General features: G+C 39.7%; 2 protein-coding genes across 10 annotated transcripts; both read left to right on the top strand.

The window, feature by feature from the left end:
- Positions 1 to 23552: 23552 nt before the first annotated feature.
- Positions 23553 to 57720, top strand: MDM1 (Mdm1 nuclear protein). 9 transcript variants are annotated; one of them, XR_005567260.1, is made up of 16 exons: positions 23553 to 23863; positions 24750 to 24897; positions 27096 to 27448; positions 27864 to 27998; positions 29807 to 29962; positions 31971 to 32104; positions 34238 to 34337; positions 40929 to 40967; positions 41334 to 41509; positions 42895 to 43173; positions 45018 to 45160; positions 45277 to 45377; positions 46219 to 46477; positions 47531 to 47599; positions 49796 to 55095; positions 56268 to 57720. XR_005567260.1 is itself a non-coding variant. In XM_039391319.1 (16 exons), the coding sequence occupies exons 2-16, from the start codon at positions 23708 to 23710 to the stop codon at positions 49900 to 49902; spliced, it is 2355 nt and encodes a 784-aa protein (XP_039247253.1). In that variant the 5' UTR covers positions 23567 to 23580; positions 23694 to 23707; the 3' UTR covers positions 49903 to 52575. The 9 variants fall into 9 exon arrangements, 7 of the variants coding, with proteins under 7 accessions (XP_039247254.1, XP_027597281.2, XP_039247255.1 ...); XM_039391319.1 differs by lacking the exon at positions 56268 to 57720 and having other exon boundaries at positions 23567 to 23580; positions 23694 to 23863; positions 49796 to 52575; XM_039391320.1 differs by lacking the exon at positions 56268 to 57720 and having other exon boundaries at positions 23554 to 23863; positions 29807 to 29950; positions 49796 to 52575.
- Positions 57721 to 62523: 4803 nt separating this feature from the next.
- Positions 62524 to 65211, top strand: IL22 (interleukin 22). The gene is made up of 6 exons (XM_027741504.2): positions 62524 to 62560; positions 62640 to 62888; positions 63691 to 63756; positions 63853 to 63996; positions 64219 to 64284; positions 64693 to 65211. The coding sequence occupies exons 2-6, from the start codon at positions 62694 to 62696 to the stop codon at positions 64804 to 64806; spliced, it is 585 nt and encodes a 194-aa protein (XP_027597305.1). The 5' UTR covers positions 62524 to 62560; positions 62640 to 62693; the 3' UTR covers positions 64807 to 65211.
- The last annotated feature ends 6534 nt before the right edge of the window (positions 65212 to 71745 follow it).

Genomic DNA, 71745 nt, shown 5'->3' on the forward strand with positions numbered 1-71745 from the left:
TCCTCTGTTTGCAGGGGGAGAGGCTCTAATTTGATTCGCCTGGAGTGGGAGCACACACGCTGCTGCAGTCCACAGCCTGAGACACTCTCCTGCCTCCTGTGCAAATACATTATCTCTTGGATTCATCTGTGACCTCTTGAGATGTTCTGTCTTTACCACTCAGGCTTTGCTTGTCCCTGTCCCAGGAGGAAACCTGGAGTTTTTCCCATTGTGAATTAAATTAATGAGAAAAGAATCTAGGGAAAATTGGCTATTCTTTGGCTGATTACCTTTAGTTATCCTACTAGCCATGTTGGGGTTCAGTATTACTGAAAAAATGAATAATAATCTAATTAATATGCTTACTGTACTAGAAGAGAATATAAAGATGTATTCAGCTTGTCGCAGCATGCACTTTTGAATTTTTTACTCAGCAGTAACATTAAAACAGCCAGATTTTCAGCCCTGCAAACTGTGGATAATGAATTTCTTTCATCCCAAACAATTTACTCCCCTGTGTATTTAAACACTTAACCAGATCAGTTGTATTTGTACCGATGCATGCTCTGACGTGCAGAGCAATGGAAAAAATGTGCAATCAGTGTGCGGTAATGATTATTTTCTTGGTAAATGTTTTTTTTCTTAAAATGATAGAAAAAAAGTCGCATATTTTTCAGTCACAAGTGAGCACTGTTTACACAACCAACATGAATAATGATAACAAGTATATTCCCTCCTGCCCTCGCTCTCTTTGGATGCTATCCAGTGTTGACTGAAGTCAGGGAGAGCTCACTGTTGACTTCTCTAGAGCAAGATTGGATTTTCTGCCTGCAGTCGCATTCCCCTCAAATGAGCATAGCTCTGGAAATGCAGTGTGGATGGAAAAGTCCCATGGAGAAGGCAGAGTTCACTGTACTCAGGGTTAGTAGGGTTACCCTCCAGGGCCCAAAACAAGGTCAAAGATGGGAGGGAGGGGAAAAAAGAAGAGTTTTAAAATAAAGGTTTGCATGCTTTTCCCCCGCCATTCTAGTTTCTGAGGCATTTAGCTATATTTGGTTGTATTTTTAGGCTCCGTTCCAGAAGCAGATTGAAGAACGAAAAACTTTGTGAAATGAAAGTTAGGATTTCCGCATGATCACTTCACTTGAAAAACTAATGTTCAGAAAGAAATACCCCACCCTGCCACACTTCTTAAAATACAAATATTTTGTACAAATGCAATATGAAGCTAGCCACATGAATCAGGTCTCAAGAATATAATTCTCTACTTTTTAAATTTGATATGTCAACACAGAAATGATGCCATAAGGAGCCCGTCCTTTCATCAGGGCTTGATTTCCATGTTCTTTTACAAACTTGTGTGGGACGAGACTTTTCACTTACAATGCACATAAACAATTTTTCAAAGCAACTCCCAGAAATGCAGTTAATCATTCCAGCAAAATGGAATTTAGGGGAAAGCTTTCTGCCCTTCAGAGAACCAAAAAGGAGTGGGGCTTGGTCTGTGGGGATGGGATTCACCCTGGGTGAGGGGTGGTGTGGACTTGAAACAGGCCCAGGTCATCAGCATTTGACTGTAGTGGCAACTCTGCCTGAGCAAATAAGAGCTCACGTGAACTTTTAATTTGTGCACCCGTAAGGGAAGAGATTTGGCTTTGGCTGCCAGCTTCTTCAGTCCTTCTGGCTCTCTGGGGTGGTTCCTCTTGATTTCAAAGCGTATCAGCTGGGGCTATTCGTGCAGTTGTAAAAACAATGTGGGTTGATGAGAGTCACTCCCACTAGGTGACCCCTGGAAAACCTGCTCAGTCAAGGGCAAGAATTTCTATCCCATTTTGGCTGGAGAGAGATTAAATCGTTAGACTTTTTCCCATCATCAGCATCCTCGCTGTGGAAACACGGCGGTCAATTTTTATTGTGGTTCGGCAAGGCTGCCCTCAGCGCTGTGTATTTCCTGCTTGGCATCCACCTTCCTTGCTTTTAAAATTCATTACGGGTAATTTGCTGTGAAAGAGACTATTGAGTCTGTATGTCTTGACCACCCAGGTCTATACATTCCTATTGTCAGATCTATATACTTCTGCCATAACAAAAGCACTGGAGAGCAGAGCATATGATAAAGTGCTCCTAAGGAGATCACTGAATCTTAATCTTTGCCTTACACCCTGTTTAGCACCATTTCTTCTGAAGCTGTGCAGATATCAGTGCAGCTGTATATTTTCAGCATATGCCACTGCAAAATAAATTATTCAGGATTGTTAGATTACTTATAAATGACACCAATCAATTAACACTACAGCTGGCAGTCTTTGGGGCTTTTGTCACAGGACAGTATGGTACAGCTCTTGACTCCACGTTTCCCAGTCTGAAGGATTATGGTAATGACATCTTATTTTTATTGAATTTTTAATTGATGAGTAAAATCACTGGACTTGCTGTGCTAACATTAGGTCTAGGGAGAATCTCTTGAAGGAGAACATGATACAAGTAGAGCTGCCCTTCTGCAAAAAAAAAACCCCATCTACATGTGGTACCAGGCAACCACGTGAGTTTGCTGCTGCCAGTTGTCAGAGTCTTTCACAATCCCTTGCACTGAAGATTTGTCCCTTTTCTTTACATGGGCTGCACAGGCCTTTGTGGAGGCCACACAATGACATGCGCATCAGTGCTGTCCTGTAACATGGTGAAAAAAGTAGGGTGGTTCCAGGTCATGCGAAACAAAGCGGGCAGCAGCCTGTATTGATCCCTGGGCCGAAGATCCCATGTTTCTGTTTGCAGGCTGGAAAAGCCTCAGGTCTCCCTTTTCTGCATCACTGATATCTCCAGTGTTTCCACTGGTGCTACCAGCAAGGCCACAGGATAGCAAAGTCTGCAACCCTCTTAGAAAGGAACAAACCCTACTGGTGGCTACCAAGCCACAGAGCCATGAAATCAAATACTTGTTTCCCTTTGTTGAAGCAAAAAAAGTAGGATCCCTTCTTCCTTCCAAAATACCCAGACCTTGAGCAGACTGTGCTGGCGCGTGCTCTTGGTGTGGATGTGGGATGACCCACAGAGAGCTGTGCCTAAATACTGGCAAAGAATAACACAGCTGATCAATGTTTTCCATGTTGCTTTAAGGAGCAATAAAGTTACATGATGAGGGATAAATACTATTATCATGCATTAAATGTGTGGTTTAAGGACAGAGAGTAGTCTAATTCTAAGTTTTTCAATACAGGTCGAACATGTCATTGAACTGCTTGAGTGTTTTATATTTACATCTTCCTTGTAGCCCCATGAGCTAAAATCAGGCTGTTCAGAGTCCAGCTGAATTAACTTCATAAAGTCCCTGAGAATAGTTTAAAAACATATATATTGTGTGCTGACATGAATTGATTCATTAAAGGTGATGGTAGAATCTGAATTGGAAGGTGCAGTGAATATGATGATGAATTTTAATGTAGCCAGTGGCTACTGTTCAGCAGATATGAAATTGGAAATCAATGCTAGCTATTAAATACAAATGGATGCCTTACATCTGAAGCAGTCTTCCATTCCCAATCTTTCATCGTGCCAGGGGGTGCTAAAATGAAGGAAGAAAGCCCAGCCTTGCAAGGAAGGGTCTGCCAGTGCTGCTGTCTGTACTTTCTGTTCATAGCTGGGGTACATCTCACCCTCTGTGAAATGGATCCACAGCAAATGCTCCCAACTCCCACATGCTTGATGTGGTGGCTCTATTAGGTCTAAGCTCTGTCTGAGAGCTGCATGATTGCATCTGAACAGAAACTCATACATATTTCTAGACCTCATGGTCAGAAAGAAAATCTTTGAAGGGTAATGAGTGTGTAACGGATGCAATGATGCCTGAGCTCACTGGCACCTAAAGATTAGCCCTAGGCAAATTAGAGTGCAAATCCTAAAAGGCATGAGTGATGCACCACAGCTGGAAAGGGTTGCTGAAGGAGTGTGGCATCTCAGGTTGCCCTATCCTGGCCCATGAAAATGCTGTTGGATGGTCCTCTAGCTTCTAGTATGGTACCAGGAGTGGCTGGTTGGTGTCTCTGCCTGCCAGAGACAAAAACTTCCCTGTCAATGCACCATCATGTAGCAGTGGAGACACCATGTGTTCTTGGGGGAGCAGAGAAAGCCTTGGGGAACTCTGTGTTGTATTTTGCCTAGGGCATCAATTTGCTATAATCCAGTTGTGCTCCCATATAATGCAGAGACAAGGTGTTTAAGCCTCCTAAGTAGTGTCTGTTGCTTTGCTTTCTACTGTCCCTCTTTTCAACACACGTGGATGAAGAAATCACTTCACTTTGTTTCTTTGTAATAAAATATTGAATGAAAAGATAGAGACCAAAGTGTCTCCTTCACCAACAGCAAAGCAATGAGGAAATAAGCATCTCAATCTTATTTAAATATTTGCTGGCTCTGTTGACACTGGAACATAGAACTAAGTCCCTAATTAAATGAGAAAACAAAACAGAGCTAGTAAGCAATTGGTTTTCAAACAGTGTATAACAAAATAAGCACCATACTCTACATGTTCACCTTCTAGATCTCTTAAGCTGTAATAAGTGAAGTTTAACGCATTATTTATGAAAAAAGGAGACAAGCCTTTCCTAGGATGTGGGCAAGACGGATTTGTCACGCCTGTGCACTGGACATAAACATGAATTCTCCTGTGTGAGCATGATAGTTGTATTGGTGTAATTAGCACATCTTAATCTCACAGACAAGTCTCAGTCAGCACAGCTGGTTCACAGAGCTCGAATGGAGCAGTCCACAAAACATGAGCCCTAGTAAGGAGGGACAGAAACACATCAGCTGTGCTACTTTATTTTTTTCTCTGTTTCAGAACTTTTCTGACTCCTGAGAAGCATCTCCCATTATGTATTTTAATTTTACCTAGCAATGGTTCCCATATGATAACATTATTTTTCTCATTTCCATGTCGTCCTTGACCTGCGTTGGCACCATGTACCTATCTCTCCTTGGCTAATGTGTAAAAATTTAGCCAGTAAGGTTGAAGTATTAGTGATTTTCAGCCATTTTGGCTGACATTTTTATAATATTAGAGGAAAATTTCTGTTTGAAGTTTATCGGAGCTGGTGATCAAAAGGTGGGGGAGGGCAGAAGTGTTGCTAAAGCATCTCCAGGAAGCATCCATTTTATGAATGTCTGAGATTTTGTTTTAATTGATATTTGACATTTCAGCCAAGTCTGAAACCTCCAGGATTTAATTGCAGTAAAATCAATGGTACACCAGGAGTAATGAGGTGTGCCTGAATCATCCTGAAATGGATATAATTGCTGTATAACTCACCCAGCAGGTCCGAGTTTCCCCAGCCACAGTCAGTATCTCATTGTTTTCCAAGAGAAAAGATGTCAGGAGCCAGTGGGATAGAGCTTCATCACTCAGGTGCTCTTGTTGCCTGTTTCGCTTTTGAATGTCATGTAGCAAACGCCATTTGAGAAGAGGAAAGGGTGCTGGAAGAAGTGATGGCTTGCTGGCACCCTCACTTCACACACGAATGGTGGGGAAGATGAGTGTGGAAGTAAGATGCCAGGCTGGAGCAAACACTGGCACAGAGGACTTTGTTCAGCTGGGAGGTCTGGGTAAATATTAATGGTGTTCTCGTTAGAAATGAGTTTTGATTTTCACTGCTGTACTAAAAAATCCCTGCTACATGCCAAGATAAAATGCTTTGTGGATTATCAGCTGTCATCTACTGGAGTCACAGCTCTGAGCCATGGCACTTCATGGAGATAAGGGACAACAAGGTACTTGGCCAGCAGAGCTATGAAAGCTACTGGGACTAAGGAGTCTGTCCTCCTGAGGGACTCTGTAGTACATACATCCCTGCTCAGGATTTCTTGCTGTCTGATCTCTTCTTCCTTTCTTTCTCCTGAAGAGAAACATTCCTAAGATGTGATGAATCCAGGCTGGATGTCTTCTGCTGCCTGAGGATGCTTGACTCCACACATCCTCTGCTGGAGACCAGCAAGACACCAGATTTCAACTTATTTTATTGCACTGCCTCCTCTGCTGCAGGGGTTTCCTTATATGCAGAGTAACTGTGCCTTAATTAAGGGCACTCAGCTGGGAAGGCAGGATATGCAGCCTGAAGGTAGGATTTGATGTGGGTCTTGCTACTGCAGCCACCTTGGCCCCTCAGTGCTCCGTGTTGTGTTAGACTGTGGATGAAACTTGTTTTTGAAAGAAAGACAATTTGATAATTTAAGTTTTTTTTTTTTTTTTTTTTTTTTTTTAACAAATAGACCATTTACAAGCCCAGGGAGATGTAATGAGGATACACAGTCATCTGGACTTCTACTAAAAATAGTACAAGATAAATTTAGCTAATGAGTTCAGCGTATATATGTCTTAATAGCCTTCCCCTGCTAGTCTTATACTGGCTCCTATCGTACATCAGTGCTTCTTTCAACATATGTAAATAATACACAGAGTACAATTCAAATTCCCATAGAAAGCAACTTACATTTAGTTACAAACAGAAATAAGTGCAGCAGCAATAGCATAGATCCGTTCAGGCAGTATATCAAAAGCTGGGCCAAATTCTGCACCTTTTGCTCACAAAAATAATCCCTACTGACTTCCTAATGTCACTGTGATAAACAGGGTTAGATTTTCTGAAAGATCTTTATGTTGCAATATGTTTCATATTAGCTCCCAATGCCAAAGGCACTTTTAAACTTTCCATATGTCTAGCTAAAGCATGGTGGATGGGTTCCTACATTAATAGAGAACATAACCAAACAATTAATATAAAGACTCTCTCTCTCCATAATCACCCATCTTAATCATATATCATCTAACTCCAGTGCTAGAAATGCAAAACTTTTTAAATAGCCTATTTTGTCAACGAGGCAAAGATTTTAATGCAAGTACTCTGTATCTATCAGTGTACCTTACATGAGCAGCTTGTCTAAAGTTCTCAACACTGGATAAAAATTTGAGATGTAAGTTTAACTATACTGTATGCCTCTGTGTGGTGAGCTGGGCCCCCTCTTTGGACTTGATTTAGTCTGGCCATTCCTGTGTTGCTCAAAGAAGCAGAGCGCAGTGTGCTACACAAGGCCATGTGCAACGTCTGCTCCTTGCCGTGGCCGTCTTAATTCACAAGTGTCACTGAGCACCACCACGTAACAACAGTCCCCACTCCACAACAGTTACTGCTAATTTAAACCTAAGCTTATACTGTGGTCATGTTTGCAAGTTGCACTTGTAAAAATGTGTGAAGAAAATAATTTTCAAGTAGGCCTTCTTGAATATTGGTGTCCAAAATGACAAGAGTACCAATAATAGCATAAACCTTTGTTTCTGCCTTGAGATCTAAGTGACTGGACTGTGAGGTGTTTCCTTTCTTGTCACAGGACCATTATTTTATTTCACTCTGTTCTCTATTTCTATGATGATACCCCACTTCCTCATCAGAGAATCAATTAGGAATGAGCTCGTACGAGTAATGTGTGAAGGACAGGTGTTTGCTCTCTGATTCTTTGCAACAGCATGGCTTCTGAAGTATTTTTATCTGGACAAAGCACTATATACAATTACACTACATAGAATACACTGGAGGAAATGGTCTTTCAGTATGAAAGCATGAAGCAGAAGTGGTGTATGCCTCTCTCCTTCACTTTGGTCTTAATCTACATCTTCAAGGTTTGATCTTGTCCACATGAAGATGGTTCTGTTCACTTCAGTGGGATTAAGTATTAGAAATGTGCAGAGGGAATGATATAAGAAAGTACTTTATAGCTAGTCTGCATGGAATGAATTGGAAATACCAGGTGCAAGTTCAGAGAGAAGAAAGATGCAAATGTTGCATTTTCTTCATTTAGAAACAGGCTTCCAAAAATCAATACGCTTTATACATAGTCCTGAAATATGCTGCCTAAGGTGACTTGGACACCGCAGTGATGTGTGTCCTCGAAATCAGATCAATACAAACACCTGCTCCAAAGGTCTACCTTAGTCATAACAAGTATAACACCTGACTCCTCAGGACGTGGGCAGCTCCTGCAGAAAGTAAGCACGGACGTATCCTGCAATCAAGTGTGCTTATTGGGAGTAACATTTCAGGTACAGTTTGCCTGCTAACGCACTCATTGTAGGAAGTTCTGTGAAGATCAGACCTGCTTGTAAGAAGTAGAAAATACATGCTTAATGTAGCGAACTTTGATGACAAACATATGCTATATTGCTTCATTCAAATGTGTATGCTTGTTCTTTTTCTCCTCAAAACCTAAATTTGTTGTTTAGGCATATATAATAAATATAAAAAAATAATAGGGTGTCTTTTCTAGTACCTCTTGTTTTCTAATATGACCTTACAAAATTTTCAAATTGAAAAATGAGGGGAAGCAGTGAGGCAGAGTTTTCAGATTAACTGTTATAAGAGCAATGGAAAATTTCCAAGGCATTCCCAAAAATGTTTCCATGTTCAAGTGGATGTTGCACCAGAACATTTACCATTTTATGACATTCTTACTTGTGTTCATCCAATCACCACTTTTCCTAGGAAACCCACTTAGGGCTAGATTTGCTATACCTGCAGAAATCATGGAGACTGAACCTATAGGAGGACACTCATGTGTTAAGCTTTTCTGGCCTCTTGTGTTTTGGGTGAGGTGGACTAATATAGATTCTCATCTTCCTATGCCAAAGAAAGAAAAATATGCTAGAAATTCACATATGTGACACAATCATCAGAGAGAAGTAGAAAAAGAATTTCAAAATTCACCCCCAATCCCAACCGGAAGCACACAAATCCCAATTACTTCTCTAGTACTGCATCCTTTTAAAAAACTATTTACATCTGAACTCAATTAAAACCAAATCTGATCAGAGCAATCAGTTCAAAGGCAAGATTACTTTACCATCAGTTATATTTATGGACACTGATTAGAAACGTACTGTGCATGCTAGGGATCTCTTTTCAGATAAATATTTGCTTTCTTTAATTCAGACCTTTAATTCAAGGTATTTGCACTACCAGCATGCTGTGCAGTGACATTCCCACACCAGCAAACTCCAGACCTCATTACCGGAGGGAATATCTGTTTAAAAGGAGACCATATCTGTTAAAAAGTATGTTTTTAGATGCTTGGGTTTTTTTGAGGGGTGGTGAAACTGCACGTCCAAAAGCACCATTCAAATGCAGCGTGATGCATCAGCAAGATTGTATAGTTTGAAAGGAGTATCTGTTACCTTGAAGTGATTTTGCTCTCAGGATCTAAGGCAAATGCATTTGTTTTTCTAAAACAATCACCCTTAATAATCCTGCAAAGAGGCCATTTCTGAGAGGGGCATATTTGAGTGCAGCACTATTATTCCTAACAAACTGGTCATGTTGCATCATCAACACAAAACAATGAAACTAAAGAGCCAGGACCATAATTTGCTCTCTTGCATACTGGTGTAACTCCACTGAGTCTGATCTTTGGGCACACCTGAGCTGAGCAGAGATGTCTTGGAAAAGCCAATTACAGCCTGAAGGCTGCTCTGCTCTCCTGAGGAGTGGGTGTCCCACTGGACTGCACAACAGATGGACGGAGCACCACTGGCTTGGCCACCTTCCTCCCTGCCTTTCCTCTTCCGATGTGCCAAGGGGTACATGGCAGCTTGGTGCTGGACGGGAGCTCCCCAAGGAGAGGGCAACCAGATCAGGAGACTGGCCGTTTCCCACCTCCCTCTGTACTGTGGGGCTGAGGCAATGCAGGGAAGCAAATATTGAATCAGATGGAATCACTCCCCTTTCCTGGCATAGAACAGTTGCCAAAGCCCATCGTCTCTTATGCCTGTTGAAAAATAAGAAAGAAATCAGTATAATTTGGTAGAGTTTGGAGAAAGATGCCTTTCTTCTCTGTTCAAATACTACAGTGGTCTGTGTCCTCATTGACCTCTGCAGTATTAATATTTTTAAAACATATTTTTTAATTAAAATGGGCTGGAACAAATTTCCATTCTTGGTCCTGGATTGAGCACTTGGATTCAAACTGTGCACTCAGTGAGGTTTCCAGCAAAACATTTGACAAAGTGTGGAAATACTTCAGATTTCCATGCAGAGAATTAAGATCAAGATCTGCCCTTGACATTTGAGCCTTCCTCCAGTATAGATCAGGGGGTTTGACACTAATCCATCTTTAAGACTAGAATCTCATTCTATTTTTGCTATCAAAAACCCTCTCCTGTGCTCTCTTTAGCAACTCTGCAACTTTATGCTTGTGAATAAACTGTAGAGTAAAAAAGTAAAACTAGTAACTAAAATAGCAGGAATATGATCTACTAAGCATCATCATCATCATCTGAGCAGTTCCTTCCCTCATGTGCCACCTTGTTCTCAAGTATTAAATCACATCCTGAAGTCTGCCCTAAAAGGAGCACCTGAGGAAAGCAGCTGTAGTACACTAGGGCCAGTTACATCCCTATGTGTGTATTCACAACCATGACAGATGAGAGTGAGAAAGCTACGGGGGCAGGGAAGTAATTGGAAGTAATCACAAAACAGGCTTGCATAAGTGAAATGATGCATACAAGTAGTCTTTGGAGATTAAAGATATTTGGGTTGGGAGAGGAGCTTTAATTGGAACTGACCTTGTAAAACATGTTCCCTTATGTTCAGGCTTATAATCATGGGTGGGCCAGCTGATCTATTTAAAAATGCCTGGTTCACATTAACCACCCAGGCTTTAGAGACGGTTTTTAGATGCTTGGTAGTATCACAGAGAACAAATGACCATGTTTGAATATTGATCCAGCTTACTCGCAGTTAATGGAAACAAGTGCAGATGTTTGGTGTAGCACCTCAGCACTATCATGCAATATTTTGACATAAGAAAACACTGGATAATATAAATTATATATATATATATAAAATATATATACTATATAAAATAGTAATAATCCAATTCCGTCTTCTAGGACTACAGATTTCCAGTTGCTGATCTCCAGACAGATTTTTAGCTGGAACAGATGTTAGAGAAAAAGATCTAGTAAGTCCAGAGATTGTCCCTGGAAGATTTGGTCAAAATGAGTTCCTTTGTAACACAGATCTAAATGTAATGGGACCAACACTAAGAAACAGACTATTTTGCTCAGGAAAGCTGTGCATAAAAGAAATGCTGTATCTTTTTGCATTCTGGGTGGGGGCATGTGAAGGATGGTGCTGGAAAGGGGCAAAGCATATTTTTATGAGGAAGTCCTGGGCTGCACTTTGCAGGATCTAGCCACAGCGAGTGCCCCTCTCTGACTTTCTTTTGACCTCTAAAATAGCACACACCAATTTTCTGCAAAACAGCCCAAATTTCTGCCTCTCTTAAAGGAAGAGTGTGAATACTGGATATTTTGAATTTGCAGAATTTTAATTATGCATCCCTGATGCAAGCTGGTAGGCTCTTTTTTTAAAAATTAATATCTTTGGTAAATACTGAGTCCTAGTAATTCACTGTCTGCCTTTGCAGGTACTGTTTAAAGGTTTGCTCCCTGGGCTGTTCCCTCCCTCTGTTGTGCCCCTGTCACTACTGTGGGGCCCTGGGAGCCTGGTGCCTCACAAGGGGTGAGCACTGCCTATGGGAAATAGGGTGAGACCAAGCTCTGGCTCCACAGACAGGGAAGTAGGATGGTGAAACACCACTGTCTGAGCTAAAAGCTTGCTCCAAGCAAAGACCCTTGAGCAAAATCCTGCCCCTGTGCAAGCTTCAGGGCTTCTGTGGTTATTATCATGTGTTTTTAAATGTCCACATTAAATCTGTAGCTAAATTGCACAGAATTTGGAAGTGTAAAGAAACTGTAGTCCTTCTCAGGCAGGGTCCTTCTAGTGTGAGAATACACGAAATGCCTTAAACATGTTTGAGAATTGATGACTGAAACTTGTGCTGATGAAAACTCAGGTTTTAGCAAAATGAAATTTTTCTCAGAAATAGTTTGCTTTCCTCTACGTTATATATGAAAATGTATTCCCCCTGTTCTTATCTCATTGGCCAAAATTGAGAACTTACTTTGTTTTCTGCCAAAAACCAAGTTTCCTGTAAGGAAACTTTTTCTTACCCCGGCATACAGTTTCTGACTGGCTTTATGTGTATAACATTCGTCACTGTAGTGTCTGGGTGTAGCATCACACTTCCAGGAAACCAAACCAAATTCACATTTGACACAAATGACTCAGAAACTTATATCAAAGTAATATATTAAAGCATGCTGTCTGTGTAAGAAATGAGAATTGTTAAAAATATTTTTAAAGAAATAGTCTCTGATCTTTTTCTTCCTGCAGCCTCAGACTCCCTTAAAATCTTTTGACATGCCTCAGGTTTTTTTCAAACAATCTTCTATTGCTAAGTTCTGCACAGGCTTTCAGAGTGGATGCTGTCCAGAAATCCTATTACAATATATTTACTGTATTAAAAAATCTGAGGAGGAAATAAGATATGGTCATATTATTAAGTCCGACTGTTCACCACTGCCAGTTTTTCATCCAGCCCTTTGTTTATTGTCATCTTATCTTGCACTTAATCTCATTTAAAGCATAGGTGCTTTAGTACAAAGACCTTCCCTTTTCTTTATTTTGAGTGCCTTTTGCACATGATACCACATTTAAAGCACATATTCTATGTATTTAAAGTGCTTTCCACATCTGTGATGCTGTAGAAATAAATTGTTACAAAAGCTTAAGAGTTGTAAGCCTAACCAAAATATATTTCTGTGGCTCTCAGTCTCCTTTGTCATAAATAGCAAGGCCAGACTTCCTGTATTTTAGGAGAGATCAAATACTATATTTGTGTAGAAATCCTGCTTAAAGGAATGGATTAGATACTAGCAAATCTGAATAAGAAATCAGCGGTATACTAGAGTGCATATCCCAAAAGAAATTTTAAGGATCACTTGTTTTAACTGGAATTATCTTGGGATCTCTAATATCTTCTTGGAGGGCCCATCATTTGGAGTCTTCCAGGTTGACAGTCCACTCAGAGGACACACCATGAGAGGAGCTCTCCCCAGATCTGCAGTGCAGGGTCAGCGCTGACTTGGAGGCAAAGTGCTGCTGGGATACTTCAATTTACAGCCTTGAGGCCTAAACACAGGGTTGCACTGAGTGAGCTGTGCAGCCACAGCCAAAGGGAATGCGATCACCATGGCAGCCAGCTGGTCTCAATTTTTTGACACAGTCCTAGCTGTCCACATCACTGCAGCTCCAAGTCGGGAAAAAAATGTGTGATTTAAATACCTGGCTGCAGAAATACAGAAAAAACATATTATTAGCAATGGATTTTCATTTTGCCTTTGGGGAAGGAGGCAACACAGAAGTTCTGTTCCAAACACATCCTCCTTTGCCTGTTATCTAGAAGACTGTTGGGCAAACCAGAATGAAGTGGACTCTTCAAACGAGTCCTGTGCTGATGGCTAGTGTGGTGGTGGTGGTAGTCTTTTCACTTACTGGATGGCAGCTATTCAGCAAACCATTAAGTGCTCCAGCATTTTTTGGGACATGTTTTCTGCTGCATCAGGTTCGTGCCACCTAGTGGTGATAGTCCCACCGTGCCGAGTCCCATCAGCAGACACTATACAGCGGTTTTCACATATCTTCATGAAAAACAAAAATAACCAAAGTATACTTTCAAATAAAAAAGCACAAGGTCCTAAGTTATTAAGCAGTACGCTGGATGCTCTGTAAGTTTTGTTTTTCATCTCCAAACTGCACATTGGCCCTTAGAAGACTGCAGATGATATCCTGGACTTTGGTGAAAGAAAATGCCAAAGGTATGTGTTAACATCTGGAAATTTGCCTGCCCACTCCAGCTGGCTCTGACAGGGTCTTGAAGCCAGAGGCAATGCAGTAATAAAACAGAAGAATGGAGAAGTGCTTCACTCTGGCAGTTCTCACCATTGCCACTTCTTCAGCTGCCCAAGTCATCATGCAGTTGTCAACAGTCTGTGCATTGCCTAGAAGCCCTGAAAGGCATATCTGAGAAAATAAATGTTTCTAAGTAGCTTTATTTAACTGATCTTGTCTTTCACTTTGATTTATGATTATTGTCTAAACTTAACGTGGAATAGATTGGCTTAACAACCAGTTGTCAGCAAACCTGCAGTAAATTTTAAATTAAAATTCCTCCATTTGTCTTTGTTCAATGATACTTCCAGCCTTGCTTATGCAAAGTACTTTTGAAGATTTGTCATCTTTTTGGTTAGATAACTTAATTTAGGGAGGGAGAAAAATAAATACGACATCTATCCACATTGCCGAATTGGAGTTGTACCAGGAACGAATCTGGACCAGTAGATTTATTGACCAAAACACAACAGAAGAAACTTTTTACTTCAGTCTTTCTGCTGATCAAGTGACAGAACAGACTGCAGTTTTAATGAATAGGCTGCAGTGGAACATTTCTAGTATTGTGCATTCATGTATGGTTTAATGGATTCAGGCCAATACTGAAAAGAAAGTCAGCACTCAAGTCTTCAGAGAAACTGTCATGTCATAAAATCTGCATTGTTCCCACTCAGAGATCAAAGATTTGACTTGCCCTGGTGAGGAGATAGGAAGAATTCTGCAACCCTAAGTTGCTTTACTTCCCAGGAACACAGGAAAATGTGGTGCTTCTGCCACTCTTTTCTGGAAATTGTTAGATTTAGCTTTAAATTAACAGTGAGAGCCTCAATGAATTCTAATGTTAGAAACTATTGATAAAAGCTCCTGTTAATATGTAACCTTTACTCTGGTTCCTCAGTAGTTGTCTGTGTCCTCCTGCTGTCTGTGTGATGTGTGGTCCCTGGTCTTGTTCCCTGCCATACATCCTTCTTCCAACAGGTCTTTCTGCTATTGAAATTACCCAAAGTGCCCAGGAAGAAAATAAAACTTCTGAGTATAACAGAAATGCTACTATGCCAATAAAGGTTTTTAGGGATTTAATTGCTGTTCCTTAAATAACCCAGTTCAAAACACAATGAGAACTATGTCTGAGAGATGAGCCATGGATCTCAATGAATGTAAAAAATGGATTAGAGAAGTGTCATTTGTTGAGGAATAAATATTTTATAGACAGTAGAATTGTGAGAAATATGGCTCCTTTAAGCTGTCTTAATACCATGCTATCAGTGTTCAATGAGCATCAGAGGTGGATGGAGCAAATGCAGACGTAAATTAGGAGGAAAATAATCTGGAAGAGCTGCTGCATTAGAGTTACATTTAAAATTTAAAATCAGGACAGATGCAGCGTGCTATGACAGAAGCCAACAGAAGATCTTTAACAACGAACTGTTTATTTGAGGATGACTATGTCTGGGCGGGAGCAGAAAAAAAATTAAACATTAAATCTCAAATAGTTTTTTTAAGTTTGAAAAGGCAACAGACTTCACAGAGGCTGCCAGCATGGCCCACACTTAAAGGAGAGACCCAAAATGGAGAGAAAACAAAAAAATACCCATTTTATAAAGTAGAGAACAACATATTAGCTGTCACAATGCAATCAAACTGGATTAACTTTTTGGATCCTGTTGCTAGCGTTCAATTAACATGTCAAGTTAATTCTTCAATTAACAAGTCAAGATTTTCAAACTTCTTTCTGGTATTATTTTTTATAAAGTCTAATTTCTGATAAGACCAGAGTAGACTGAGACTCTCCTGTCTTTCAGTTGGAAAATTTAGGTGGGTTTATTTCATCAGGTGATTGCCTATGGAACATTAAATTTTCAAATATTTCCACATTATATTGTATTTACCACATAAAATATTCTGTGGGAAGTTAATGCCCCACTGCAGACAATGTTTTGCCCTGGACCCTTTCTTCCAAATATAAGTTTTCTGCTGCAAATGGGTGTTAATTAGCCACAAAGGGCCCGTATTTACTATGCTGCTACACTGGACACTGTGCAGTGTCAGGGAGGTATTTACCCATAAAAAAAAATTATGACCACTGGGATATTCTGAAAATGTTAACTTTTCTTTTTTGTATGTGCAAATCCAAATTCAAATGGAAACTTCCAGCATAACTAAGCCACAAGAACGAGAGCTTTTCTACATACTTCTATTTTAAAATATATATTTAAAAATCTATGTACTACTCACATGGCTTCTTTCCCGAAACTTTACATCCTGGTGGGGATGAAGGACTACTTTGTTCTGCTGAGAGCATTTTAACTTGGCTATGCAAGTAGAAGTGGTGGAACACCTGCCTGAACTAACCTTTAAAAACAATTAAGAACTGCCACTGTTGATTTTAATTCACCATGACATTGCTCTTTAGGTTAATGCTTTCACCATCCTTCTCTTCAGAACAGGATGTTCTTCCTTCTCTTGAGGTCATCAGGAATGTTCTTCCTTACATTAGCAGGACTTTCAGGACATGATAGTTACAACTTTATCTCTTCACCCAATATTGTAATTAAGGGATGGATTTCAACAGCTCATGTCAACTAATGATGGTGAGACCTAGCACATCTGCAGGTGGGGGAGGTATATATTTCAATCACAAAACCTTTTGCTGCCATTCCAGATTAAAAAACAATGAAGTTTATTTAAATTTTATCTGAGACAGTCTATCTACTTGAGAAAAAGCTTCGCTAGAATTCATGACTACAGAATGAAGCAGCCCCATGAATGACATCAAACCACTGCTCTCATGGGCCAGGTTCAAGCCACTGGCTAGAACATAAAAGGTTATAATGCATACTCCTTTTTAGATCTCTGAGCAGAGGTGATCAGCCAATGGCCCTATGTCTAGATTTGGCCTGCAAAGCAGTAAATCTAGTCTGTGGAAGAAAAAGAGCTACCTTCGGCAGACTGTACCTTTGAGGTTGCGCCCTTGATTTCAGTGGGAGACACTTATGAGAAGTAAATTGTAGGATTTTGTTCCAAGTAGTGTCACAGAAAGAAAAACCCTAATGAAATTATCTTTGGAAGTGTACCACAGCAAGTCAGATATTTTGAAATGGATCCAAAGTATCATATTTAATTGCATATATTTTCGAAAAGCTGCTAAGTACTGAAAGCTTTGGTTTATCTGAAGTTGAAAAGGCATCCAAGAGTTAATTAATTTGAAACTTGACTTTTTGGTACTGAGATTCAGCAGCTGTGATAAGGACCAGACTGCTGGTTAGGTGGCATTTTCATTTCCAACAGTATTTGTAACTTTAGATTTTGATACAGATTGAAAGAAAATACTAGAAAGCACCATGCACCATGTTTGTGCAGAGCAGCTGTAAAACCTGTGCCCATGTTATAAAGGTCCTGAGAGCCCCCCACAGCAGGAGGTCTGGCTGCCAGGGCTTAGGGACAATGCAGAGTCAGTGCAGCCAAGGCAGAGGTCCCCAGGCAGTGCCACAGGGAGGCTACAGCTGGGACCCAGCCCTGTCCTGGGGGAGCTGCTTCCAGCCCAGTCTTCACCTGAGAGACAGTGCCGCTGCCTGGCCTCAGCCCATCCCCATAGGGTCATTTTCTTTTAGCTGGTAAAGTGTGGAGTCAGGAACAACCACACGGGTCTTGCATTCAGCAAATCCCATTAGCAAGTCCACAAAGAGCAACAGGGACCACCGGGCCTCTCCCTGGAACCACCAGGGGTAGAGCCAGGCTCAGCCTGTAACTCCACGCTTGCGTTCCCTGCAGCCAACACAAAGACTGATGCTGTCTTCAGACAGAGATGAATAAGGCACTCCAGGAACACCGTCAGCTTGTTCAGTTTCCCCGGTGGGCATTATGGAGGAAATAATTTTTTTAAGAAACTTGAGATATGTGTGTCACAGTGATGTCATATCTGCCATAGAAGGGACTTCAAGATTTTTGCCAACTGCTGTTTACACAAGATGCTATTAGAATGGTGTCCTGGGGGGCTGCAGATGGGGAAGGAGGTAGAAAACAGCTGTGCTGGTAAATACTGAGATTTCTTTGTGCTTGTATATATGTCAGATGCCGGTGAAGCTCAGACAATTATGAAATTTCAGCTTTAGTAAGGACATGCTGACAAGATTATTAAGATTTGATTTGTGTAGCACTGGATCATCTACCAGTCCAAATGAATGGGGCAGGAGCACATGATGGCACTTCTGGTGAATTATGCAGAGTACAGAGATCGTTATTTATACTGGCTTTATATTGTCTGGGGGGAACTGGCAATACCTAGTCAGGCATAAAACTGGTGTGGTATGGATAGAATATACTCAAACCAATAAAAACTGGAACACTTTTTTAGCACATTCAAATCACGTGCCTGCAGCACTTTGCACCATAAGGTGTTTTGGTGCACCATTTAGTGTCCTAAAATATTCTTGTGTATTGCCTAACATAATTCCAACTGTAGAGCTGAGCTGTGGTAACCAAAGGCTTATACAGGATGTTCAGAAGTTCTCATCCTCAGGAACAGCCAGAACCATGTGTCAGAACCAGGTACACACTCAGATTCCTTGGAACCTAAATACAGTTAAGAAACGTGTACACCAGCTGATGTGTGTGGACCTAGTGCAGACAAAGTCCAGGAGAACAAGGAGCTCATTCAGCAGGTGGTAGTCCAGGACTACAAGATCCTGCCTACTTGCAGATTTGTATTTGGCTATCAACTAAGGGCAGCTAGAGCAGGGTGCACTCAGATGTCTTGCTTATCTATATTTACTGGCACTCTTTGAGGGGAGACAAGTTTCTAAATTTGGCTTTCATAAACTTTTAAAGTCAGGTACTGGCAGGGACACCAGTGGCAGCAGCGCTGGTGACAACAGGTCACATACCTGTCTGCAAATTACACATACTTGAGGGGAATGCAAGAACACAATTTGGGAACATCTGCTATGGTACTTCAATCAATGCCTTCAAGTCACCTTATTAGAAGGCATTGGATCTAGTCAAGTAATTGTGTACATCACATCTAGTTTTCCTATATATGATGTAGCTGGCACGGTAATATCTAACAGCTTTTGTAGTTTGTGGATAAAGGTAGGTTTGCATATGTAACTGCTGGAGCATTATTAATCCTAAGGGCTGGTAGGATTCAGGAGGGAAGAGGCAAACATCGAAAAAGAAGAGTCAAAGTCTGATCTGTGTTTAGTGCAGCTATATGAGCAAGCAGTACCACTAAATGCTTGCCCTCCGCTGACACTTTACTTAACAAAAAAGGAAAACAAGAACAAGGAGACTCGCATCGTAGTTAGTAGAGGATTAATGGATAAAATGACAGATAAAAAAGTTGATATGGTTCAGGATCTTGAGAACTACTGCCCCTTCATAAAAATAATTATGTGTCTCTGTGATAGAAAACCCTCACCATAAGCTGCTGCAGTGACCCAAGAAATGCATCCTACAGTGTAATATGTAACTTCTCCAGATGCCGCCAGTAAGGTAAAGGGTGTAACAAGCTATCTGTGAGGAGCTAGCTACCCCTGCTATATACAGTGAATGAGTTCCTGATAAGGAGGGAGAATATATGATCTATGAAAATGCCGCTGGCTTTTCCTGCAGCTGGGTGCTGAAGTTCTTTCTTCTTTGATTATCTCCTTACCAGTCTGTCCTCAAGACTGTTATAGCTACTGGTACAGTGTATTTCAAGCTATGAATAATGTGTCTTTCAATTTTCTGTACTATAAACCACAGCAGGTTTACATAATGTTACTCTATTGTATTACCATCTTTTTTGTAGAGGATAGATACAGATATCAGCACAAATGACAGACACTGTGGCAAATTGCACTGACAGACACTATTACCAAAGCAAGAACAATTTTTAGATGTTCCTTTACCACAGTGCTGCCAGATGAACTCTGTTGACCTAGACATACAAAACCTGAACTTGTTTGAACATTTTCATTCTGTCCTACAGGGCTGTGGAAATAGACTTCTGTCTGTCTACCTCCTGAAGGACGCTGCCCAGAGCAGCAGGGAAGACAGAGAGCTGCTCACATCTGAATTCCAAAATGGAAAGGATAATCTCCTTCGGATAGTGTGGCTAATTCCCACTCCCTTAATACGTCTTCCCTTCTAAATGGCTATGAGTCAGCATCAAGGAAGTGTAATTTCTTACTGATGTGTGCGTGTGTGATGACAGGTTACTGTTACAAATGGCATGTAGAGCAAAGTAAGAAATGAAAAGAGAAATGACACAAGTTTCATTCAACAGGAAGTTCAGCACATCTCTTACAAAATGTTTTCTTAATACATCATAGAGAGTTTTGGCTGTCTAGCAGATGGCTCTCTGCAGCGACTTTTAGCTTCTTTGCTTTCCCTTTTGAAGTTGAGCTGCATTACCTCACCAACCCAGCTGAGCCTGCCCACCAAATCCATGAGGTACTTGAGGCCCAGGTCCTGTTTTCATTGTTACGGTGCAGTTACCAGGGCATCAGACCATCCTGGGATTACACACACACATCTTGCCAACAGGAGTTACTCCCCGAGGGGTTGTCAGAACAGATTGTTTATGCCAGCACTGCACAATTTTGCTATTGCACTGTGCAAATCTTATGCACCTTTAAAAACAGAAGGGAGATTATTTCTACAGTATGAACAGCCACGTGGACTGGTAATGACTGAGCCCATAGAACTGCACAGATATCACAAAGTAATGCCCTATGCTTCCTACAGAAACAGAGAGCACTGTTTATATCTACGAGCTGGGTGCAAGCTTCTTTGCTAAAGAATGAGCAGCTGTGGTTTCACTGTGTTCTTCAGGCAAACGTTAGACCAGAATTACATCAAAATGACACATCCTCTCCTACTTTCTTTTTTCTTCCAATATAAAAAATGAAGTTAGCAACTGTTGTCCCTGCATCAGCTACACGCATCTGACGTAGCAGAACACACACTCTGTTCTCCTTTTGAACTTGAACCACTTTTTAAAAATTACCTTGTGCTTTTATATAAAAAATAAGCTCATTATTAGGAGATACCAAACTATGGTTAGGAATCTCATTCTCACTTTAAAGAGGAAGGAATCACAGTCTAAGGATGCTGGTTTCAAAAGTGGTCTGATCTGAGACATTTTAGAGTTCCAAGATCACTCTGGGTTGCCATAGAGGTTGGCAGCCCTTGGTTATGGAAAGCCCTGCTGTATATGTCTGGCCCTGGGGGTTAAAAATTAAGTTCTCAAAGGCAGCCATCACTTTTGGCAGTGTTTTGCCCTAAGAGATAGCATACTATGCACAAATAAGTAGATGCTGGATTGAGAGTTGGACCTGTCTATCCATATTTCATGTTCATTTTATGAGTTCTTTTACAGTTATAAAGAACAACTACATGGGCTCCTCTGCAATTCAGAATGAAATTGTACCAGAGAGACAGACTAGTTTAGGATGATAAGAGTTTATACTTTTGCCAAGCTCGAGGACATGAAGCCAAGATATCTTCAAATCCAGACCTCTGTAGGCAACAAAACACTGCCCTTTAATGACTGCTGCATCAGCTCAGTCACTTGAAAAAGGGATTAAAATGAGTTCTAAAATTAAAGTAGTTTTAACACTGCAGTTTCTAAATGAGTTGTAAAATAAGCTAGGACAAGTTTGCACAAGAAACATTTGCTATTAAGTGTAAAACCATGGGACCTGTGCCAGGCCAGCTGTGCTACTGCTCCTCCTACTAGTGGGTGCCAGAGGCTACAGACTCTGGCGGTAGAAAACAAGTTTCATTGCTCTCATTTGCTTCCCTCAGGCTGACACATGGAGTGGAGTTGTCAGGCTTCACAGCAAGCTGCATCGAGTCTTCTTTGGCTGGAGGGAGAGTTGCTGATACATCATGCTCTGAGTTTTGGCAGGAGAGACCACCAATGTTAAATGAAAAGAAAGAGACGTCAGGTTATCAACTCTTTAAGGCAGGGTATACGAGTATATGAGCAGCAAGAGAAACAGGTCATAGGAAGTTCCCTATCTAGTTAGATACACTAATTAGCTATCCACAAGCTGAAGTTCAGGTGAAAGCTGCTCAAGCACTTGAAGTCAGGACTCAGGAATGCTGGGGTCAAGAGCCAGAAAGGGTCAAAGATAAAGGTCTGGAAATGCAGCAAGATGTAGTGAAGCTAATGGGCAAACAAACAACATGAAAAGAAAAATTTATAGCTCACAAATTACTCATTTGAAATTATACATATAAAAAATCAAAAGAATTTTCATATGTGGTTTACCAAAAGAAACCACATCTCTTGATTCATTTGAAGAATAGCAACAGGAAGATCTAAATCTGGAGTAAGTATCATCAAGGCAAATTAAAATACTTATATTTGCTTTATAGGAAATAAAGGAGGAAGATGGTCAACCTCTCAAGTATTACAGAAATGTGAAGTGACTTGAACTCAAAACTACTTAGATGTGTTATGTAGCAACATAAGCTTTAAATGCTTGGTTTTTTAAAACAATGGGATCCAATAAATGATACAGACCAGTTACTGAGGGAGGCACATTTACATCAGTTGTAGCTAGTTCATTTTCCAGAAAGCTGGAAACAATCTTTTCTTTCTTTTCCAGACTGTGAGTTTGTGAATGCAATGTAACTTCTTCTACACATGGGTCCATTCTTATGCTTTCATTATTTATTCAACACTCATATGAAAATACTGTAACTGGCCTAAGCATCTTAGCATTCTTACATCATATTACCTTGAATAACTGAATATTCAGCAATGTATATACATTGAACCTGAAGTGGCTGGTGTATCAGCAGTGATAAAGAACGTGAGGTAAAGATACAGATAGTTCAGTGGTTGACATATTTACCCACATAAGCTGTTCCTATCTATTAGCTATAAGGAGAAGATTTATCATACAATTTAAATCAGTCGCTGCACAGAGAGGAATGTGAATTCCATTGTTTCAGGATAGCTTATTGTGTTTCATCTTGAAAAAAGAGAAAGATATTGTTAATACATATAATTATCCGCATTTCGGGATGTGTCCTACTATTACGTTTCTGCACTAAAGAATCAAATTCATCTCCAAATTCAGACAACCCCAAACTATCTATAAAAGCATTATTATAGCTTGGTAATTGAAAAACACCCTAAAAATATACTGAAATTATGTTTGGCCTGGTTTCCATACATATCAAAGAGGAGAGATGATTCCTGGCAAACCTGGAATCTGTATTTTGAACAAGGTGTTTGCCAGCTGGCTCTTCACATTCTGTAGCAAGTCTGTGCATTACTTTAGCAAATGTTCTGAACTAGACCCCCTTGAACATTACAAAATCCATCACTGTAATAACAAAACAAACTACTTTATTTGGTGGACCTAGCAGTTTCAAGTGTAATCAGGAAGTAAATTATAAAAAAAAATATTGTCTTGATCTTGAAATTCATAAATAAAGATGTGTGAAACTTGGAAACACTATCAACACAGCAAATTTCTTCCGTTCCTCCCCCACCGTTCACATCGCGGAAAAAACATTTTACTTTGCTCGCAAGCGTTTCGTTACAGATTGGTGCTTTCTCCTGTCTCACATCGACAGTAAAAAATTGTTGCTCACCAGTTACAGAGAGTCCCACCGGACCTAAACTCTGCTTGAGTCAGTGGGACTGGCACTGCCTGGCAGGGTGCTTTGCAGAGATAGAAGTGACAAAGCCCTTGCTCAAAGAGCTTACGCAGCTCTAGAGGCATCAGCGACCAGCAAGAGGCTCAGCTAACAGGGAGCACAGGGGAGGGTCAGCAGCCAGGGGCAACGGGGATGTAAACAGACTGCCTGCACCGGTTTGGGTCAGTACGTCTATCCGAGCACTCTTTTACCACCCTCTCACTTCTTTTTATTTTGATACAGTAAAGCCAGTCAGGATGGAGATTAGAAGGAGGAAGGCAGTCAAAAAAGGGACCCCTAAGGGAAGATCGGAACAAGAAGGTGGATTAGGATCTCCTGACCGGGTGGCGGGGTCGGGTGAGGTGGCGAAGGCGGACGGGCCGCTGGCACGGCATCGCATAGGCTCCAGAAGGGTAAGAAGTCTTGTTTTATTCTTTCTCCACACCCTGTTTTTGTACCGAAATACAGCTGCGTGCGCGGACACGTGATTTTCCTGTAACCAGCCGCTCAACATCCCCCCGGCCTTGCGCTGCATTAGCACCGGGTGCCTCCCCGTCGTGCATCCCCACACACACGGCGCTGGCCGTACAGCGCCATTATCCTGCCACAGGCGGGGGATCAGGCTTTTAATAAGGATACCACGGCCCCGAGGACTGCGCTGCGAGGGGAAGCGGCGGCGGCCGCCGGCCAACATGGCCTTGAGGGCAGGGCCGGGAGGGGAAGCGGCGCGGTCGCTGCTGCGCAGGCGCCCGGCGAGGGGAGGCGAAGAGAAGCGAGGGGAGCCGGGCCCGGTCGGGCCGGGGCCGCGAACGGCGGGGCTGCGGGCGCGGCTTCGCCATGCCCGTGCGGTTCGGGGTGAGGCGGGAGGGGACACCGGGCCCAGGGGGCGGCAGGAATGGGAGTGCGGCCGATTCTGTGGGAAAGGGGAGGCCCCTGCGCCGCGGGCACTGGCCAATAAAGATATAAACAGTTCGGTCGTGCAGGTGACAGCGGGTCCAGGCTGTGCTCGTTCCTGGAACTGTTCGCTTAAAGATATAAATAAGGGTTGGGGTTTTGTTCCTTTGTTCGTTTGTTTTGGTTTTGTGGTTTTGTTTTTATTTTTTATATTTTGGTGCGTGAAATGCAGTAGTTTTTGTTCTCCGATGGGGGTGGGTTTGGAAGCCGCAGAGCAGCCTGCCTGCTTAGCCCATCCCGCAGCAGCGCGTTGGTGTTTTTTCCACTCGGAGATCTGTTACTAACAGGAGCAGTGGAGCAGGATATGCACCGGTGGCTTGACAGACTCCTCTCTGTTTGCTGCAGGGACTGAGTGAATATAAGAGAAACTTCAAATGGAGAAGCCCAGAATTTTGTAGCCCAGAGAAATCCTCGTGGGCAGGACTTCGGTCGGACCAGTTTGGTAAGCGCCTCTGGAAGCTGTCCACCTTGACTGCAGCCAAAGCCCAGAAAGGTTTGCCATGATGAGTGCATGGCCACAGTAACTGGTGGTATTTGCAGTTTATGCATTTTGTACAGTTAAAAGTGTATTCTTGGGTCATCATTTAGTATATGTTTTTGAACTCCATATTTTTTCTGGCTACACTGAAACTTTCTTTTTTTTAATTAGTGCTATTTATATATACCCTGAAAAAAAGTAATTTCTGACTTTTAGTGGCATAAGCCAAGGCCCAAACAGATGCAGTGTAAACTCATACAGGGTGTGCAGAGAATGATACTGGATTACCTGTGGTGTATGGAAACAGTAAGTAGAATTCCGTATTTCAGATGAGACTGACTTGGGGCAAGGTTTGATACAACATAAAATTGTTCTGAAGACTAACAGGTACAGCTAACTGAAAGAAAAGAACAGTCATTAAGTCTGGGATTTAAGGATTGCAGACATTGTCATGGCAGGGGAATGTGGGGATAGCAATTGGAAGACGGAGGAAATAGCATCTGGATTGAGAGGCCTCTAGGGAGTTGAGGAGTAGGAGTAAGCTGGACAGTGATGGCGGCTGTGATGCTTGGAAAAGTAGTAGTAAAAGATAGTAATTATTCTAGTGGCACAAGGCAGATTAAAAAATTAAATTGTGCAGTTCAATGCAACTGCACTATGCAGTCTATGTAATTAAGAGTACAATGTATCGATTCCTACAATATGATAAGTGCTATAACTTATTGCCTAGTAATTAAGAACCAAATACTGGGAGTAGGGTTTTTTTTAGTCAAGATGGTAGACATTTTAATAAATAATTTAATCTTGTTAAAGATTATTTATATTACTGCTTTCTTCCGTTACTGCAAAATGTATCTTTCTTTAACCCTGCTTTCCCTAGCACACGGGTCTGTGTGTGGGTACCTGTATTGAGAACTGTAATTTTCACGAATTCTGAAATGCTTAAGCATACAAACACATTAACATCTTTTTAAAATTGCAATCTATGCCTATTTTCCAGTCAAACTAAACTGCAAATTTTACAAGACTTGCAATAACCCCATGAGTTAGCAATACAGCAGTTTCTCCTCTTTCTGATGTTGTAGTGGTGGTTTTGTGCATGCTTGGTTAGTTTTTCTATATATTTATGTTAATTTTCTTTTCCCACCATTTAACCACCATATCTTTAAATGGCACTGTTGGCACAGTGGACTTGCAGATTGTTATTGATAATCTACTTATGGTTCTTCTTGGTGAAACACATAGTTGGCAGTTTTAGGAGTCACTTGGAACACCACTGCAGAAAGTTTACAACTGCAGGTGCTCAGAGGTCCTTTCTGCTACTTTTCCAGTGTTTTGCCACTGGTATTATTTCCTAGTCCCTGTATGTATAGTCAGACATCCAGACATTCTGTATATCTTTCACCATAGGTTGTTCTCTCTATGTTGCTTCTTCGTGAGATAGGAGTGTCTCCTTCTCTCTCTCCTAGAAAGTATTTCTTTAAGGCGTAAGTGACTTTCACTTACTTTTCCATCACAGATGAGCACTTTGAAGTGGATTCCTGCTTTGAATATGTTCAGTCATTCAATACTCTTCTTAAAATGGTGGGGTAATTTTATTTTCACCTGCCTGTGTAAAGGCCAGCAATTCTTAAAAATAACTTGATACCTGGTTTTCTTACAAAGTATTTTTCTATTTTTGGAAATGTTTTTGTGTTCATACTGTAAAAAGGCACCAGGTATCTGAGATGGTGCTAAACTGCAGGGTGGGTGGGGATCTGTCACAGTCATTGAGAACCTGTTCAGCAAGGTATGTTGTGCACGGTAATGAGAAGTGCTTCTAGCATAATTTATGGCTGCAGGTTGTTTGTTCTGTATCTGTGTTAGCCACATTCTTTTCGCTGGTTGTGTTAGTTTTCTTCTTGTTCAACTCCCAGAATCAACTTGCACAAGATTGTCCTTGATTGTGGACAGTTTTACTTTATAGGGTTTTATCCAATATTGTCCTGGAGCACCACGTTCCTGTCTTTTTAGTGGAAAGTCATTTTCAGATAGGAAAGAACACAGAACTTCACAGCCATGCCCATAGTTCATAGTCTGTCATTGCTCAAAAATACTAAAACAGTGCTTTCTAGTAATCAGTTGTATGATAAACTTTCAGTTTATTATTGTAATAGAGTGATATTATGTCTTCAGTAGAATGTTTTTGTTAAACCTAATGTGTTTTTTTTCAGGAATCACTAGAGAACCAAAATTCATTTCCAAGAGAAGGGTACCTTACTATGATCCACAGATTTCGAAGTCCTTTGAATGGACAGCAGATTGTGATTTGAATGACCCACTTGAACCTGAAGCTGCAGAGTTGCACACAGACCACAACAACAATGATGTGAATCAGGAAGAAATTGAAACAGTAGAAGGACCCAGACTCCCCCCAAAAGTGCGGTCACATTTGGTAGATTCTAGCGGTGAAACAGCTCTTGCCCTTGCAGAGAACAACATGAAGAAATCACCCTATGAAGCTCCACCAAAACAAAATGAAGCATTTTCATCTCCGAAAAAGGAATTAGAAAAAATGGGTAATGGGGTAAGGGAATATTTTTTTTTTTAATTGACCAGTATAAAAATTGCTAACAGTGTTTTCATGCACATGCTCAGACTCTCTTGTCTAACTCTTTCTTTAGTTGTGTATTTTGGTACTCTATGTTGTAGCTTCTCTGTTGGGAGGGCAGTACTTTTTGAGATCAGATTTTGGTGCTACTTAATTCAAGAGGAATTTGCTCTTCTTTGTCATCACTGTTGTTTTCAATTAAACTAGCCAATAATATGTAAACATTTTGGGCTTGGTGACTGTAATGAGAAAATGTACTTTGCATTAATTTTGTTCATAAAACTGAAACACCAACGACTGGTTTGAAAGTGTGTGTTGAAAGATGTCTGACTTGTAAAACATTGTAGGAAAGGAAAGAATCGTTATTTTTTTTCTTGTTTTATGTTACCAGTTTCACAGAGCCCTTCAGAGGAAAGCAGATTTGAATATTTCACGTTTAAATACTTTCCCTAGAAATTCTGAATATCAAAGCCAATTTGTCTGGAAGAGTCCTCATGAAAAGTCACCAATACTTGCAGCTGAACAGGTAACTTTAAGGAATCCAAAAAGTAAATTAATACTTCCTTTTATGTATCAGCAGAGTTGCTTACCTTCAAAGATTTGGGTTTTTCCTTTTTTGGTGGGGGAACAACAAACTTTAATGTTGTTACGTGATTTCTATTTTTTTCTCTCACTGTATGAAAGTGCATTATAATGGGATTTATTTCCATGTGATTCTTTATTGTGGTCAGGTCTACTTATTTGTTCTCCTTACGCCTGATTGTATTTTGTTCTGTTTGCATTAATTTACCTGTGTTGTCACAGTTTCTTATTGTCAGTCTCCATCTCTGTGCACATGTACTTCTAAGCCCTAAAGTGCGTCTCTGCAGTGTTTTTTCTTTTATGAGAACATCTTATATTTAAAAGTGGAGTCTTCCAATTTAAAGATACTATTCTGGCATTTTACTACATCTCATGAGCTTTGGGATTTTTTAGCATTTTGAAAATACTATTTCTAGTCAGACCACAAAGAGTAACTGATTGTGAGACTACTTTGTGTTTTCAGTTAATTGATACTGGGATTGGGACTTGAGAGACTGTTTTTACAGTATAAAATAGGCACTTTTACTTTTATTTTGTCTTCTGTTAGTAGGATTACTAGAGGTGGTGCGCTCTCTCTTTTTATCCACAGGTAGCAGATTTGTTCAGTAACGACTTTCAGGGGAAGTAAATGTTGATACTTAAGATCAGTCACTGTCCTGTCTTTTTCCGTTGAAGTGCCAAGCAGGTGGATTTACTATAAGATATGCTTCCCAGCAGTCCCTTATCCAAGGAAAACTCTTTAAAATGAGTGACGGTAGTATAGAAGTCAAAGAATCCTTTGAGAAAGAGGCAGGTCCCAGAAAGTCACCTTATGGAAAATTTCAAAGAGAATTCTGTTTGGTTCTGTGTGAAATCAGTTTGATAATGTCATTATTGATGCTTGTTTATCTGCCTTTTTCAGAGGATAGACTTTGAAATCTAAAACAGCAAACTTTTTTTTCATAGCTTATACAGAATAAGAAGCAGTGAGAATAAGTTTGTAGGCACTATACATCTGTGGATAAATAGAACTTAGAGAAAATTTCATTATAAAAATGAAATATTAACAAATTGATATTTTTGATGTTGATATGACAGAGAATATACCTGAAAACTGAATAATGACAATACCTTTCCCTTGAAGAGATTCAGTGAAAATCTCAAAGTTATCAAGTCAGACCCAAATTCTCATAGCAAAGCTGAGGAAAATGTATGCTTGTCACATATGGCATGGTGTTTAAATTCAGCACCCCATGAAGGGATGATACACGACCACATAGCAAATTCTCTACCTTGGTTTATAGTACTATATTGATTGGAAAATAATGGATTTTTAATTTACCCAGCCCTAAGCATCCAGCTCTAGAACACAGAGCAGTTGTCTGTTACTTATGGACTGGACATGTACTGAGGAGGCATAGGGAAGTTTTTTGGCGTGCCTTTCAAAAAGCATGATTCTGCATACAACTCTGAAGGTGAATTGTCTTCCCAAATAAACAAAACCTCTGATAGTAAACTTTAGTAAGAACAGCATTTGATCACAGGTTTAACTGTGTCTGACTTGATCACTTTTAAATTTATTTTCATCAGTTTAAATTTTTCCTGGATTTGTCCTGAGTTCATTAGTCTGCACATGCTGTATTGTACCCACAACTATCTCTCTGCTCATACGTGAGTCTATTGGCGTGAATCAGTTACCAGACTTTGAAAATTTACTCTCAAGGTAAGCAAATCTCACTTTTTTCTTTGTTTTGTTTTCTTTCTCTCCCCAAGGTTATTTGCAACACAAGGAAATCCACACCTGTGGTTAAATCTCCTGCAATTACTTCTGAAACTGCATATGAGAGAAATTTCAAAGGGTCTCCTCCTGTTAAGGATCCGCAAGAGAGAGGTGTTTCAGAAGAGAAAGAATTTCCGGTTTGTGAACAAGTAAATCTTTCCCTGAATGAAAGGCTTTAGTAGTACTTATATAGTTTTGATCTATTTTATAATGGGGTGGGTTTATTTTGAAATTTTTTAGTTACATTGTAGAGCCTTTGCTAATGACACTGGACTCAATAGTGGTTTTGCTATAAAAGACTGAAAATAACACTGTACAGCTCTGCTCTTTGGGGTTTCTGTAGTGGGTTTTGTAGTTTCTTTTGTAGTTAATTTTTTTCAGTTTACAATGAAATTTTAAGTGTGTATTTCTGAGTTTTCAGGTGGTTTCATTTATTTTTTTAAATATTTAATTCTTTTGTTCCCAATTGAAACTTTGTTTTTAGTTATTAGGACAGTTTCTGAAGTCTGAATCTCTGATTTATACTCTCGTTGCTACCAGTGTTGTCTCTTGGTGTGCAGGAGGGCTAAATGGGAGGTCTGGTACTTTTTGAATGTCATAAATTAGAGATAGTGTAAATAAAAAATTAAGGCGATGTATGAAAATTGTTACAATTGGAACTGATTTTCAGCCAATAGTTGTAATTTGAAGAAACATGGAGGAAGGGTTACAGTTAATAAGTTGAAAGGGTAAGTAATTGTATGGGGCTATAACAGGACATTATGTAGCCTATGTAGATTCTGTTACTCAGTTCAAAATATCATCTTTTGTGAGAGTAAAAGACATTTTTAAATTTCTATTTTTAAAAGACATTAAAGCAACAATTTTAAATGACATTTTAAAGTAAATTTTAAATATTAAAATGTCTTTTATGCAAATTTGGCTGTCTTGCATTTCCTTGTCTTGCTGTTGACTTGTACAAACTTAAGTGGACATTTAGGAAACATGCCTATGTCATTTTTACAAGATACATGAAATGAAATGGAATTTTTTCAGACTGAGACCTTCTAAAAATAGGTGAGAGCAATTTAGAGTGCATGACTGAACCTATTTTGCAAAGGGGATGTACGAATGTTTATTTTTGTAGCAAGCTGCCAAGTATAGTGTTGTCTAAACTCCTGCAGGTTAGCTAGCCATCCTTCAGGTACAAGGACCACAAATGAGTCTCCTCACTACTCATCTCTGTTCTTGAGAAAACAGAAAGGACCACTGTCAGACAACATGTTCCCTAGGATGACTACTGAGGAAAATGTGTACTTCATATGCAGGGCCTGTGGCTTAGTTTAAAGCCATTGGTACTTCTGAGGTGATTGTTGGCTTGGAGGTTTTGTCATATAAAACTCAGACCTGCCCAGTGCTTTAAATCCCATTTGGGAATGAGGAATTTTATGTCCCCTTTTGCCTCTTTTAGCAGATACAAAGAAAGCTTGAAAAGCCTGAGGCTTTCAGGAAGCATTCGTCTGGTTTTAATATTGGAATTTCAGGTTGTTTTTTGAGAACAGCTAATACAGTGAAGTAAGAGAAGTCATGAGAAGGGAATTTTGTTGAAAGTGTCTAAAAAACTGGTTGTTTATACCAGTATCTCTTCTCTGATTAGTATCTTGAAAGACTTTTGGGGGATTTTGGTGGATTTTTTTTTTCCCTTGAATTTGAACAGTATCTGTGAGGATCTCTAGCAGAATCAGAAGTCATGCATGAGATTTTCAAGAGAATAAAATAAATCAGGAAAAAAGAATCTTTTGTGTAAAAACCAAACAAATCAATCTAATAATTTGTAAAACACAATGGCAGGAAATAAAAAAAAATTGCCTTTTGGACTCAGGTTAGAATGTGCAGGTATTGTATTATTTTATTTCTGTGTTTCATGTTAATTTTGTAAAATGTACAAAACGGGTCATCTAACTAACTGAATGTTGTACTCAGAGACTTAGCTTTGGCATTTTGTTAGTTTATTTTTGTATTAACAAAAGAATGTGATATTTTTGTTTATATTAAATATGCAAAAGAGCTAACACTAAAATAAAATTAACTATTTGCAAGAGCTTGATGTCAAAAAGAAATATGAGGGTTTTCAGATTGTTAGCTAATGTGGTATTTTTAAAATTATCTTTGCCTTAGAGTAAGAGGGAAGAACCGTTTCAAAAACCAGCAGAAGATGCAGCAAAACAAGGGAAATCAGAACAAAAACATCCTAAACAAAAAAACAAGCAACATATCAGTCCAAAACCCCTCTCTTTACATACAAGTCATGGGTATGTATAAAATAGGAAAACCTAGACTAGTGAGTAGGTGTACAGCAGCCTAATATTTAGAATGATGGACAGTGAACCTTTAACCACACCATGCTACAGTTGCAGGGGCAAATGCCCCCTTGCAGCGCTGGGATTGAGTGTCCTGTGGTTACATCTAAACCTGGTGTTAATTTCCAGCCTCTTCCCTGGTCAACAGAAGTGGAAACTTTGTAGCCACTCCTGTTCAGTTGAACCTCGTGATGCAATAATAGTATTACTTATAAATTTAACGTGAATGAAATTAAATTGGTGCAGTGCTGCTACTAAACTTTTAGCAAGTCCTTCAGAAGTCATAGTCACCTCTCAAACTGCTCTCCTGTGCTTGCTCCACACCTTAAAACTGTGGTAATTGTACTGGATCTCTGCTTTTTCTAGTCCCTACTGCCTTCTGTCCCTGAGTAACAAAAGCAGACACATGAGGTAAAGAGGAGTAGAGAGATCTGTCCCATTTAGGGTAATCTGACAAGCATGGAAATGAAATGAAATTGTGTGTTACTGAGCGCTATCAAAGTATCTTTTTTTTCTGCCACATGCCTACATTGCAGGAATTGAACTCATATTTCCATTTTATACACATCTGAGATATGTCAAAAGAAATAAAGGGCAAGAATAGACGTGGGCTTTAAAATGCAAAAATGAACCATCTCTCTTGTCTTTGTGCTTAATATATGTTTTGAATGAAAGCGATTGCTTTCATTCTTTCTGGCAGCGTTAAGGCATTAAATTAAAAATGGGAGAGGAGACTTACCTGAGTCTTAATGCTGTTGGATATTGGGTGTTGATTACAAAATTCTGTGAAATAAAATTGCTTTATGAAAAAGTAAGCGGATATAGTGTAGCTAAAATCTTTAACTCTTTGGTTTTCTTAGCACTCTGATGTGGTGCATTGTAGTCAGTTTTGCAGTGAGTACTGTGTAAAATTCTTGATCAGATGGTGTGGCTCTTTTCATTTAAGGGTAAATTTCTTCCTCTTATGCCTTCAGTGTGGTAGCATAAGACAGATTTTTCTTAAAAAATCACTGGGCAAATAGCTGTCAAAATGTGCAAGTTCTCAACATGCAGACAGAATGCAAGCTGTGTTGCATGGCCTGCTTTTGCAGAGTGACTGCAATCAAGGCATAGCAGTGATGTGTTTTTCGAGCTAAACCATTAGTTTTGCAACCAAAACTGAAAAAATTCAATCGGTTTTAAAGAAAGAGACATATTGAAAGAAATTTTGAGTATAAAGGGTTTGTGACCTTGGTATTTTTCTTTTGAAAAGGTGCTTTTTATTCTGTGGCTTCAGGCTTTTATGACCTATTTCTGAAGAAGGATTTAAAAAGAGGGCTTTTTCACCCAATGCTGAATATATTAAAATAAAGTTAGTAATGTTCTGAAGCAAGATTAAAACCAAAAATGTCTTTAGATTTAAGCCGATACATCCACAGTTCAGTGCTTAAGGCCTTGAAGTACTACTTGTTGCTTGCTATAGGTTAGATGATGTTAATTTTTCTGTGTATGTATGTGTGTGGCAGAAGGGAAAATGGACCCATCTTTTCAAGTAATGAGGCCTTTTGAAGATCAAAGCCAGTAGAACATAGTTAACTGAATTATACTGACTAGTGTTCTGGAAGTCAGATGTTTCTAGCCCCAGCAGTTGACCCCACCCATATGCAGAGTGCCTTTAAAGTGGAGTTCATAGAAGGAAATTCTCAGACACATTAATGCCAAACCAGCATTTTTACTTAAATATACCTTATTAGCGATTTGAGTCAAGATGCTGCACTTTGCATTGAAGTGATTGAGGCTTATGTGTGTATCACGTTCTCCTGATTTTGCTGTCAGAGCAAAAGCTTCAGGTAGAAGTGTTGTGAGGAAAAAACAATATGAATATGTACTTAAAGGGCCACCAACTGAATGAGGTTTTTTTCACAGCTTTCCTAATTGTATTGGTTTGAGTTGTTTGTGCATGTGTTTTTCACATCTCACTGGCATTTAAGTGCAAGTACATGTGTGTTTATTGATGTAACTTTAAAAGTGCTCTTAAAGAGTATTCTGGATATCAGCTTTACCCTTTCTGTCTTTTTTTTCCTCTCCTCATTCTTGATTTCTTAGGAAGATGAACACTGAATATAGGTCAAAATTTTTGTCCCCCGCCCAATATTTCTACAAAGATGGAACTTGGTCTCGTATTAGGAGTAAAGTTCACAACCAGGTGAGTACTCTTAGAAAACCTGAAGCCTAAGTATGCTTTGTATTTTGATTTTTAGATGCAAAAACTTCGAATTGTGGTGTTTATAAGATAGAGTTTTGAGATTGTAATGCTAATGACTCAAGCTCCCTAAGGTGAGTATACAAAGACAGTTAGGTTCTGACAAGTCAGTATAATACATAACAAGAAAAAAAAGAGATGATGAGACTTAAAAAATATATTACTGTGACATCCAAAGTGAGGGAGGAGTTTTGTTTCCCTTACAATCAGAATCATTCAGAACAGAGTCTCTTCTGGCGGGTAATCTTGCTATTGATGTTCAGCCCAGTTTTAATAAGTGGAAGTGTTCAAAATACAGAGTTGAATGATAGGAGATTCCAAGGGAATAAAAGGAGAAGGCCACCATAGTATCAACCTAGGTCAGCTTAATGGTCAGGCTCAGTTTCATAGCTTATGATGCTGAATCCATTCAAAGCAGTCAACTGAATTCAGTCATACACAACATAAAATTGACAATTTTTCTTGCAAGTTTCAGCCAGACCGTGTATTTCCTTGTAGTTTATTCAGTAGCTGCAATCCATATTACACTGTGTAGGAACTCATTTGACGGAACTCTTGAAAATGGTGGGCAGCCTTGAGACCATAGGATTACTTAGCAGCATTATTAATTATGATTTCCTGAATTAGTTAAGTAAATCAAAACCCTTAGTGTGCTAAGAAACTTCTAGAGCTAGTTCTGCAACTCTGATTTCATTTAATTGACGTAGGTTTCTCCCAGCTGATAGAGGGAGCCTTTGTGAGACACTGCACTGCTAACTGTGTGGCAGGTACTTGGAAATGTGGGTTTTCTCACCAGTCAGGACTAAGGTTATGTGGAAGGTAGAACTGGAGCAGATGGTTCTAGGATGTTGGGCTTTGAGAATTTGCAAATAAGGTTCTCTGAGAATTGCAGGAGTGGTGTGGTAGCATTCAGTTCTGTGTTTTCTCACTGGACTTAATCTAGCAGGTCATTTTCTTTTTCATTTTAGGCAAAAGGAAATATTTTATAGAATACATACAAAATACATAATGAGGAATAGGTCTCAAAGTTTAAAGTGTATTGTAGTATAAGATGATTCATAATCAGATTTTGTATATGCATGCATGAGATAATCCATTCTGTGGAAACAGCCTCAGGAGAATGTTAGAGAACTGAAAACAAGCAACAGTTTTATATGTACCAATACATGCATTAGATTTACTGTAACTAAGGCTGTAGAATATTGTGAACTATTGCATGCAGCCTAAGTGGTATACAGAATGTTTCTATAGAATATTATATCATTTTTCTGGCATGTAAGATTTAATTTGTTCATGTTACATCAGTAACATTCAAAACAATAAGGAGCGGTGCTCAGCTTCAAGAGTGACTGAGTTGTAGGCAACTAAAGGGAAAGGGATACATTGCCTTGAGGTATATTGTGTTTGTGGCACAGTAAGCTGGGAGGAGTCACTGCAGTATAGTCAAGGGAAAGAATGAGGAGACTGCAGCTAGAGAATGGTTGTTTAGCTTTACATGCAGCATTTAATTAAGGATTTCCCACACTGTAGCAAAGTGTTTTGGGTGTGTCAGACTTTTCCACGGAGATTTTCGTGCTGAAAAGGGAATTGCAGGAAACTAGAAAGAAGTTACTTGCCAGTAGGCATGAAGAATTAAAAAAAAGAATTATTGTCATTTTTGGGACCTTCTAAATGAAGGAATTGTGCTGGGTAGCTGGAAGAGCCAAATTAATTTTAAGACTATAATAACAAATATTGATGACAAATGTGCTTTAATTGCATACAGGTTTTCATGTGTGCATATCTACATTAGATCCTGGTATGAATTCATATAGAAGAGATTTTTATAGTTGCAATTACCTGTCTCTGTTAGACTTTAAAATCACATGCCTGTCAGGGTTTAACCCCAGTAGGGAGTTGAGCTCCACAGAACCAGTTGTTCACTCCTGCACAGTGGGATGGGGGAGAGAATTTGGAGGGTAAAAGTGACAAAACTCGTGTTGAGATAAAGGTAGTTTAATAGGTAAAGCAAAAGCCATGCATGCAAGGAAAGCAGAACAAGGAACCTCCAGGAAAACAGGGCTCCATCACGTGTAATGGTTACTTGGGAATACAAATGCTATCATTCCAAATGTTCCTGCCATCCTCCTTTCCCCAGCTTTTCTTTCTGGGCACAGCAAGAATATCTCTTTTTGGTTAGTTGGGGTCAGCTGTCCCAGCTGTGTACCCTCTCAGCTTCTTGTGCTCCCCCAGCCAGCTTGCTGGCAGGGCAGGGTGAGAAACAGAAAAGACCTTTTAGCTCCATTCAACAACAGCTAAAATATCTGTGTTGTCAACTGTTTTCAGCACAAACCCAAAACATAGCCCCATAGGAGCTACTTAATTTAACACATATGACTTATATCATAAAGAAATTTATCCCAGCCAAAAGCAGCGCAGCATATCAAACCAGTTTTGCTAATAGACAAAGAATAATTAACTTGTATGAATGTGTTACTGTGTGGGATATTTTCTATATACAGTTCTTTAAATTTGGTATTATCTTATTATTTCCATATGTATCACTGAGGGTTGTAATTCTTAATAAAGCTTTTTGTGGGTAGAGGGAAAGCAAAGAAGAAGGTTAATGCTTGTAATTTTCTGGTCTTCAGGATTGGTTGTAAGAAAAACAAGCTTAAATCTTTAAACTTCTGTTAACATGAGAATAAAAATCCTGATAGACCTGATTCTTGGCCAGGCTTTTTTTTTTCCTCCTCTCTGTAGGATCTGTCAATATTTGTGTTCTAAGAATGATAAAATGGGATCCAGCATGGCAATTCCAAAATGTTGGAAGTCAAGCAGATGAGGCAGAAGCCTGTCTTGGCTGAGCTGGGATCTTCTTTTGAAGCTAAGGCAAAAATGGAAAGTGTATGCCCAGTGGAATCAAGGTTATGTGACATGGGAGGACTCCAGAGATGCTGCTCACCGCTGTAGGGAGAAAATCTGTGTGGCTGAAGCTCAGCTGAAGTTGAAGCTGAACAATACTGTGATGGATAATAAAAAGAGTTTTTTAAAATATGTTAATAGCAAAAGGCAGTGCAGAAACAACACTGACCTGTTACAGAATGAGGATGGTCACCTCACAAACAGGCATAGACAAGGCAGAGATCTTTAATGCTTTCTTTTCCTCTGCTTTCAACGCTGGTGATGGGCTAAGGGGTCCCAGTGCCCTGAGCTGAAGGACCATGTCTGTGAGAATGATAAACTGCCAGTTGACCCTGAACTTGTGTGGGATCTGCTGCTTGAACTGGATCCCTGGAAGTCTAGGGGACCTGATGAGGTTCCTCCGAGAATACTCAACTCAAGGGTGATTGTCATTGCAAAGCCTCTCTTAATGACTTTTTCGAATGGTCTTGAGAATCTGGAGAGTTGACTGCAATTGACTTGAAGCTGGCTAATGTTGTCCCAGTTTTCAAGAAGGTCAAGTCAGATGACCCTGGAAACCATAGACCTGTCTGTCTCACTTCAATTACTGGTAAAATTATATAGAAGATTATCCTGGGAGGTACTGAGAAACACCTGAAGTCATTAGTCACAACCAGCATGGCTTCATGAAGGGAAAGTCCTGCTTGTCAAACTTAATTTCCTTTTACGACAAGGTAACCCACCTGGTTGATAAGGGAAGCCAGTTGATCTAATCTTTTTGGATTTCAGTAAAGCTTTCAATACTGTCTCTCACAGGATTCTTCTGGACAAAATGTCCAGCACACAGCTGGATAAACACATCATGTGGTGAGTGAGCAATTGGCTCATGGGTCAAGCACAGAGAGTAATAGTGAATGGGTAACATCAGACTGGTGAGCTGTCCCTAGTGGTTCCACAGGGCCTGTGCTCTTCAACATCTTCATAAATGACTTGGATGCAGGACTGGAAGGGATACTGAGTAAGTTTGGTGATGATACTAAATTGGGAGGAGCTGTTGACTCCCTCAAAGGCAGGGAGGCCCTGCAGAGAGACCTCGACGAATTAGAGGACTGGGCAATCATTAGCTATATAAAGCTGAACAAAGACAAATGCCAGGTTCTGCACCTGGGATGGGGCAACCCCAGATGTTCGTACAGACTGGGAAATGAGATGCTGGAAAGCAGTGCCGCAGAAAGGGTCCTGGGGGTCCTGGTCGATGGCAAGTTGAAGATGAGTCAGCAGTGCCCTGGCAGCCAGGAGGGCCAACTGTGTCCTGGGGGGCATCAGGCACAGCATTGCCAGCTGGTCAAGGGAGGGGATTGTCCTGCTCTGCTCTGCACTGGGGCAGCCTCACCTGGAGTGCTGTGTGCAGTTTTGGGTGCCACAGCATAAGAAAGATATTAAGCTATTAGAGAGTGTCCCAAGGAGGAAAAGCCATATGAGGAGCAGCTGAAGTCACTGCTGAGGAAGAGAGTGAGGGAAGACATTACAATCTACCGCTTCCTCACGGGGGGAAGAGAGTGGGCGGCACTGATCTTTCTGGTGGCCAGTGACAGGACCTGAGGGAATGGCATGAAACTGTGTCAGGAGAGGTTTAGGTTAGATGTTAGGAAAAGGTTCTTTACCCAGAGGGTGGTTGGGCGCTGGAACAGGCTCCTCAGAGAAGTGGTCAGAGTACCAAGCCTGACAGAGATCAAGAAGCATTTGGACAATGCTCTCAGGCATGTGGTGTGGCTCTTGGGGGTGTCCTGTGCAGGGCCAGGAGTTGGACTTCGATGATCCCTGTGGGTCCCTTCCAACTCAGGATATTCTATGATTCTGTAAGATAAGAGGACTGAATAAAATATTCATTCATGGTTGAGGCGTAAGAAAGAATCCAGCCATATGAGAAATATATTAACAGCAGATTAATGAAAGTCTACATAACTTGAAAAACAGTGCCAAGTGCATTGATTTTGTTGTAAAGCAACAAAGGTACTTTGGCCATTTACAGTACAGGTTGTCCAACAGTTCTTCTGGTTTCTACATGATTCCACACCTTTTCCCATACTAATGAAATGTTCTTCAAAACTGTATCTAACCTCTACATCTGGTGAGTGGTTGACACTCACCCTTACCAAGGGTGCCTACAGAATATCTCTAGCTTAGCATAAGTGCTTAGATGATAGGCTCCGACTGATCCAGTCTTGTTTCTGCCTTAGTTGGGACTGCACATGAGTAACTTTGGGTCCAAAGCAGAGTTTCTGAAGTTCTGAGTCCAAACAGGCAAATGCTACAGTAGAATCCTGGTGTGCCCTTAGCCATAGTGATTACTGCTAGACTGCTTCTCTGCAATTTATTATTAAGCATTTCTTTTCAGCATTCATATGAAAAAAAAGTCACTTTGAATTATGCTTTTGAAAAATTAATGTGGGCAATTAATGATTACAGTAGGGCTCTCTGGGGCCTGTGTCCTGCTGAGTTAATGCTCCCTCCTGAGTCACTGAAGGAGATGGTTGTCCTTTGTACTTCTTCACAATTCACTAGAGACATAGTATTCTTCCTCCCCCTGCAGTACCCTGTTGCTCTGGATTTATATTCCTTCCGTTGTGGCTATCATAATTAATTTTTCATTCTTCTACTTAAGATGAGTAATCCAATAAATCACTTGCACATCAAACTTTAAATTCCCCTCTGAAAATGACAGGCATATATTTTTAACGGGCTATTCTTTGCAAGTTTAGTGGGTCAAATTGTGGATGTTAGCTGGATATCCATCTGCTGCATCCAGTTACTTTCAGTGGGATTAGCAGAATTTAGCCCACTAAGGAGGAATGACGTGAAATCTATCATGAAAGAAGAATAAAAAAGAAAAGCTAGGAAAATGGGCCAGTGAAAGTGTCAGTATTACTTTCCTGCTATTTTACAAAATGCTTATTTCCTGTGTCCCATTTTTAGTAAGCCAGAATTCACATGATATCACAGAGTTATTTTTAATAAGTTAAATATAAACATTTCATTTTTCCTTTTTCTTCTTGCACTTTAATTGTGTTTGGGTGAAGGACACAAGATAGCATGTGTGTTTAAATAGTCTTAACCATAAAAATTATAGTGTGTGATGTCTGAAGAGAGGGGTTATCACTTTTTTATTTAAACTAAAATTGAACAGCTTTGTATCTCATTCTTACAGTTACTGATAGCCTAGAATGAATAATTTTGATATTATGTCTTACATACAGTAGCTCCAACAGTTATCAGCTTCTCACTAAGATGAATGTAGCTAGAGACAGTTGCAGTGTTTGCAGCATACAAACTCAGTATTGTACATGCACATAGATCTGTTAACTTGAAATAATTATAAATTAGTGGTGAATGTTTTTTTTAGTATTTTGCTGATGCTTAGGAGTCTAAATTGATTTCCTCAAGCTTGGCAGAAAACTGGTGAAATACCAGTGCTGATGTATTTGTTTTAGAGCTTTTTCTTGAATCTCAGGGAGGCAGCATAGAGCTATGTTGGCAGGCTTTTCGTATTTAATTTCTTAGACTGAAGTAAAGTTACAAGGGTGATAGTAACAATACAATGTTGAGAGAAAAATAAGAAATTTAAAAATAATTCTGTATTCTTCTCCTTAGGCATCTCAAAACACTCTAAATTCCATGTGGTATATGGAGGTTGGTTGCATAGAAATTCCTCTTTCAGTGTTTAGAGCACTGTGTCTGAGCGCTGATGGAAAGACTAGAATCCAGCATTAAACTTATTCATAGTTACTGCATAAATTTTTGTGCTTATGGAATGAATAATTAACAATTTTGCTTTGGCTTCATGGCTCAAACATGCTTACTGAATATATGCTTTTGTTATTTTTGCTTTCCTTTTGTTACCTTTTTTGCAGCATGCAGTGTTTGTGCTGTGGCTGGCCCTGTATTATGAGTAACTTGCCTTTCTCTTCTAACTGCCAATAGCTAATGCAAATACTTTGTAGTAGGCTAATAGCAAACTTTAAACAGACATGCAACTTATGAAACTTTGATGTACAGGTGAGAGAACTTCGAGAAAGAGCAAAGACTTACAGGCAACGAGTAGAGGGAACACACTTCTCCCGATATCATTTCAATCAGATCCTGTCTGATAATAACAGTCTTTGGGATGTGTCCTCAACTTCCAGTTCAGAAGAAGGGATCAGCAACAACATCAGAGCACTAGATCTTGCTGGGTAAGGTCATCATTGATGCCTGTTATTCTGCAGCTTTGAAACAGAGCAAAATGCTGAATATAGGCTCATCAGATATGTGTGATCTTGGATGTTTGACTGCATTCAAGATGCAATTGGACAGCGTGTCCAGTAATCATCTAGGCTCTCTTTCCCCATGGAGGGTTGAACTAGTTGGTCTTTTGAGGACCCTTCCAACCTGGGCTGTTCTGTAATTCTGTGATATGCAAAGTCTCTGGAAGAGATGAGGGCATTTATCAGTTGCTGTGTGCTCAAATGGAAAATGAGGCACAGTCCAGTCTTCTGGAAGAAGAGAAAGTTATATAATTCTTCACAAATGCATATTTAGTGCGGCAACCTTAGTCTCATCAAATCTGGAAGACTTTTGCACTGAGTCATACTGAGCTAATACTCTTTCCACTGGAATGATATGAAATTTGTTTTGTCTACTTAGATGTTATTGATATTCTCATCAGGATTGGTTAATTTTGTGGTTGAGTCTTAGACACTGTTTAGTTTGGAGCTGAAAACCTAGGAACTGGAATGGTGTACATCCATTTTCTCCTTTCTTTGAAGGCTATCAGAATTGACACATATTAAATCCCTTGCTATGAAAATTCAGAATTAGTATGTTAGTAAAATGTACAGACAGCTATAACTGAAACAGGGAGGGGAAAAAAAAGTAATTTGTGTCTTCTCTGAGATTTGATATTTAAGAACAAAACCTTGGATGCCTCTGTAGTCCACTGTAGACTGCTGTACACACACGACTTGTGTGTCAGAGATCTACCCATTTGCATGACTGTAGCTCTAATAAGGGTTGTGGGATGACATGTAAAATAATATTTATTACAATGTAATTTGTTAAATGTGGTGTAAATGTTTTGGTCTACTGGTTTGTTTTCTTTTCCTGTGAAATACAGATCCTCTTCCTGATCTCATTTCTCTGCACTGGGCTAATTTGCACTGATTTCTGTCAGCAGTTGAGAGTTTAATATTTTGAAAAGTTGGGCCTGAAGGGGAGTCTTCTAAACTTCTTGGCTTTTAAAATTATGCCATCAGAGAGTCCCTTTGTGTGGAAATAATTATTTTTTAAGCACTTATGATAATCTAACTTGTTTAAATTGAAAATAGAGCACTAATTTACATTGCATTTTTGGAACTGGTAATCCAGAAAGAGTCTTCATAGACTCTAGTTTGAAAACAAGTTGTTCTTAAACATCAGTTGAAACTTCAGTGGCAATTTAACCATTCATTATGTCAACTGTACTACTTTTTAATATCTGAACTGTACTTTTTGCAAAGGACTGAACTGGATGAATGTGTTCTACATAGAACACATATTGTGCAAATCAGTGATATGAGATGCTGTGTTCTTTGTTACCTAGAGTTTCTGAAAAAGAGGCTGTACCAAGCCCTCAAGGGCTACAGCAGCCTGACTCCAGAGAACAACCACACCAGAATAGCACTGGAAAGAAAGACATGTCAGATGCTTTAACTGTTCCAGTCAAAAGACGTTTAGTTTGGGATGAACAAGAAGATACTGAAGAAAGAGAAAAATGTCAATCAACAGAAGAGGAAGAAAACCAAGATGAACAGGGTGCAGTTGTGGCTCAGCAGTTAGAAGAAAACAATAAGGATGCCAAAGGAGATATGAAAATTGAAGGGTAAAATGGAACATTTTAGTGATGTATATATATGTGTATATATATATTTTTTTCCTTTAACAGCTCAGAAATTTGTAGGTTAACTAATTTATGTTTTAAAACTGGATTTAATTAAGAGAAGAAGTTGGTGTAAGTTGGTGTGACACTACTTTTGTTTTTAACAGTATCATAAGTAATGAGAAAGTTTAAGACATTGAGCTGGTTGATGGAAATGGATCCATCATTAGGAATACTGGATTTCTAACTTACAGGACAGGTGTTTGTAGATGCATGAGCAATTCTAATGTTTTTCTCCAAAACTATAAAATTTGCAGTATGAGCCTCTTGGAACTGAGTATTCATTACACAGCAGCCAAGTTCAAGTTTAGTGAAAGTTAAAACTCACAATTTGCTTCAAGTTGACAACGTAGGATTGATAGGAGTGAAAGGATAGGATACATGCTAATCTTCACAGAATAAGCAGAGCTGGAAGGGACCCACAAGGATCATCAAGTCCAACACCTGGCCCTGCACAGGACCATCCCCAAGAGTCACACCATGTGCCTGAGAGTATCATCCAATCTTGTACTTAAGCATCTATTTAAAAAAAAAAATCATGAACAAAGATGAAGGACTTGGGAGAAAAAAAATAATTAGCATCCATTAATCACTGATCATTATGTTACTGAGCACAGGTTGGAAAAAGGTGGAGGGGTGTTGGAGGGGTATTTATAAATGATGAGAGATCAATTCAGCATGTGTGTAGTACTGTCTTTGACAGTTCAAAGATCCAAATTGTATTTAGTTACAGAAGTCTCTGGCTTTTTGCTGTGCAGGTTTTGCATACCTTTTTTTTTTATACCATATTTTAGTTTAATAGATATTTAAATCTCAATAACTTTGACTCTTGTTATCATGCAATCTAAGCATTTTATATTCCTCATTTGGTTTTATTTTTGGTGTTGCAGCACTAATCAAAGGTAAGGAGCTGTGATAATCTCCTTTGGGAATAATACCCTGTATGCAAAACCAGACAAAGAAAAATTGAGATGCTAGACCCAAGTAGAAATTAAGTGCAGACTTTCAAACCTATCATCTGGAAAACCCCTCTAAGTTTCTCTGCCTCACTTATGCCTCTGATTGACATTGAAGGTTTTCTCTCATCCTGAAATATGGTCCTATGTGTGCTGAGATGTGTGCTAGACTTGGCCATGCAGAGCAGCTTAACACTTGCATGTTATCTAAGCCTTCTTGAGAGCTAGAAATGAGGAATTCTTTGCCTAAATGCATCTAGCATGCACTGAGAGGATCAGGTTCCTTGCCCAGTGTGGGTGTGCTGCCCACCTCCTTTTGAAATGCACCTGGAGGAAGACTGAAGTGGTAGTGCTGATTTATTTAATAACCTGGGGGCTATGGCGGTTACATACATGTGGGATATTTGATTTCGGTTCGACCGCATTGACTGAAGAGTGTCAAACCCACACTTCCATCTCAAAGGTGGCAACCAGATTCAGGGTTTTTCTGGGTGAATACTTTTTCCAGCCCTCCTGCTGAGACTCTGTATTGTGTAGCAATACATTCAGGGTTTACTGGGACAGAGGGAGCCTGCATTTGCAGCTTGAGACCATTTATGTATTTTATCCATTTACACAAAAAAATTAAAATACACAAACTGAGGCTCAAGGGCTGGAATCCAGGACTCCCCTTTTCAAGCAGATGCTTTAGCTGTAGGCTGTTGGGGTTTTATGGCCTTAACTGTCTTGCCTTAGGCTTCCTTGTAGGAGTTGATTAGAAACAAAAAGCTTGATTGCAAGACTCCTGAGTCCTTAGCTAGTCCTTTAATAATTTCTCTTTTTTTTTTTCAGTGAAAATTTAGAATTGAATACTTCTGCAACTGTGTCAGATTCTTCTGTATCCTCAAGGACTGGTGGCAGGCTTCCTACTCCAAAGCTGAGAGCTCTTGGTGGAACTCAGAGGACTCATCATGATCGCACTACCCCAACTGTTGGTAAAAAGACTTTTAAATGCAAAGCAGTATTTCAAGAACTGAAGAATAAAAAACATATATGAATCAGTTTATTAGGTTATTTAATGTAATAAAGTATTTTTCGTCTTCTCCAATAGGAGGTACAGTTTTAGTGTCTCCTCCTAAATTCAAGTCTTCATCTTCACCACAGAGAAAACGAGACTTAGGAACAGACCCTTCGAAAAGAAGGTCCTTCCGGGTGAGCCAGAAAAGACACTTAACCATTATGAATTTTAGGAATGTGCTGTTTAAGTAATAGTGAATAATTTGTTTAATACATCTTTCTCTTGAGTTGTCATTTGCTATCCTAAAATTCTCAGTGTCTGTGACTGAAAAAGGCCCATGTCTGAATAAATAATTTTTTGGGGGTATCAAGCAAAGGGGTTGAGACTACTGGAGCTGTTGATTTCCCCGTTAATGTTATTGTAGCCACTGACATAGGGCACGGCTCCAGATTGCTTGACTTGAAAGAAATTCAAGAGAGAGAGGTTGGGTGCTTATATACAAGATAGGTTAATGTGCCAGAGTAGTTTCACTCTTCCTTTCCTTTGCTTTCATGCTGCTTTTACTTAGCAGCTTGCATAGTTACTAAAAGAAAAATAGAAACATTTAGTTGTCATTCTCAAAATTGGGATACTTTTTTGTCAAGTTGTGCTTGGTCTGGGTTCTACGGAGACAGCTACCATTCAACTGCATACATCCTCTGTAGTAAGTTCTGTAATAGAAGCAGACACAATCACATGAGAAGTTGGTTATGTTGTTTCAAAATCTAAAAACACAGTTTTTTGTTGTGAGGAAAAGAAGCTCTTGGTTTGACCTGATTAGATTACTTTCAGACCATGTTAAACACTTATTATTAGCAACAGATTCTCTTTAGGCTGTCTCACAAGTTTGGAATACTTATTGTTTCATTACTCTTATAAGAAGTGTAACTGTAAAGCCAACATTTGCTGCATATGTGAAGATCTGTACTGTAAGGCTGTGTATGAGATGCTGGGATTTTGTGGGTTTTTTGATCCTTTTTTTTCTTCTTTCTGTAGCCTGACGTGAAAATGAAAGCTGTTTCACTGTTTAACTCTCCACCTGCTGGGCTGAGAACTGTGGATCCTCTGCCACTTAGGCAGGATCCGTGGCCTCCTAACAGGGTTGCTGATGAGCAAGTTCCTCTTGCTTCAGCCCATCAGGAACATTCCTCTGCAACTTCCGTGCTCAAGTCAGCAAAAAGCTCCTCTGTGCCTTGGTGGAGTCCCTCTCATCGTATTCAAGGGACTCTCAAGGATCCAGAATTCCAGCATAATGGTGGGTTTTGTGCATTAACCATCTGTGTTAGAGTGCTGCAGGATGGAAATGACCACACTGCAGTATTCAGGCCAAGAGAATGCTGAACTTGCTGCGTTACACTTTCTGCAAAGAATGTGTTGTTTGTAAACGAAAGCTTTTCTACTGTATGGTTAGTCTTGCTGAGGAAATGTGCACAACACTCCACCTTAGTTTCAGATTCCACTAATATCATTGCATTCTAGTAGTCTGTCTAAGTTTGCCTTACGAGTTTCAATAAGTACTTACCATGAGAATAATTTGGTTTAGCATAAGCACCTCTAATTTTTAGTATCTAAGCTACAACTGGATGCTGTAACACTTCTCCAGCTGCAATTGCCAACATCAATGTGTAACTGAGACCTTTATGGTGCAGTATTACTTTGCAGGAGTTTTCGATTTCTGAGAGATAAGCTCCTTAAATATTTCTGCAGGATATGGAAATAAAAAAGTCACCTATAGAAGATTTATTGGATATTGAGAAAAGCCTTTTCTTGGCTGAGGAGGAATTTGTGCTGGAGCATTTCAATGATCGTTAACAATGTTTAAGAGTACTGAGGATGTAAACTGGATTAAGAAAAGAATCCTCCCCCCTTAGTCTTCATTCCAGAAAGACTTTGTATAGCTGCTTAAGGTCCCACAATTCTTGCTCTCTTGATTGTAGAGATTAGCTCAAAAGTAGTATTTCCATTCTAGAATGGAACAAGTAGTTGTCCAGTTAAGTGGGAACATGAAATCCAGAGAATTTCCTCAGAAAGAGGTTTGAATCAGTGCTGGATTCTAGCTCTGCACATTGAGTGCAGTTCCTTAAGTAACTTGTAGCATGTACTAAAGAGGTGTCTTGAGAAGAATACAATGGAGTAAATTTATTTTACCTCAGCTTAGAGTCTGGTGGATTTTTGGGTATTTTTTGCTATTAATAAGACTCTTGTTTCGGAAATAACGTTGCAACATTTTTAAATATTCTAAAATGAATTACTATCCTGTGTCTATTTTGAAATTATTCAAAATTGTGCCTTTGACTTTTTGTCTTAGGGAATCTTGGCAATCCAAAAATGAGAACTTTCCAGTTGCCCCTTCGGGAAAGAAACTGTAATGATGAAGGTATTTCTTGTCCCAAAGTATTATTGTATATCATGTGTATATAATCTAGATTAATTTTAACTTTTGCATGAGTGTGAGAGATTTTTTGAAGCAGTAAGTAATACTGGTTTATGCGTTTGCTTGAATAACTGCTGCATTTTTTCATCAAAATAATTTAAAAATGTTCATCCTAGTAATCTGAAGTTTGAACATGATGATATAGTGTAGCATGAATAAACCATTAAATGTGACTGAGCATTAAATAGACCATTGTGGCTCAATATGTGGCTTACTGTAGGTTGCTTAGTTCCATACCTAAAATTGTTTCCTCCCCACACATTTTAAGCCTCTGTGTTGATAGCAACAGAAGCAAACTGCAAAATGGTCACAGCCCAGATTGCAGCTGCAGTAACTTTGGATGCAACTTAAAACGTACCACAAACCTTCAGATAAAGGTTTTGCTTGTGAGACTTTAGCACCAGATGTGCAGCATAAAATGATCCCCCTGACTTTAATTTTCACACCTGTTCTCTGCTCAGTGTATTAGGGATACTTAAGGCATCCTGCTATTCTGATTGCTGTTTTGACCTTTTTTCTATTTTGTGTAAAGTTAGTCTGGGAGGGCAGCCAATGCACAGCCCACCAGTGCATCTGCTTGGCCCTTTTGTAGGCAGACACAAATAAACTCTTTCAGTAGCATGAGTCAGCCAAGGGCACTGTAGCCTCATTAGCTTGAGCTGCCATATACTTTTTCTTAGTGTAATGTCTGAGGTTGAGCTTGGTGCTATGCTATTGGCAGTCATGTTTGTTTGGTTCAGATGAGATTATGGACAGACCAAGCTTATATCTGATTACAGTTTATTTATAGTTATACCCCAGAACGACCAAAAGCTTTTTTCTGTACCCCTTGTGCTTCCTTTGCTCCTTGGTTTTAACCAAGTTTCAGGCTGATTCTCTATCTTACTCATTGCAGTTGCCTGAAAAATATGTGGGTTGTGCAGATGGCTCAGACAAGAATCTGTGTAAATACATAAAACATGCAAAATCCTGTAGTACTCTGCAGCTTCCCACAAGCTTTGCCACACACAGATTAAATGTTGTAACTGCTGTGTTATTTTTTTCCCCTATGAGCTGAGTGATGATGTATGAGCTTTCAGAAACAGATTAAATGTGCCAGCTCACAGATATTTTGTACGTTCATATTTGTTCATGTACATACAAACCTGGGAGTTATTCCAGTGACATGTCTGTTTGCAGAAGTGCAGTTAGCAGTTTTCTCATACATGAGAATATAGTTGTTATACATAGTGTCTGAGCCTATTATGGGCTGTTTGGATCACTGTATTTTAAGAATTTAGAAATGCTGCTAAAAAGTTAATTCAAACACTGACAAAGTAGAGGTGCTGTTTGGATTTAGTTGAGGAATTTTTTCTTGGGTTATTTTGTTGGTGAGGGGGCTTGAAAGTAGTGATACAGTTCTTTTTAATCCATTTGAGGAAAATGAGTATAATTAAGGATATTTTTCATAGATAGGATCTTGACAGAGCTGTTGCAACATTTTAATAATGCTGTTAAAGAATTATAGTGTGCTTTATCAGACAAGCAATTGATTAATTTTAAGAGTTCTACTGTGTGTGAAGTGGACCTTGTATTCAAATGGAAAACCCTTCCAAAGTATATTTCTAAAGCCTACTTCTTGTTGTCTTTGTGATACATTTTTTTCAGAATACACGTTTCTTTCAACAGCTTGTGACACGAGTTGCATTTGGCACAGAAGGACTCTTGACAACATGGGTTCTGATATTTTAGTCATGTTATTCTAAAGTTAGGTCTAAGAATATATTATTGTCTGAATCTAGTCTATACAGATTTCAGTGGCAGAGGAACAATTCCTGAGCTCTTCTGACACAGGAGAGTAAATGTAAAAATTATTTGGAGGATTGGGTGACACTAGGGATCTCATTCTGAAGTTTGTCAAGAGTTGGGCTTGTAACTCTCTTAAACTTATCTAACATCCTAGAAGCTTTCTAGTGAGGTTCTTCTCCAGCGCAGCAAATGCCAACTAATTGCATTAAAGTGTATTGTGGTACTATTTTAACATTCATTGTGAAAGAGGGCATAAAAATATTTACACTCTCAAAGTCTGCCAAGAACGTCAGCTGTGTTTTGATATGTATATTTAATCTTCCTATTTTTCCCTTATTGCTTTCCCCACAGATGACAGGTTGTCTCAGATCTCTGCTCGCTCGGCAGCATCTAGCTCTCTTGCATCTCAGATACTGGAACGAGCTCAGAAGAGGAAGGATTTCTGGGGCAAGACATAGTCTCTTCCCACCTGTCGTGTAGAAACTGTTCTGTAAAATGATTTATCTTTTATAGTTTGTAGTGTACATTTAAAAAAAAATGTGATTGGAGATCACATGTTAATGCTGCATTCTTTCACTTAACCACTGATATGGCCCAAGTTTTAGGGCTTGCCATCCCAATTGAAAATTAAGTATTTAAACTGATGTTGAAAATGAACATCCTTTATATCTGAGAGTTCGGTCTTAATTCACTATGTCTCTACAGCCATATGAGGCTTTTCTTTTTTTTTTACTGTGACACCTCTTGAAACTGAGATAATTATTTTTTTATGGAACCTGTGTGTTACTTTTCAAGGTATTCTGCTGCAGTCAGGCAGGTATGACCTGGAACAGTATTCAGGGGCAACACCGTCATTTATCAAATACCTCAGTTGCATTATTTTAACTAGTTGTCTTAAAGGCAACAATGGTATATTTGTTTATGTCACTGTATGAATTGTCAGCACAACACAGTACTGTGACAAAAAGTTACTTTTGCTACTTAACTGTCTTTAACCTGTTACAAAAAGATTCCTATTTCCTAATGATGCAAACATGGAACGTACAGGAGTTTGAGAAAAGGACATGAAGCATTAGAATTTGTTTGTTGTCCACAGATTTTTGGCCAGGAAGACTATTAGAGTTCAGTGTGTACAGTACTGCAGTTTGTCAGATATACTGATTTAAATGCTTGTCTTGTGGACTGAGACCACAAGATGTTTACTGTTAATTTCAGCTTCTCTAGAAAAAGCAAACTCAGCCACCTTAACCAGTGGTGTTCCCCAGCCCCTCTTCAGACTCAGGTATTTAGGAGGAGTTGATTTCTTAAAGTAATCTCAAAAGAATGTTTTTTTTCTTGACTTTGACATTTTAATTACCTCTCATCCTAGTTGCCTGTTGCAGAGAGATTGATACTGTTATGACTGTCACAGTGAAAAGTGTTTGTGATTTATGCTGACAGCTCATTTTATTTTTCCAAGTGATGCAGACAAGTTAATATGAAGTAGAAGAAATGGGTGGTTAACAAGCAGTTTGGTTCTTGTGCGGCTTCAAGTTTTAGTATTACTTCATTTGGAAATTTTATACAAGAACAATTTGAATTTTGTACACATTTGATTACATTTCGATTTTGTATGCAATTATGTATGCATATTGCTGAAAATAAAAAAGATGGTTTGATTTCTTTTTATGGAAATTATGCTGGATAATTTGTCAGGGCTTATTACATTGGCACTTCTCTGTTTAGTTCTCTGTTTCACCTGTTCAGCTGGAATATCTGTGGACTTACGAAAGCCAAGATGTTACCTCAGAAATCTTCAGAAAGAGTAATTTATGAAAGCTAGATATGTTGATACCTGAAATCATGACTGACTGCAGATCCTTTAAATGGTGACCTGGAGCAGATTGGTGCTACACAGGCTGGATAGGCTGCAGTGCCCAAAGGGTCAGTCCCCAACAAATTATTTAAAGTGTTAATTTAAAGAGTGAATGAATGAGTGCTATCTAGCATTGATCATGTTAGAAAACAGCGTCCACTTCTTCCAGAAATGGTACATTACAGTAGCTTCCTACCAGTGGAGTTGTTTGAAACAAATAAGGTATTTTATTTTATCTCAAGAACTTCTAGGATTATTCTGTGGCGTGCACTTTATGACCAATTATAACTTACACATTAAGTTTCTGTTGAAAGGGAAACTCTACGCTTCAGTCTTTATGAAAAAATTGCCAGTTTTCCTCTATAAATACAGTTTTATAGGGGAAAACTTAATGGCTATAAGTGGAAATACTTTTGTTTAAGAGGGAATGTTGCTGTGATGTTGTGGGTGGTTTAATTTTGGTGTCTTCTATCTACATTATTCATACTCAACATGTTCTCATTGTTTTCCAGGCCAAGAGCTTTCATCATCCACTACTTCTCTGTGATACCTGTAACCTGAATTTTATGAACTGTGCCCTCTTTTTTAGTGTTTTATTTTTGTTTTTCTATGTTTGCCTGGGTTTCCTGGCTATCTGACAGCTCTGTCAGGGTGTTTGTACAGGTCTGATTTTGAGGTCTTTAAGTTATAGATATCATAACACCATATGTTCCAGTTTTGCTTACAGTATTGCATGAAGAGTCTGGTACATCTAGGTAGCTCTGAGTTTGTTAGATGTGTGCAGTATGCTACTTATTTGATTTCTGCCAAGGAGAAAGTACACATGGTAAAGGAGGGAGACAGTTTTGTTGCATGGGGTTACACACCCAATTTAGATATGAGAATGGAAATTCATGGTGTCTCACACACATCATTGAACAATATTTCCCATCTAGAAAACTTTTACCTTTTGCCTGAAATGTTCTAATTGAATTTACTTTTGGAAGAAGTATTTAAAGGTAAGTGTAGACAAAATACCTGTTACTGAGTTACGCTAGTGCAAAGCTGCTGAAGTGTGCTTTTCTGTAGTGTTCAAGGCAGATGTAAAATTCTTAATGCCTGTTTTCTGCTATTGTTTATCTTATTCAAGAGAGATTTTGTTTTGTTGTTTTTCTAAATACTTCAGATCAACCTGCAAACATACTTCCTGTTGTGTTTTCCAGCAAGCTGAAAATAGAAAAAAAGGTTCAAAAGTGTGCCCTTTATTAGTAATTACAAGTGTGTGCTGCACAGTGAATGCGTATTGTTTTCTGTCAAGAAAACTTTAGAAGCCTTAAAGTGGAGAGACCAAGTAAGATAAACTGGGATGAAGGCAGTGGCCAATAGGAGATGTATCTAAGGAATAAACAGCTTTGGGAGCTTGTCAACTTAAGGTCCAGATTTACAAATCCAGCACATTAATAACTGATCCAGTCATAGTATAACCCAGTAAGTGTTGAATTGTCTTCAGCTGCTGTTCCCAAGTTGTAGATACCTGCGGGTGAATCTCGCTGAGGGGGGTTCACAGCTCTTCACCACCCGTACAAGTAAATAAGCCATCTCATCCTCACTGACTGCTGCCAACTGGGAAAAGGCCTTTCCTGCCAGTAAAGTGTTCCCTCAGCAAGCCCACAAAGAGCAGGCTGGATTCCAGTCTACACTTCTCAAGAATTTACTGTCTTGCCAAACAATAAGCCTGTTGCCTGTCTGTGAGAATGAGAAGTGATCTCTCAGTTTCTTCTACTGAATCAGGAGAGCAGTGGTTGGTGGCCTAGGGGTTGGAACTAAGACCTCCCTGTTCCCAAAGCTCTGCTCACTCTGGCATTTGCCTTCTCCTCCCTCTGGCCAAATCACTTAGGTTGGAATGACTTCAGCAGGAGGGGTGAAGCACCTTTGTCAGTACTTTCGCAATTCCTCCGGGGAGGTTTTGATGCTGCTGGGCATGAGGAGAGTTTTGAGAATTTAGCTGGTTGCTTACAGTAGCAGCAAGGTAGTATTTAGGCACTTGCATCCTTTTATGGCTCTGGGCTTTAATTTCTTTTACAGAGTCTCCATTTTCAGTGCCTTTCATGAAGCGTCAGCCTTCTCTACTTAAAATCGTGAAAATACTTCCAAACCCCTGGATTGAACAGTTTAAGAAGAGTTGACTGGGGCTTTTCGTCTCTGCAGGAAAGTTTGGGAGAATGTTGGACTGTGGATAATCCCATCCAATTTTGCAATAATATTTTTTTGTTACTTTCCAATTTTAATGCCTTACTGAGGTGAGTTCTGAAACATAATGTGAAGTATATAAATGTTGTTAATCTGATAAATGTAAAAAGTCAAGTTTCTTTAGTCATCAGCGGTAGATTGCTTTTAAGGAAGGTGCAGGCTACAAGACTGTTTTTGGGACATACAGTCTGGATTAAGTCATAAGGGCAGTAAGTTTTCCAGTGATACTTAAGTCACTACGGGTATGTTGTATAGGGATTTTTCAGCATTTTTTGATGAATAGATCCACATGTCTTCCGTATGGCTGATGGATCTCTATGTAGTGAGTAACAACATCCCGAAAACACGTTTGACTTCACCGATGTCTTACAGGTAACCTGAGTTCCCTCTGCACCCAAGGGCCACAGCCCAAAACCCAGTGTGTTGCAGTAAGGTGAAGGGAAGCTACCAGCCACCAGCTTTCTCCTTCGCTCACAAATTCTTGGAGTCCAGGTACTGATATATTCTCCCTGTCTGACTCTTGGTGTCAGTGCTTTCTGGCAGATAGCAGTGGAGGAAAAAGGGATTTCCAAATCGGTAATACTTGACGGGCAAATCTGTAGTACTGGAAGATGGGGCAGGAAGCACAGCTTCTTGAACAATTCAGTATGTGCTTATTTGCTTGATGTCATATTGCTTCATTCCATCTTCCTGTTCTGCAAGGCTGAGCTGGCACCTAACATTCTGGTATCAGAGCAGTTCTTAGCATCTGGTAAAATTTGTCAGCAAAGAGCCCCATCACTATCTTATGCAAGTGGAAGTTTTGCTATGACCTTGTTGACCAATTTTTACTGTAGCCTGAAGTAAAATTGTTTCGTTATCTGGATGCACACAAATATATGATAAAGAAAACAAACTGAACAGTAATTCTAATGGAAAGTGACCAAAAATTAATGTCCTAATTCTAGCAGTTATTCAAACCTTTTTAGACAGAAGCCTCGGGAAGAGAGGGTAGGATGGTGGAGCTGTGGTTAACTCTTTGGGATGCAGTCATTTCTTGGGTTATATCTGAAACCCAGTGGGAAAGTGTTAATCACATAGCAGTGATCACACCAAAAGCAAAACTTGTAGAGGGGCCAATGGATGGTAGCTAACAAGAAAACTCCAATTTCATAGAAATCCAAGTTTTGGATTGCTTTTTGATCCGAGTTTTCTATTGTGTTGAAGGACATCTGGAGTTCTATGTTAAAAATGTAAATGAGCTTCCTAAATATATTAGTATATATACAGTTCATCTGTGTCAGATATGAGCTGACCTTGTGAGGTTTCTGTTTCAGTCTGTTCTAGAGAAGCTCGTGGAGTGACTGAACAAGCCTGAGCTTTGCATGCTGAATGTGCTGCACCTGGGAAACTGAAGGATGGTTCTTGGTGGTCTTGCAGTGTCATGTTAGGGTGGAGGACTGAGAACTACATAAGATTCACCTGGAGACTGATGGTCCTTTGAGAAGGCAAGCAAGGCCTGATAGTGCTTACAGCTTTCACCCCTCTGTTGGATCACTTATTCCATTCATGGAGCTGGATTAAGAGTGTAAGAGCAAAAGCACTAATTTACAAAGAGATTGCTAGTTGCAGGGAGAGTCTGTTGGTACAGTCAGGGCAGCAGATCCTCCTTAGCGCAGACAGTTCTTTGGTGGAGGGGGAAAAGGACAACTCAAGCTTTTTGCTCTCCATTTTCATCAGAGGTCTTGATCAAGTCTTCTGGTAAAACGTGTCAGCTTCCTATATGCATCTTATTTACATTTATGCCAGTTTACCTTTCCTAAGGTAACTAAGGCAGTGTAAAGGTTTCAAGTGGGCCTCAAAACTTTTTAACCATGTTTAAATCTGATATGCACACATACTGTATGTGTTTCTGTGCATGTGCATGTATATATATATATGTGTGTGCTGGTTTTGACTGGGATAGAGGGTTTCTTTTCATAGTAGCTAGTGTGGTGCTTTGTTTTGGATTTGTGCTGAAAATAATGTTGATAATACAGAGATGTTTTCTTATTGCTGAGCAGTGCTTATACAGAGTCAAGACCTTTTCTGCTTCTCGCCCCACTCCATCAGCATGTAGGCTGGGGGTGCACAAGTTGGGAGGGGACACAACCAAGACAGCTGACCCCAACTGACCCAAGGGATATCCCTTATCATGTGGTGCCATGCTTAGCATATAAAGCTGGGGGAAGAGGAAGGAAGTGTGGGGACATTCTGAGTGATGGCATTTATCTTCCCAAGTAGCCATTACACATGATGGAGGCCTGCTTTCCTGGGGATGACTGAACACTTGCCTGCCCATGGGAAATGATGAATGAATTCCTTGTTTTGCTTTGCTTGCGTGCAGCTTTTCCTTCACCTGTTAAACTGCCTTTATCTCAACCCACAAGTTTTCTCACTTTTACTCTTCTAATTCTCTCCCATCCCTCCAGAGAGCAGTAAGTGAGTGACTGCGTGGGGCTTAGTTGCTGTCTGGCGTTAAATCACAACAGTGTGGGTGTGCATATATATATATATATATAGGTGTATATATATAGGTATGTATGTATATATATATATATGTATATAAAGGTATATATATTTCTTTAAATTCATGGTGTCTTTGTTTAATACTATTGTGTGCTGGGATGTCTCCAAAGCACCTACTTTAAAATCTGAAGTAGAATAGGAATGGCTGGCAGGATCCAGAAAACCTGTACTTCTGGATTTCTCTCTTCCTAGGTCCCTTTCTGGTCACTGGGTTCTTGTAGCACATATATGCAGCCGTCTGCAGATGTACCCTGTTCTGGAGAGCTGGATGTCCAGATCTCACTACAAGTTTGCTCCTGTGGACTGGGGAAACCTGCTGAGATTCAGTGCACTCCCCAGCTAGAGTGGGACTGTGAGTTTCCAGGACAGTGCTCTTGTGAGGAGCACACATCTGTGTTTCCAGTGAGAAGCTGGCTTCAGCCTGTTTATGTATTTTAGCTGACATGACATGTGACTAAAAACAGATAACCCCAGAAAATAGCATTATAATTCCTATGCTGTAGCTATTTTGTTTAGTCTCATTTTGGCCCCATGAATCTCACAATCTTGACAATAGTTCTGCTCCTAGAGGAAACTCGCTGGCTCAGAGGACTCTCTTGGGAGATGGGAAATAGCATAACCTGTCTGGGGAGGGGCTGGGGCATGGACTGTTGGCTTCCTAGAGATGGACACTATTTAGAAGACTACTGTTAACAACATGGGAACCAGGAACCGTCACCTTCTCTAATGGCTCTGTAATACAGAATAACTGAGCAGCCACGGGCTCACCCTCAGGCGATGATGCTGAGCTCAGAGCCTCAGTGAAAGTGCTGGTGTATGGGCAATGTCAGGCACAAATATTTCACCTTAAATTACATTGCTTCCTTTCAAGATGGATTTATTTAATTACACAAGATGGTGTTGGTTTATTACATGATAACTGATGGTACTTGGTAAACCAAGGTGCAGAATGCTGGGGCTATTTCTTAATCTGAGTAACTGTGTGTCACTTAATTTGGATTATAAACCAGCTTGCAAAATTCTGCTCCCAATTAGAGTGGTTTTCTTTGAGATAACGCTATGTCAGTAATTCCACTTTGCCACTGAGTCGCGGCTGTGCAACCACACCACATTAACAGGAAGCACAGAAGTTTCAGTTCACCTGATCTGACTATTCGCAAGACATAGCTGGATAGATGTAGGTCACTATATAAAGTGACAGTTTTATAGTATGTACGTGACTTTACACACTGAATTCAAAGCACTAGCCATCTGGTGGAAGGGTTAATAGTGGTGCCTTTGGTGGCATGACATGGTGTGTGCACTGACATGGTCTGCATTCCCTTTTCTCTCATCTGTGTCAACTAAGTGATGGCTCCTATTGATAAATTCTTCTCTTTATGCTTTACTGATGTTGGCAGGAGTTGTCTGAAGAGGCAAGACCACCAGACTAACATCTATTGCACTTAAATTGACACTGTTCTTTGGGTTTTTGTTTTCATATTAATCACTGAATCATTCTGGCACTGTAATAGAAATCATGACATCAGTGGTTCTGGTAATAATGTTGTATCAACACATTAATAGTGTTGTCTCTGGATGACTTTCTCTTGGATCTCCAGTACATGAATGTTTCTGAGGTGAGAATAAAGTTATTTAAACCAAGGAGGTTTTGTTTGGTAGTTTTTTTTTGGGGGTGGGGGTGATGGTGTGTTTTGTTTTTTTGTCCCAGGATGTAACTTAAAATTGAAGCCACAATGAACTATTAGTTCCTTTCCTCTTGGATGTTTTATGGTACGAAATACCACTTTTATGATATTTTCTATATAGTATTTTATACTTAGAAGACCTAAAAATTATATAGTAAAACCAAGTGAAGGTCAAAGACAAAGATTTTTGATGAAATATCAAATATGTAAGCTGAACTGTTACTGTCAGAGGAAATGTATTACTCTGTGTTACAAAAATGTTACTATCAGGGCAGGTAGGAAGTTGTACATCCTCTCCAAAGTCCTGAGTCAGCAGTGCTTCTACTGAGAGCTGACACCAGAGTCTTTTCTGGTCACCTAATATTCCCAGGCTAAGCAATTTTAGTACTATTCCTCCTTCTTCCAAGAGATTCACAATTTCTTAATATTAAACCTAGTATGAAAAAAAAGAAAAAAAACAAGCAAAAATATAATGATGAAATGCTACATGTCCTCTCCCAGTTTCTGTGTTGATATAATTTTCTCTACAGAAATTGAATTCCTTCTATCATTCCTAGTGATCATACACAGAAGACACTTGTCTGTGTACTAGGACATTTCCATAATGAATAGCTGGATTACAGAAAAGCTTATTTTCAAGTTTTATAAGGAAGAATCAAGTTCCATTACTGATGTTTTCATTGCTGGGCAGAGAGCTGACTAAAATAAGACTTTACTGGAGCTTGAGCTGAAACATTTTTATAGTTGACTTTAATCTTTGCAAGCTTGAAAGTCTGGGTAAAAGCTGAGGAGAACTAAAATAAAATGCAGCCAACTAGCTCACAAATGAGGTGGAGCAAAATAAGTGTGACCTGAAACTTGAAATTGCATGTTCAGTTTTAGGTGTTAAGTGACCTGTGGTCCATTCACACAAATGTTTAAGAGGGGAGAATTGCATCACCAAATAGAAGATCCAACAGGATGATACAGAGGCTCACTCTTTCACATGCCTACTCTTGGCAGTGTTTCTAGCCCAGTGGCCAATTCTGACTTTTTGAATAATGCAGTATAATCCTGGCTGATTCAAAGTGTGCTAAAGCTCAAGGAAATTCCTGCGTGCCAGTGTGCTGCTGCTGATACTCAACAGCTGAACATCAAAGTACAGTGTTGGTTATTCACCTGTGGCCTCATTCAAAGTCAGAAGGAAATGTCTGTGGCTTTTGAGGCAGATGTGATGTAGAGTTCCAGTCATCCTCAAAAAATCCTGTTTTCAATGTGGGTCAAGAAGTCATTGTCGAGAATATTCTACCACTATAGTTTCTTAATGAATTTGGGAAACAAACTTTAAATGTTTATAGGTGAGTTTATTGACAGGACATTTACCTCTTGGAACAGTACCGGGGAAAAAAATGACCTGTGAACATTTTCAAAATTATTTTTTTATTAATTATACTTAAAAAAACAGCGCAAGAGGGTATTTTATAGAAGATGGGAGCTCTTTGGTAGTTTTTAATTAAAATGAAAGCATAACAGGTATGTTTCCTTGTAGGAATTTTGTACTTTAAACAGTGCTACTAGCCTTAAACATTAAAAATATCATTAAACCTAGAAAAAAAAATCATAAAATTAGAATGGGAAATTACGTCCCCCTTGCTCTTAAGATATATTTTGTCTGGTATATTCTTTCTCCCCAGAGTAAGACCCACCAGTGATGGTTTCAGCCAGAGTACCACATTTTAAATTAAAGGCAGATTTCCTTCCACTGGTCTCTCTCCTGCCAGCACTACAGTTCAGAGTAGCCTGTTCAGGAAGCAATTTCCCTGAAGTTCACATTCAGTACTGGCTTAGCACTTAGACCTTATTTTTCAGAAGTTGATTGTACTCCCTTCTCAAACAAGAAGAAAAAGAAATTATTCCTCAAATGTTAGCAGAAAATCTTTATATTCTTTCCTCTTTCTTAGGACTTCTGAGGACTGGAGTATGATCCAGTAGTAGTGCAGGTTTTTAGCTCCATCTTTACATAGGATGTAATGCTGGATTCATATCTCCCATGCAGGGTGTGGTGAGCTAGTCAAAAGAGGTGATAGCCATGACAAGTCACATTTTCGTTCTATGCAATCTCATAACAGAAGACCCTGGGAATGGGAGGCATATCCACACTTCCAAAGAAATTCTTTTGACATGTAGCAGGAGATAACAGCAGCCATGACTGCGGCTGTACCATAATTCTGTGGTACATCCAGGATCAACAGTCATTTGGTAGAAGATGGTTGAGAAGAGACCAGGAATGGACTGATAAGCATGCTAAAATTAGTGTCCAGTAAGGTTTTGACTGTTTGTTTTTGCATTGGACCATACTCACAGTAAACTAGAGTAAGCACAGTAAGCACTAACAGAAAGTTAAATAATGCAAAGGCTTTAGAAATGTCATAAAAAAAAATTTCATGCAGAACACGAATTAATGAACTTACAATATGTACTTCAGCATCTCAGTATGTGGAAAATAAAGGTGATAACAGAAGTAGCAAGGTAAACTAAACAACTGAAACAAAGCTTTTCTAAAGTGTCAGAAGGAAGACATCATGACACAATGAAAAAGTAACATGACAGAGAGATGTCTAACAATACAGATGGGAGAAAGCTTTATCAAGGCTAACAAGGTTTTCTATGAAAATAGGTGTGTCATAGTGTATGGTTTCAAATAATAGAGAAGACAGACAAAAGACATCCTGCATTGACTGCATAAAAAAGGGCAGAAGAAAGATTCAATGTCTAAGTCCTCATTCATCTGCCTGATGTTGTTTATATGTCCATCAGGATGCATGGGAAGCTTGGGACCAGCAGGGCTCCTCACAGTGGTTTGAAGAGATGAGAGTGGCACAGCACCTACTTACCTAGGTCATGCACCCTGTCCATGGGATTGGAGCCACAAGAAGACATAAGGCAAGCTAGATCTGTGTCTGACAAGAGTAAGTGACCAAAGGGATGGAGAGGTGGCATGTGCCAGAAAGACGAGGACAGGGAATCTGAACCAGGGAGGGTCTGAATGCCTGTTCACAGATTTTATTCTGGGTATGGCACTTCAGTTGTGATGGATGAGCTGATGGAGAAGTGTGAGAAACCTCAGTTAGAAACAGATTTTGGTTATCAGGCTGTATTTAAAACCTGGAGAGGAGTTTGTGGAAATGCGCTTCAGAGGAGGCCAATCCTTTGAAACAGCCTATCTGTCAGGATTTCTCACAATTTGGTCTTTAATGTCTGTCTTTTGGCTAAGTAAAGTATAACTCAGCATTTCATCTTCTCATTAACTTGCACCACCACTAGGACTATTAGCCTCCAAATGAAACATATTGGAAAAGAGTTTAGAAATATGTTCTTGAATAGCTTTGTGGTACATTTGGGTGTGAATGAGACTGTTGACATCCTGGGTCCAGACTTGCTTTCTGCTGCCTGCTGCAGTCAGGATGCTGTTGGAGGTTGGTCATGGGAATGGGAACCAGAGAGGGGCACAGAAAGGGAGGGGGTGATGGTGGCTCCAGGGTGAGAGGGTGCAGTTTCAAGGGCACAGATCTGTGCAGAGCTGATGTGGCAGGTGTCCGAGGGAAACTGAGGCAGGACTGAGACCTGGAAAGATGAATTTCTGCTGCAGATGTATCAGGGGAGGCTAAAGAATAAACCTAGTGCCACCTAGCCTTTAAGTGCTTCCTAAGGAAAAGAGCTGGGCATTTCAGACCATGGGGTAAGGTTGATGATGGCTTTTGTCCTGAGAACCTCAGCCACAAAGGTTCGAGCCCAGCCACAGGGATGCCCACTCTCAGAGTTCTCAGATGTTCACTCTCAGAGGCAGAGCTGAAGCGTTGGTTTTCCAGGTCTGATTTCTCCTCTTTATCACCTGTGTGCCTTGTGGGTATTATACAACCAGGAGCTGGCATTTGTACCAGTTCTGTGTTCTCATGCACTGCTGTCTACAGCTGGGTTGCAACTTACTCTCTAAAAAGAGCACTGTTTCTCTTTAACACTGTGCGTAATATTTCAGACTGAAGGCGCAGAACTACCTTAATATTACCAGAAGAGGCTTAGGAACATAGAAATCACCTGGATAAGAAAGGACATGACCACAGTTCTGGTCATTGCACATGATTACAGCCTGGAATATGGATAATTTTTGAAAAAAACAGGAATTTGGAAATCAGGGATGTGAAAAATGCAGTGTTGGTCCTACACGGTTTCTGATCTCTGAGAGAGGATTTCACAGTGATGGGCAGATAGCTAGTGACCCAGTGGGCCGCTGCGTGGGAAAGGGTATTTGCAGGGTAGGAACCATAGGTGGTCAGTGCTTTGGGTCTTTTACAGTCTCTGACCACTTGTGTACACCAGTCAGCAGCAGAGAAACACCAGTCTTTTACCACAGAAGATGAACAAAAGTTTAGATAAGTTACATTATCTGCTATCAAATTGTCAATCAAATAAGTGCATTACAATTGGGACAGGAGGCGCAAACTCATAAAGCTCTCAAATATTTTTATGCAAAAAGAATTCAGGATTCCTACCCTGGTAAAAGCCCCTGCTTTGCCCCACGTTAATATTTGGTTTGTTTTATAGGAAACTAAGGATTATGATGCCCTTTGAAGTTGTATTTGTGGGTTTTGAGGTGGTTAGGTAGTTCTCAGAAGAGGATACTGGAAAGTAAGAGACTTGCTGATGTCATTTTTATTTTACCACCAGTACCCAAAAAAGAAAAAAAACTGAGAGAGATGTTGATGGCCCTATATAAGGTGCAGTCACCTCCTGCAGAGTGCATCAAGAATCACAGCAAAGGTAAGGCTTGCAGCCTTCGTGCTGCTCTCACTTTACCTTGCCCACTCTCCCTGATGCTAACGCTGCTCTCTCTCATCAGTGCTGAGTGCTGTAGCTGCAACCTGCTGGAACGGACGATCTTGGACCGTGAGCCATGGCCTACCTGCAGACCTTGTCCAAGAGCTTCCCAGGATGGGTTTTCTTCTGTTGCTGTTGCTGTCTCCCTCTTCTTCTCACCAGCTCTCTGCCTCTGAAAGGGACTTCTACTGCCCATCATGCCTGCAGGCTCAGGAAGATCAACTTCCAGCAGCCCTACATTAGGAATCGCACCTACACCTTGGCTAAAATGGTACAGTAACCCACATATTCTTCATAGTGGGATCTGAGGACTTACTCTTCTGTCCCGGCTTCTAGCCTTTGGCATTGCTCTCTCTTTACCATGCCTTTCTCCAGAGGAAAAATGTGCATTTGCAGTTAAGGCAGAGCTTGGGTGTGTGGAGTGGGTCTGTTGCCTGCTGGTTGTGTAGGCAGGGGAAGCTGTTGCCTCTCCTCCTCCTGCTCCTGCTCCCCAAAGGAAAGGAAGCCCCTGGAACAGCACGGCTCCTTCTCTTCAAGCAGCTGGTGCTAAAATGGGACAATTGTGAAACATGAGATTAAATTTCTCAATTTGCCCAGTCCATTTGGAGCTGGGCTTGTCCATGACTCCAGTCACAGCCAGGCAGATGCTCAGGCATCTTACAGTGCTCTGCTTGGGCGGGTTTCTTGGCTGCTCTTGCCATGGGTGGGTCTCCCACAGTGTACACCATCGAAGGCTGCAGCACCTCCCAGCAGCACTGTGGGCCACCGTGAGGTCGGCCACCTGCAGCATCTGGTTTAGTCATCGTAACCACTACGACATCGGATGTTTAAGAGGGGGACATGAATTCAGACTTTTGCTTATTTATTTTCCAGTGATACTGACCTTAAATCTCATCCAATTGAAGGGAGAAACAGACACAATATCCAGGTTTATCTACCTGTAACAGACTGCCTGTGGTGTCCATTCCCTCATTTCACCTGCACTTTCATTACTGATGAAGACCTTAGGGTTTATTATTCAATTTTAGGCAAGGTTCCCATCCCCACCTGATGTTTCCTTTTTTTACTCTCAGGCCAGTGCCTCAGACAAGGACACAGATAACAGATTGATTGGGCAGCAGCTCTATGTTAACATCAAGGTAAGCCTTACTCAAGGAGTCTGCTCTTTACATATCTCTGCCGCACTCATTGATCTCTTGCTTTGATTTAACATGATCTCTTGCTTTCACACATAGGAAAACAACCGCTGCTACCTGATGAAGAGGGTTGTGGAGACTGTGGTAAAAGATGTTCTCCTCACTGAGGTCAAGAATCAGTACCCATATGTTGAGGAGGTTGCACAGTTCTTGGCATCCCTGACCTCGGAGCTGAGCAGATGTGTGAGTAACACTGGGTTTTTTTCCCTGCGAGTGTTGACTCTTGTTGCTGCTCCTGAATCTCAGAATGTTACAAACAGTGGCAAAAGGCAGTGATACAAAAGGAAACCTCAGATCAAAGATATGAAACTCAGAGTTGATAGAAAGGTGTGAAAAAGAAAAAAAAATCAAGCGCATTGTTGCGTACAGCTGTCAATCTTATGTCTGGATGTTTCCTTTTTTTAGAAATTCTCAGGAAACAGAGAGCACATTGAAAAGAACCTGGAACAAATGAAGAACAAAATGGAACAGGTACATTTTTTTCCAAACATTTAAAAAGAGCAGTTTCAAACCCCAATCATTTAGTTGGATTAAGTCTGACCTGACTATGAAACAAACTCTGGAGATTATTTAGGAGGTGAAGCTTGCAGGGGCATTAAGGAGGGGATTAGTAACATTTCCCCTTCCAACCCTCCTTCACTTGTCCTGGTAACTCTGCACATGTTATGGTAATTTAAACCTTAAAAAGTTATGTTGCAGGAACTGTATATGCTAGTCTAGATTTGAACAAGCTTGTTTATATCTTATGGCATAATGACTAACAGAACTATGTGAGAGAATTAGGAAAGTTAAGTTCTTGATTCAGTTTCTGTGACAATCCTAATTTCAATTTTCTGAGAAATCATGAGTTGCTAAGACTTGCATTCTGCTCTTTTCTAGTTGGGAGAAAATGGAAAGACTAAAGCCATTGGAGAATTGGATTTACTGTTTGACTACATGGAAAATGCCTGCACTGGTATCACAAAGAAGGGAGGGAACAAGGAGAAAAACTGAGAAAATTTCAGATCAGGCTTGAAGAGATGTCTCTGAAAATCTCTTGTAATAACTCAAACTGATTAGCTGTTACAGCAACTACACCCATTCCCCCCAGATGCAATATGTTTTTCACTTGTGTCAAAACTAGCAAACTAAGTGGGCAGAGACAGGATGCATATTGCTGCCTTCTTTGAAAATGAAAACTCCAGGACACTGCAGCTCCATTTAAACACAGGCCATTAGTTATTTTCAAAGGCACGCTCCTGTCCTCCCCATCTCCATAGGAATAAGGCAACTGTTTCTGTCTTTTATATGCTGAAATTTGACACCTATGGATCAGCTTTGATCAAGGTAGGCAGTTAAAGGTAGCCAGGAAGTTTTGAGCCTCTCACCTGGAAGTCTATCTTGAATATGTTGTCCTCTTCTGACCTTTGCCTGAAAAGCTGGTATTTCAGACTAATTCAGAAATATTTTTTGTCATTTGTATTTAATGGTAACTTATTTTAAAGTAATAATTATACAATACTTTTATTTATATAGATTAGTTGAAAAATATTCAAGGAAATATATTTATGAAACTGTACCAGAAAGTTTTAGGTGAACTATGAAAGTAACACTGCTGTGTGATATTTATATGCAAATTGAATATTTTATAAATGCTTGCACTTTAATTTATTATAATAAATATTTTAGTCCTCAAACATTGCCAATTGCAGAGCTTTTATCTTTTCTTCAGACACAAGGGATATGATACACATTACGCCTGTGGTGTTGCTGGACTAATGGCTGTACTTTTGTATCTACAAAGCATGCAACCTCAGTCTGGGGACATGCTTCCTTACCATAAGGCTGCAATTTCAACTTATCACAGGCCAGGGCTTAGTGAGGAGCATGTCAATCAGCCTTTCTTGTAGGGGGCAGTGGGAAAAACAACATCACTCCTGAGAGTCATTGGTTTGGTTATTGTTCTGCCTGAGAATGCCCAGAGAAAAGATCCCATCTTGAATAGCTGCTGGTGAAAGGCCCCAAACTGTCCCTCTGGGTCAGATGAAATGGAGACAGTAAGGAAGCAGTTGCTAGTGAAAACTCTAGGATGTTGCATTCTCACTGATCTATCCATAGGCACGCTGAGCACAAACGGTGTTCTACAGCATTAGGAATTTGAAAGTCCTTCAGAAGAGAATGTTTGGTACCTACTCTTGACACAAGCTCCAAGACAGAAAACAGCCCAAGTCACTGAAGAGCAGTTTAATCTGTCATTATCATGTCCTTCAGCCATGTCTCCTGGGCAAAGACAGAAGAGTTGCTCTAGTGCAGCTGGAGAAATTGGTGACTGGACCAAGGTTAAAGGTTTGAAAAGCATCCAAATAGTCAGAAAGCCAGAGGAGATATGTAATAGCAGATTTTCAGCAACTGCTGAAGTGTTCTTGAGCAAGGCCTTACTATTTATTCATCAGGGCAACAGATATTCTGTCCACATTTAAAAATTGCTGCTCCTGAGCCAGAGCAATTTAAAGATGCATTTAAAAGCATCCATCCATACCTATTTTGAACAAGGTTTATGTGAACTGAAATCGTAACACTTTCTTGTAGGAAATCACATATTAGACTGGCATATGATCCATTTGAGTGATGGATGCCTGTCAAATTAGATGCATTCAACGTGGTTTACTTTTCTCCATTCACTCTCATTTGCATCTCACAATATATGATTTACGTGCCTGTTCACAGTCAAGGCAGAAGTGACCCAACAGAGACAGCCAGCCATGATTTGGTACAACATGACAGTGTCAGGGGTTTAACCTTTTGCTATATTCAGTAGAATACATATTTCCTTTCTTGTGGAATATGCAGTGATGTTGTCAAGAGCTACTGGCCAACATCCTTTCTCTTATCACTCGAGCTTGTGTCAGCTGACAGCAAAGCAAGGGAATTTAGACATCAAATGAGCAGTTCACTTCACTGACCTTTGAAATACACTGTCTTTCCCCAAGCTATACCTGTCTCTCTTTATAGTCAGTGGAAGGTAAGAGGAATTATTCAGGTGTCATTCCTCTGGTCTACATTAGAAGCTTACGAAGACTGTGATTTTTGACAGCATAACATGACTTTGCCCTAAAAGTACCTGTTTTCTTCCATAATTGTAGAGACTAGATCATGAGCCACACACGGGCTCCATGATATAATTGCTTCACAGATGGATAAATAACTTATTTCCTTGTTCTACTTCCTCTAGGCCTCTTCTACATTTTCCTTGTTGAGCTGCCCTACCCAGAAATTCCAAATCAATCTCTCAAGTTTTCCAATGCTTCATTTGGGCTAAACCCAAATGAAAACCCATTTGTCCACAAAAGTGTAAAAATGAAGTCAACTAATTATTAACTTCTCTAACCCTAAAAACCACCAGCTGGAAGACTCTACCATGGAAACCTCATGAGCTGGTGCCCTGGAAATGCCACAGAGCAAATTTTGCAGAATTTCCTTCATAGGTTTTCTTGCAGGGTACGTGTGACTTGTGGGTGTGTGAAGGGTGGTGGCGATGGTCAGTTTTGAACAGATGAAGGAAGTAGAAGTCGGAGGAGGTTTCCCTTACAACAGGGGGAAATATCTGGGACAAACAATTACTGACTAAAAGAAAATAAAAATATAGTTTCAAGAAAGCTGGGTTTCAATTCAGTTAATAGTTACAGCTCAAAAAAGGAAAACCATGCTGAAATGTTTCGTTTTGACATTTTTCTAAATAAACAGTGTTTTGGTTTAGAATTTTATGTGCATTTCTTTCAAAGGTTGAAAAGAGATTTGAAAGCAAAATGAGCTGTTTAATTTTGAGTTGAACAAGTGCTTTGGGCTGACCCAAAATGAATTTTCTTGGTTTAATTTTTCAGTTGGGTCACCAAAAAGAAACTCCATTATTCATGCAATTCTAATTTCCATTGCCCTATTTTCCTTTCCATTCTCTACCTCCCAGTCATGAACTATTTGTAATTCCAAGAGGTGCTCGACCTAGCGCTGGTAGGGAAAGCACCTGATCCACATCCTTCACCGAGAACACCTCCACTGGAGAGGCTGGAGAACCTCTTCCCTAGCAAAAATTGACAGACCACCCTACTGTCAAATTTGCATTTTGTTGGCTCTTCCTCCCCTTTCTTACATTAGGTGACCAGAACAGGCACTTTTTTTGCTACACAGATGATGATAAAACATTTAAACTGCCTCTGAAACTTCATATCGTGAAGAGAGAGGAACCCAAAGCATGAACAGAAGTTGCCACATCCTGCTGAGTAAGTATTGGTGACAGTTTAAGAAACATCTCTTAAATATGTTGCATGGAGTGTTATTCAGTTATGATATTTACATATTCAGTGTATGAATATATACTCCCCGAGTGACCTAGAATAATAAAGCGTTGATATTTCCAATTTGTCACTGGGGGTGTACTCTAGGTAATGTAAAATGCTGAAGCTATCCTGATCAGAAACCAATGGCGTGTGATTATGACAGCTTTTGCTTTACAGCACAATTAGCTAAACAATTAGCTGCTCTGGAGAAGGTATGGACTGCACTGAACAGCAGTAAATGCCTGACAACCTTCTCAATCGCAGCCATCATCACTCTGGATGTTTGTAAAGTCAGTGTAATTGGGAGCAGAACTGGCCTGCTAAAGGGAAGTAAGATTGGCAGAGACATTAGAGTCAATTTCAGGCTCGTATCTGATGCTGCCAGAAAGAATGTAATGACCATGGAAATAAAGAAAAACCTACAGTGCAGTTGTATGGAACCCAGGGTACTTTTGGCAGGCCACTACCCAACGATATATTTCATAAAATTGTATATTTAGGACAGAAAATAATGCAGCCTCTCAGGGGATCCAGACCAGGATTCTGAGCCATTCAAGAATATGTTAGGAAGTTGTAGTTGGATGAGATAAATTACAAAATACAAACTATGCTAAGGTTGATGGCATTTCTGGGGCTAAACATGACTCAGCACATATCCATTTGTAACACCTTTTTCTTGATTAACACACAGCTGCAGATATTATCAGATTAACTGTATGAACTTCACCACTAATAAAAGTGTTAAACAGCTACGTAAGTGAAAAGATTTCTTTTGAAGCCTGGGAAATCACTCTGTTAGCCTTTAAATTCCAAATCCCTGGCCAAATTCACAGATGTCAATTTCTATAATTTAATCTGGAATTTGCTGACGAACGGCTTAGAAAATATTTCTACGTATTTCCTTCTCTAAGGAAAGATTAAAATAAAAATTATTTTGAGAAATACCATCCATTTAACTTCAACAAATTAACCCATGAGACCCAAATGTAAACAGTTTTTCAGTATGAAAGATTAAGGCAGAGCATTAAATATTTCCAAGATCTGGCCATTTTTCTCCTTTAGATTTGAATTTAAAAAAAGGGCAAATCTAAACTAAAAACATTTTCTGTTTAGTGCAGGGCAGCATGGATCAAACTATTTTGAAAAAACCAGACCAATAAATATGTTTTTAACTATCTGTCTTGAAACTGTTGTACAGTTATTTTCTGCAAGAACCAGTAAGGTTTTTAAATGGAAATTGTAACCCTGGTTTCAAGTCACTGAAAGTGACATGCAAAGGGATATTGATTTCCAAAAACTGCAAAATTGCACTAATTTAAAGTTCATTTTATTTTACAGTTTTCCAAAAGAGAATCACTTCTGACTCTTACAGCACATCTAAAGAATGGTGATGATGTTCATTAAGAAGTGAAAAGAATGGGGTAATTGTGTCTGTGGTAAAGTCTAAAAGCTGTGCAATCATGAAGATTGACTTTCTGATTTGTATTTTGCATTAGGCCTTGGCATGTAAGAACACTCCACTGGGTTAGCTTATCCTGTATCTGGCCCTGCTCCACAGAAGATAGAAAGAAAACTTTTATTGACTTCAAAGTGTATAAGGTCAGCCTTGTAGTTTATGTGCTTATCAAGTTAATTATATTACAAAGAAAAAATTGAAGATTTCAACACAGATGCTAAAATGGAAGTGATGAATTGCACTGCTCTGATGAAAGGCTTGTTCCATAAATTCTCTTGTACTGACACTTATTTGGGAAGTAGAGGTCCCAAAATAAAGTTTAGATGCTGCTTGTCATTGCAGTGATCTTTTATCGTTGGTGTAAAACTATCCTGTCCTTGTCTTAGGTTAATAATTTTTATCAAACACATCTATAAAATTTCTGGTTTGGCCAACTTCTCCTTTAGTAGTTATGCTTTATACTGTGACTCCTGGCAGTCTTGAATAGGAGAAGAAATTTCAGATTCTCTCTTTTTCATATTCTGTCACCAAAGAAAATTGGATAGCTGAGGTTTTAGGTAGATATTCCCAGATTTAGGGATTATCAACTTAGATGCATTTTTTTTACTTTGGTAACTCAAAAATGGAGAATGCCTCTTTGTGAAGCACATTTGGCAAAAAACATGACTATTACTATATATAACTATTTTGTAGTTATGAACATGTTAACGTCAACGCAGTGATCATTTCTCCTGCATGTAACAGAGATTCCATTAAGTTTAGGAAAGTATCTTGCTTGGTTTGACGGGACCCATGAGTGGCTCAGAAAATGCAAGGCAGTTACTTGCACGTGGAATAGCTGGTTTAACTTGACATTTTAGATTGAAGCTCCTAAACAGGGAGCTGCTCAAAATATTCATCATGCTCTCATTTTAGTATCTGCCAATGCTTCAGTTGTTACATGACAGGGATTTCTGAGGAGATATTGGGAACAGAAGAGAAACCAGTGACCAGGACACTGATCCTGCAAATTGCCAAAACACCACATATTTCCCTCATCTTGATGGTAGCCTGTATCAGTCATCTGCCCCAGCTTTGATGCCAGAAAACCAGATAGCAAATGCTGAGGTGCTACCCACGGGCTCTCATAGAGCCTGTCTCTTAGCCCTGCCACCAACAAGGAGGTTGGGCAGGTGAGGGGAGATGTTCTCTGAGAGCCTGGTTCCCTCCATCAGCCCTGGGTAATCAGCACAGACTCAGACATCCAACTTCTAGTGGTCTATTGTTGGGTGTTACAAATTCCAGGCATAGACTTCAGGGTGTTTGTTATGTTGCTCATGGGTCAACCTACCAGCAAGTGAAAGAAGTAAAACCAAGCAGATTTGTGTCATTTCACTTTGGAAACCTTTTGGCAGTAAGAATGTAACTGAGTTGGATTTCGATTTTAATTTCTTAGCTGTTTTCCACTGGTACTTGCAATTAGGGGCTTCACTTTCTGTTGGTGACCCATTGATGCTGGAAATGAATAAATAGAGAATATTTTTTAGGTGAGGTGAACATGTGAGGTTTCTCTGAAAATAGGAAGACAGGAGCAACTCATTTTTTCTGCACTTCTGAAAAGTAAACTGGAGAATTTCTTAGACCTGCAGTATGAAGTTTTGACTGGCAGGGTTAGGTTTATGCTGTAACCTCATTATCAGAACTGAGATAAGAGAGAGGTGGCAGATTAGTAAATTATCTCCTGTTCCTTACTCTGTGGTTACAAGAGTATATGATAAGTAAAAAGTTTGCTTTTCCAAAGTGACAGATTAGTAAAAATAAACCTTAGTATATTCAGAGATTTGGGCAAACATTTCAGACCTGGGGTACTTTGCAGGGCTTGCCTGAGAGTTTTGGAACATGTTGGCTGAAGGTCAAGGCAAAAAATGTGATTTTTGTGGAGCCGCTAAGCTGAATGAAGGGCAATCTGCTACAAAAGTGCCTTTTCTCAAGAAAAAGAGTTCTCATGTGTAAAAATTTGCTTTCAAATAATCTAATCTAAACCTGGAAATCTGAGGAAACTTTTTACAACCCCTGAAGAGTGTACTTGGAGACTGATAAAAGCTTCTTCCAAAATGGGTACAAGTAATTGACAGTTTTTCTTAGAGATGGGAAAAAAGTAATTAAAATCAAGGCTGCCATGTG

The sequence above is a fragment of the Pipra filicauda genome, unplaced genomic scaffold (genome assembly GCF_003945595.2).
Source record: "Pipra filicauda isolate LSUMZ 115617 unplaced genomic scaffold, ASM394559v2 scaffold93_size3172892_pilon, whole genome shotgun sequence".
NCBI lineage: Eukaryota > Metazoa > Chordata > Aves > Passeriformes > Pipridae > Pipra > Pipra filicauda.

Excerpts from the sequence above, each read along its gene's own strand:
- IL22 (XM_027741504.2), top strand. The coding sequence starts at position 62,694 with ATGGCCTACCTGCAGACCTTGTCCAAGAGCTTCCCAGGATGGGTTTTC. Across the intron at positions 63,757-63,852 it reads AGCTCTATGTTAACATCAAG|GAAAACAACCGCTGCTACCT; the intron begins GTAAGCCTTACT and ends TTTCACACATAG. Across the intron at positions 63,997-64,218 it reads CCTCGGAGCTGAGCAGATGT|AAATTCTCAGGAAACAGAGA; the intron begins GTGAGTAACACT and ends TCCTTTTTTTAG.
- MDM1 (XM_039391319.1), top strand. The coding sequence starts at position 23,708 with ATGGAGATTAGAAGGAGGAAGGCAGTCAAAAAAGGGACCCCTAAGGGA. Across the intron at positions 40,968-41,333 it reads ATTCCATGTGGTATATGGAG|GTGAGAGAACTTCGAGAAAG; the intron begins GTTGGTTGCATA and ends TTTGATGTACAG. Across the intron at positions 41,510-42,894 it reads AGAGCACTAGATCTTGCTGG|AGTTTCTGAAAAAGAGGCTG; the intron begins GTAAGGTCATCA and ends TTTGTTACCTAG.